Source organism: Sesamum indicum, linkage group LG6 (genome assembly GCF_026168435.1).
Source record: "Sesamum indicum cultivar Baizhima isolate 11 linkage group LG6, ASM2616843v1, whole genome shotgun sequence".
In the NCBI taxonomy this organism is placed as follows: Eukaryota; Viridiplantae; Streptophyta; class Magnoliopsida; order Lamiales; family Pedaliaceae; genus Sesamum; species Sesamum indicum.
Window position 1 is genome coordinate 24,176,757 of NC_142662.1, and position 60,214 is coordinate 24,236,970.

Below are 60,214 nucleotides of genomic sequence, written 5' to 3' on the forward strand. Positions count from 1 at the left end.
TTTCAGGAACAAAATAGTCTTTTCCATAGAATATTAGGGTTTTCGCCATCGTGACCTTAGTATTAGATTTAATCACTACACTAAAATATGATTGATTTTAATTTCTTTAATCGTTGTAGTTGTCCTTTTGCAGGAAATTCAGAGCTGCAAATTAAATAACCAATATGTGTTTCCGTTAGTTAGAAAAAACCAACATGTGAAATTCGAATTCTCAATTTTTTATTCCATTAATTTAATGAATGAGTAATATATTGTCCAGCTGTTCTATTGATCAATTTTTTATTCCAATTCCAAATCAACAATGCCGAGCTTTTGCATTAAATGATAATTATCCCTAACTGCCACCTACTGTACATGTAATCAGCAACAGAAGAGAGTTCTTCTACAATAATAAAAAAGTAAAACACGCGTCTTCATTCTTGCATGCATGTTTATTTCTTTATGTTGGATTTCAATATTAGGGAGTTTTAGTGATGGTTTTAGGTAAGTTCTGCAAACGTACACTCCTTAATCAGCTTGTAAGCATGTAGAATTACAGACACGGCGGGGATGATCCCGGCAATGCTCTTCCAACGTTTAAAGCTGCAAAATAATTGTGTGTGTTGGTTCCTGTTTCAAACGCAGCCACACGTATTGATACGTCTCAACAGTGATTTGAGTTCACACAACATTGATCTGAGTCCCATGGAAAAAGAAACAAAGTAGTGATTTGAGTCCGAATTAAATGAAATCTTTAGGTCTGGGTGAATAGTAATTCACTTCTGAATATTGTAAATGAGCAAATTACCCTCCTATTAAAAAACATATAATAATTTATCCCCTATACTTTTTAAAATGACGTCGCTTACCTCTCTTTATGTGCTTGCAAATTTAATATTTTAGCTCAAGCTCGAGCTCAAGTTGGCACCGTTTGGGTACAAAAAACTCAAGCCCAATACGGAAAACTATAAAATTGAGTAATCAGAAAAAAACATTCTGATAGAAAAAAATCAAAAAGTAGTCGAACTTTTGTGGCTTTCAGATTTAATCATTCTATAAAATTACAATATGAGATATCAATAAATAATTGTAACATATGATAAATTTTGAAAAGAACTTGATGTAATATTGAATATGTAGTTGAATGTATAAAAAATTTATAAAAATAAAAATATCATAAAATCGTTTGAAATTTGATTCCTTCAATTTTTAAAATGGTCTAGGTCATTGCAAATAAGGTTTCTCAGGTTTTCCTGAAAATCTGTTGTTACGACGTATTTTGATTTCGTTTCCAAAAATTTTGATTTTATGTCCAAAAATATTGCGAAGGAATTTATTGGTGCTTCTCGGCAACCTTGATAAAAGTTGTTCTGAAAATCCATCCTCAACAGGATGTTTCTTTTGTAGTGTTTGGTAAGGTTTCAATGCATTTTCGTTGTCGTAATTTAGGCTATTTTGACCTTTTTGTCCTTTAACTTTCTCAGTAGTATTTTGGTCGTATGTATTTTTAATCGTTGTTATTTTTGCCTTTTTTTTTTTTTCTCCATAGCTCATCATTCTGATTTGGAAATACATGTGTTTCTCACGTGGCATTTTAAAATATGGGCGATTGTTCCTATTCGCCCATTTCCGCCATCATTTTTATTCTTTAATATTTCATCATACTATTTTGGTCCTGCATCTTTTTAATTTTTGCGATTACAGTTATTTTTTTGTTGGAGTTCACTACTCTCGCCAGTGCAAATGAACTCTAGCTAACAAAAGGAATGAAATCACGAGAATTAAAGAAATGCAGGCCCAAAATACTGTCATAGAAAGTTAAAGGACGAAAATGCTTAATAGCCTAAATTACGAATCCAAAATTACATTTAATCCATTTTATAATCTACATAAATTTCCCATCAAACTTTAGATTGATGAAATGAACAAAAAAGAATGAAAGAGAAAATTTTAATAGGAAAAAGAAAGGACAAGTAGAATATTTATAATAAGACACACTACACATTGAATACAACGAAATATTTTGTTGATGAATCGTACAATACCTTAACCACAATATAGCTTGCTAGCTAGAGACGCGATACAAACAACAATCGAAAATTCAAATACATTATTGTTGATTCCCGGAGGACGCAGAACACAAACAACCTAATCCTTAGCAACAAACTAAATGATGAGTTGCAGATACATATATCCATTTAATCAAATGGCAATGGGATCCATAAAGACAGCAGCAATTTCTCTTGCTAAATTTTCAGGATTTGCATACGCATCTCGCCCGTTCCTGTAATTGACCTCGGCTGCACGTGCATAGTTAAGAAGTTGCTCCATCATGTCCTTAGACACTGGGGAAATTTCAGTTGACCACTCTGTATTGAAATCCTTCCACGCATTCTCAAATAGTTCCTTGAACTTGTCCACGGTTTCTTCTTTTGATACACCATATTGCTTCACATAGCAATCCACTGCCGTCGGTATATTTCCACCCCTGCTCTCGCGCTTTTGCAAGAAAAACCAAAAAATTGATTATATCATAGCCAATATAGTCATTGGTAGCATAAAAATGAAATGGCACTACACCCAAAGTTATCAAGTTATTACCCGTGATCAATATTTTTGTTGTCACTCTTTATGCGTATAATCTTTTATACGCAATTCTTGTGGTACAAACCAAAATTTCTTGTCATTCATTAATTTTTTAGTGTATAATATGTATTTAGAGCTTCTTACTTCGTCACTGCCGATATCATCCGCATGTCGACAAATCCTGGTGGATGCTATAAGAGCTTTGTTAGGTTCACTCATCAGCCAATCAATGGATTCTTTGGCGGCAGATTTTAATCCTGGGATACCCACGGTGAGGAAGACATAGATGCAGCTCGTGACGACAGTATTAGCAATATACTCTTCGTATGTAGGCATCTGTCCTCCCAAGAACCACTGCGTATGTCTGTTGTAAGCCTTAGCAATTTGTTTCACCTTCATATGAACAACATGTTTAATTACATCGTAAGGCAGTAAAAAACAATTAAGAAAGAGCGGACGAGACAGATAAATATACGCTCAATAAGATAAATTAGGATGGATCGGTAAGAATTTGTCCTTACTGCTTCTATGGCGTAAGGCACTGCAAATAATTTTCCTTGTTTGGCTGCTTCAACTTCGTAGTCCTCGTATAGATTTAGAATAAACTTATATATAATTTTCATGTAATCTGGAAGTCGATCAAGTTCATCGATATCCCACCTGCAAGAATCACATTAATTTTTACTCAAATTCATCTTTAATTACAAGATGAAAGTATTACTATTAGTATTATTTTTTCAATCAAGGACAAGTAAATGATTCTAATGATTATATTAAATAAGTATATATATTATACTTTTCCAAGATCTCGGTGAAAAGGTCAGCTTCTTCAACTGTAGCATAGTTATCATATGTATCATCCATTATTGTAAGCATCGCCACACTTTTAGTAATTGCTATTCGGGCATAAGAGTGTTGAGGCTGGAAATGGAAAGTCGTGCCCCAGAAAAAGCCCTCCACCAGTCTGTCTCTCGCATAAGGTAGTTTTGACACCAAATCTAGCTCGTTCCACCACCTTTAAAATGTAAAAAGAAAAGACAAGTCAATATGTTGATTTACCCTAGCTATTACACGTTCAATAATACATGGATGTAATAATAAGTGTATTGCGTACCTGGAAAGATCATGGAGCTCTTTCTTATATATATTTTGCAAATAATTGAAATCCAGCTTGGCTAGTTTTAGAAGTATTTCATTCTTCGATTGGTTCCTCTCATAAAAGAAATGTCATGGCGGGCTTCCAATCTTGGAACGCCTCTATAAACCGGTTGCTCTAGAGCTCTCTTCACTTGGCATTGAAGTTGGGGCTCTAATTCTTGCACCATACGATTTAGGTGATGGGTTGTGAAGGCGACTGCATCTTCTAATATGTCTTCGCCATGAACCCTCACGTTGGACGCTTCGTACAAGCTTAACAGGCCCTTAGCATCACCAGTGAGGGTTTCTTCAAATTTGCCGCCGTCGTCCTTAAACTTGTTGAAAACATCTGGTTGACGATCAAATACGTCACATTAAAATCGTATAAGTTGTTTCATTTCTCATAAAATTAGTATGGCCTAAATGAACAATGGCCTGCTAGAAAAAGCCCTTGTCACGATGTGTCACTTCATAACTGCATTTCAAAACTTGATGTACTTAGCCCCTTTAAAGTTTCTTTCGAGCATGGTATTAATGTGTTAACCCCTATGTTAACTTCAAATCGATGCATCAGATAATATCATTATATATATAATATATTGTGTGCTTATAATAATAAGACGAGTAAAAAAAGATTGATTCGATATAAATAACCACATATACATTGCAAATGAAGTGAGAAAAGGAACGTACCGCAAGAGACAGAATAGCGATGTTGCCTTAGCAGACGAAATTGAAGCGCAGTAGCGAACAAGTCATAGTTGTCTTGGTCCTTATCTTGAGACTGGAAAAAGAAGATTTCTCGAAGTTGATCTTCAATCTCTTGCTCAAAATGATATCCCACTCCTAAACGCTCAAGTGTGTCAATTAATATTAGTTTCTCAATTGTTGTACTTCCTTTCGTCATCAGCATGCTTCTTGCTTGTTGCTTTAGTTCTTGAATTGCTTCAGCATACTTTTTTTGTACCTACAAAAAAGCCAATCATCGTTTACCAACACATGGGATGCATAAAGTTTCATAAAAAAATTATCTAATTCAAGAAAATCATGCTATAAAATCGACATGTTAAATGCATGGATCGATTGCATTTAATTTTACCCTGTACAATAGACCCCCTAAACAAATAGAAGAGCTACGTACACAAACCTTATCGTCCAAGGAAAACGAAGTGAAGGCATCACCCCACATGCTCGGGGTGTAACTCGTAATGGGTGGGCGGCCATCCTTGGGGAGATTTGGAAGGCTTTCATCAAAACAGGTCGCAGCGGGAGCCATTTTGATATGCAGCTGATAATCAAAGCCTATCTCTCAATCTCTAATGTTGTAATCTCTGTCTGTATATTTCTTGACATGTATCAATCACTAATTCACTTATTTATAGGTATCATGTCATCAACTTTACTATATTTTAACTGATACCTTAATAAATTTAATGCTAATTAGCACGTTTCAACTTTAAGTACTACTATATATATATACCAGAGCATGCCAAGGAAAGATTCTCAATCTGGTGCATTAATGGCACTTCAATTCTGACTATGGGATTATTTATTTCTGGCAGGAGAGCATATGCAGACATGGCGATGAAGACGACAATGCAGAAATAAAAAATGTTCATCATAAAGATGGAATTGGAGAAAGAAAAGACGCGATACAAGAATCGATTATCTCCATATTACTCCGCATTAACCATGCGTCTTTATTTCCAAAATAATTTGAATTGAGAGGAAAAGTTTGAAATTGATTTTTCCATAACGATTTGAATTAGCACTTTTGTTTCTAATGAAATTGGGTTGAATATATATATTTTTGCATTATTGCCATCAATTATAAAATCGAAATCAAAATAGAAATTTTTTGTGTTTTGAATAAAATGGCAGTCAAACATGCTTTTATATAGATAAATTCCCACATAATTTTTTCTCTAAAAGTGGATTGACTGTCTGTTTTAACGGTCAATCTAATAGAGGGTACTCAGGCGGATAAAAACTAAAAACTTAGGTCACCAAATTTTACGACTTGAACACTTGTGGTACTATAAACTTAAAAATATATATATATATATACTTTGGATACAAAATAATGAAATTATCCTGAAAAATATATGATTAAAATTCATTAAAGTTAAATGATAATGTTAAGCTAAATAATATTACTGATCGGATAGTATAAAATCCTGTTAAATTTGAATTTATTTATTGAAAATAATATATTGTAAACAGAAATTTAATTTTTGATTTAAAGTAGATGCGAATTCTAACTAATAAGATTCTTTTTAATAATTAAAAAGTTCAATTACATGATGTCGAACTTGTTTTGTTGGACCAGATCCGGGTCGAAATCTGTACGTCCTCCTTGGTCGGGTGAACAGGTCCTGCAATCGGTTCGAGGACGCTACCTCTCCCAAACTAATGTAAGGGCCCTTAAAAAAGAGAAATACATCGTTAGGCTTGCTGGGGCAGCCCCAACTAAGACCCTCCGATACTTAATCCAATCGTATCAATGTAGTGAAAGCAAGTCACTGGCGAGCATGAGCGACCAAAGAGTAAAGTGCAGTAGAAAAGGTCATCCATTAATTCACTGACTATGGAGTATTTAGAGTGTAAGACTGAGAGTCTTATTGGTCAAATAGGCATCTTACGCGTGTCCCGGGTTGCCAGGTTCGGGTTGCTAGACCTGACTCGGATCATGACCAGACCCGATAAGTCTTCCCCATAAAACTGTGATCTTGAATGTTTTCAGGAACAAAATAGTCTTTTCCATAGAATATTAGGGTTTTCGCCATCGTGACCTTAGTATTAGATTTAATCACTACACTAAAATATGATTGATTTTAATTTCTTTAATCGTTGTAGTTGTCCTTTTGCAGGAAATTCAGAGCTGCAAATTAAATAACCAATATGTGTTTCCGTTAGTTAGAAAAAACCAACATGTGAAATTCGAATTCTCAATTTTTTATTCCATTAATTTAATGAATGAGTAATATATTGTCCAGCTGTTCTATTGATCAATTTTTTATTCCAATTCCAAATCAACAATGCCGAGCTTTTGCATTAAATGATAATTATCCCTAACTGCCACCTACTGTACATGTAATCAGCAACAGAAGAGAGTTCTTCTACAATAATAAAAAAGTAAAACACGCGTCTTCATTCTTGCATGCATGTTTATTTCTTTATGTTGGATTTCAATATTAGGGAGTTTTAGTGATGGTTTTAGGTAACTTCTGCAAACGTACACTCCTTAATCAGCTTGTAAGCATGTAGAATTACAGACACGGCGGGGATGATCCCGGCAATGCTCTTCCAACGTTTAAAGCTGCAAAACAATTGTGTGTGTTGGTTCCTGTTTCAAACGCAGCCACACGTATTGATACGTCTCAACAGTGATCTGAGTTCACACAACATTGATCTGAGTCCCATGGAAAAAGAAACAAAGTAGTGATTTGAGTCCGAATTAAATGAAATCTTTAGGTCTGGGTGAATAGTAATTCACTTCTGAATATTGTAAATGAGCAAATTACCCTCCTATTAAAAAAACATATAATAATTTATCCCCTATACTTTTTAAAATGACGTCGCTTACCTCTCTTTATGTGCTTGCAAATTTAATATTTTAGCTCAAGCTCGAGCTCAAGTTGGCACCGTTTGGGTACAAAAAACTCAAGCCCAATACGGAAAATTATAAAATTGAGTAATCAGAAAAAAACCAAAAAGTAGTCGAACTTTTGTGGCTTTCAGATTTAATTATTCTATAAAATTACAATATGAGATATCAATAAATAATTGTAATATATGATAAATTTTGAAAAGAACTTGATGTAATATTGAATATGTAGTTGAATGTATAAAAAATTTATAAAAATAAAAATATCATAAAATCGTTTTAAATTTGATTCCTTCAATTTTTAAAATGGTCTAGGTCATTGCAAATAAGGTTTCTCAGGTTTTCCTGAAAATCTGTTGTTACGATGTATTTTGATTTCGTTTCCAAAAATTTTGCTTTTATGTCCAAAAATATTGCGAAGGAATTTATTGGTGCTTCTCGGCAACCTTGATAAAAGTTGTTCTGAAAATCCATCCTCAACAGGATGTTTCTTTTGTAGTGTTTGGTAAGGTTTCAATGCATTTTCGTTGTCGTAATTTAGGCTATTTTGACCTTTTTGTCCTTTAACTTTCTCAGTAGTATTTTGGTCGTATGTATTTTTAATCGTTGTTATTTTTGCCTTTTTTTTTTTTTTTTTGCCATAGCTCATCATTCTGATTAGGAAATACATGTGTTTCTCACGTGGCATTTTAAAATATGGGCGATTGTTCCTGTTCGCCCATTTCCGCCATCATTTTTATTCTTTAATATTTCATCATACTATTTTGGTCCTGCATCTTTTTAATTTTTGCGATTACAGTTATTTTTTTGTTGGAGTTCACTACTCTCGCCAGTGCAAATGAACTCTAGCTAACAAAAGGAATGAAATCACGAGAATTAAAGAAATGCAGGCCCAAAATACTGTCATAGAAAGTTAAAGGACGAAAATGCTTAATAGCCTAAATTACGAATCCAAAATTACATTTAATCCATTTTATAATCTACATAAATTTCCCATCAAACTTTAGATTGATGAAAGGAACAAAAAAGAATGAAAGAGAAAATTTTAATAGGAAAAAGAAAGGACAATTTAGAATATTTATAATAAGACACACTACACATTGAATACAACGAAATATTTTGTTGATGAATCGTACAATACCTTAACCACAATATAGCTTGCTAGCTAGAGACGCGATACAAACAACAATCGAAAATTCAAATACATTATTGTTGATTCCCGGAGGACGCAGAACACAAACAACCTAATCCTTAGCAACGAACTAAATGATGAGTTGCAGATACATATATCCATTTAATCAAATGGCAATGGGATCCATAAAGACAGCAGCAATTTCTCTTGCTAAATTTTCAGGATTTGCATACGCATCTCGCCCGTTCCTGTAATTGACCTCGGCTGCACGTGCATAGTTAAGAAGTTGCTCCATCATGTCCTTAGACACTGGGGAAATTTCAGTTGACCACTCTGTATTGAAATCCTTCCACGCATTCTCAAATAGTTCCTTGAACTTGTCCACGGTTTCTTCTTTTGATACACCATATTGCTTCACATAGCAATCCACTGCCGTCGGTATATTTCCACCCCTGCTCTCGCGCTTTTGCAAGAAAAACCAAAAAATTGATTATATCATAGCCAATATAGTCATTGGTAGCATAAAAATGAAATGGCACTACACCCAAAGTTATCAAGTTATTACCCGTGATCAATATTTTTGTTGTCACTCTTTATGCGTATAATCTTTTATACGCAATTCTTGTGGTACAAACCAAAATTTCTTGTCATTCATTAATTTTTTAGTGTATAATATGTATTTAGAGCTTCTTACTTCATCACTGCCGATATCATCCGCATGTCGACAAATCCTGATGGATGCTATAAGAGCTTTGTTAGGTTCACTCATCAGCCAATCAATGGATTCTTTGGAGGCAGATTTTAATCCTGGGATACCCACGGTGAGGAAGACATAGATGCAGCTCGTGACGACAGTATTAGCAATATACTCTTCGTATGTAGGCATCTGTCCTCCCAAGAACCACTGCGTATGTCTGTTGTAAGCCTTAGCAATTTGTTTCACCTTCATATGAACAACATGTTTAATTACATCGTAAGGCAGTAAAAAACAATTAAGAAAGAGCGGACGAGACAGATAAATATACGCTCAATAAGATAAATTAGGATGGATCGGTAAGAATTTGTCCTTACTGCTTCTATGGCGTAAGGCACTGCAAATAATTTTCCTTGTTTGGCTGCTTCAACTTCGTAGTCCTCGTATAGATTTAGAATAAACTTATATATAATTTTCATGTAATCTGGAAGTCGATCAAGTTCATCGATATCCCACCTGCAAGAATCACATTAATTTTTACTCAAATTCATCTTTAATTACAAGATGAAAGTATTACTATTAGTATTATTTTTTCAATCAAGGACAAGTAAATGATTCTAATGATTATATTAAATAAGTATATATATTATACTTTTCCAAGATCTCGGTGAAAAGGTCAGCTTCTTCAACTGTAGCATAGTTATCATATGTATCATCCATTATTGTAAGCATCGCCACACTTTTAGTAATTGCTATTCGGGCATAAGAGTGTTGAGGCTGGAAATGGAAAGTCGTGCCCCAGAAAAAGCCCTCCACCAGTCTGTCTCTCGCATAAGGTAGTTTTGACACCAAATCTAGCTCGTTCCACCACCTTTAAAATGTAAAAAGAAAAGACAAGTCAATATGTTGATTTACCCTAGCTATTACACGTTCAATAATACATGGATGTAATAATAAGTGTATTGCGTACCTGGAAAGATCATGGAGCTCTTTCTTATATATATTTTGCAAATAATTGAAATCCAGCTTGGCTAGTTTTAGAAGTATTTCATTCTTCGATTGGTTCCTCTCATAAAAGGAAATGTAATGGCGGGCTTCCAATCTTGGAACGCCTCTATAAACCGGTTGCTCTAGAGCTCTCTTCACTTGGCATTGAAGTTGGGGCTCTAATTCTTGCACCATACGATTTAGGTGATGGGTTGTGAAGGCGACTGCATCTTCTAATATGTCTTCGCCATGAACCCTCACGTTGGACGCTTCGTACAAGCTTAACAGGCCCTTAGCATCACCAGTGAGGGTTTCTTCAAATTTGCCGCCGTCGTCCTTAAACTTGTTGAAAACATCTGGTTGACGATCAAATACGTCACGTTAAAATCGTATAAGTTGTTTCATTTCTCATAAAATTAGTATGGCCTAAATGAACAAAAGCCTGCTAGAAAAAGCCCTTGTCACGATGTGTCACTTCATAACTGCATTTCAAAACTTGATGTACTTAGCCGCTTTAAAGTTTCTTTCGAGCATGGTATTAATGTGTTAACCCCTATGTTAACTTCAAATCGATGCATCAGATAATATCATTATATATATAATATATTGTGTGCGTATAATAATAAGACGAGTAAAAAAAGATTGATTCGATATAAATAACCACATATACATTGCAAATGAAGTGAGAAAAGGAACGTACCGCAAGAGACAGAATAGCGATGTTGCCTTAGCAGACGAAATTGAAGCGCAGTAGCGAACAAGTCATAGTTGTCTTGGTCCTTATCTTGAGACTGGAAAAAGAAGATTTCTCGAAGTTGATCTTCAATCTCTTGCTCAAAATGATATCCCACTCCTAAACGCTCAAGTGTGTCAATTAATATTAGTTTCTCAATTGTTGTACTTCCTTTCGTCATCAGCATGCTTCTTGCTTGTTGCTTTAGTTCTTGAATTGCTTCAGCATACTTTTTTTGTACCTACAAAAAAGCCAATCATCGTTTACCAACACATGGGATGCATAAAGTTTCATAAAAAAATTATCTAATTCAAGAAAATCATGCTATAAAATCGACATGTTAAATGCATGGATCGATTGCATTTAATTTTACCCTGTACAATAGACCCCCTAAACAAATAGAAGAGCTACGTACACAAACCTTATCGTCCAAGGAAAACGAAGTGAAGGCATCACCCCACATGCTCGGGGTGTAACTCGTAATGGGTGGGCGGCCATCCTTGGGGAGATTTGGAAGGCTTTCATCAAAACAGGTCGCAGCGGGAGCCATTTTGATATGCAGCTGATAATCAAAGCCTATCTCTCAATCTCTAATGTTGTAATCTCTGTCTGTATATTTCTTGACATGTATCAATCACTAATTCACTTATTTATAGGTATCATGTCATCAACTTTACTATATTTTAACTGATACCTTAATAAATTTAATGCTAATTAGCACGTTTCAACTTTAAGTACTACTATATATATATACCAGAGCATGCCAAGGAAAGATTCTCAATCTGGTGCATTAATGGCACTTCAATTCTGACTATGGGATTATTTATTTCTGGCAGGAGAGCATATGCAGACATGGCGATGAAGACGACAATGCAGAAATAAAAAATGTTCATCATAAAGATGGAATTGGAGAAAGAAAAGACGCGATACAAGAATCGATTATCTCCATATTACTCCGCATTAACCATGCGTCTTTATTTCCAAAATAATTTGAATTGAGAGGAAAAGTTTGAAATTGATTTTTCCATAACGATTTGAATTAGCACTTTTGTTTCTAATGAAATTGGGTTGAATATATATATTTTTGCATTATTGCCATCAATTATAAAATCGAAATCAAAATAGAAATTTTTTGTGTTTTGAATAAAATGGCAGTCAAACATGCTTTTATATAGATAAATTCCCACATAATTTTTTCTCTAAAAGTGGATTGACTGTCTGTTTTAACGGTCAATCTAATGGAGGGTACTCAGGCGGATGAAAACTAAAAACTTAGGTCACCAAATTTTACGACTTGAACACTTGTGGTACTAAAACTGAAATATATATATATATATATATATATACTTTGGATACAAAATAATGAAATTATCCTGAAAAATATATGATTAAAATTCATTAAAGTTAAATGATAATGTTAAGCTAAATAATATTACTGATCGGATAGTATAAAATCCTGTTAAATTTGAATTTATTTATTGAAAATAATATATTGTAAACAGAAATTTAATTTTTGATTTAAAGTAGATGAGAATTCTAACTAATAAGATTCTTTTTAATAATTAAAAAGTTCAATTACATGATGTCGAACTTGTTTTGTTGGACCAGATCCGGGTCGAAATCTGTACGTCCTCCTTGGTCGGGTGAACAGGTCCTGCAATCGATTCGAGGACGCTACCTCTCCCAAACTAATGTAAGGGCCCTTAAAAAAGAGAAATACATCGTTAGGCTTGCTGGGGCAGCCCCAACTAAGACCCTCCGATACTTAATCCAATCGTATCAATGTAGTGAAAGCAAGTCACTGGCGAGCATGAGCGACCAAAGAGTAAAGTGCAGTAGAAAAGGTCATCCATTAATTCACTGACTATGGAGTATTTAGAGTGTAAGACTGAGAGTCTTATTGGTCAAATAGGCATCTTACGCGTGTCCCGGGTTGCCAGGTTCAGGTTGCTAGACCTGACTCGGATCATGACCAGACCCGATAAGTCTTCCCCATAAAACTGTGATCTTGAATGTTTTCAGGAACAAAATAGTCTTTTCCATAGAATATTAGGGTTTTCGCCATCGTGACCTTAGTATTAGACTTAATCACTACACTAAAATATGATTGATTTTAATTTCTTTAATCGTTGTAGTTGTCCTTTTGCAGGAAATTCAGAGCTGCAAATTAAATAACCAATATGTGTTTCCGTTAGTTAGAAAAAACCAACATGTGAAATTCGATTCTCAATTTTTTATTCCATTAATTTAATGAATGAGTAATATATTGTCCAGCTGTTCTATTGATCAATTTTTTATTCCAATTCCAAATCAACAATGCCGAGCTTTTGCATTAAATGATAATTATCCCTAACTGCCACCTACTGTACATGTAATCAGCAACAGAAGAGAGTTCTTCTACAATAATAAAAAAGTAAAACACGCGTCTTCATTCTTGCATGCATGTTTATTTCTTTATGTTGGATTTCAATATTAGGGAGTTTTAGTGATGGTTTTAGGTAAGTTCTGCAAACGTACACTCCTTAATCAGCTTGTAAGCATGTAGAATTACAGACACGGCGGGGATGATCCCGGCAATGCTCTTCCAACGTTTAAAGCTGCAAAATAATTGTGTGTGTTGGTTCCTGTTTCAAACGCAGCCACACGTATTGATACGTCTCAACAGTGATCTGAGTTCACACAACATTGATCTGAGTCCCATGGAAAAAGAAACAAAGTAGTGATTTGAGTCCGAATTAAATGAAATCTTTAGGTCTGGGTGAATAGTAATTCACTTCTGAATATTGTAAATGAGCAAATTACCCTCCTATTAAAAAACATATAATAATTTATCCCCTATACTTTTTAAAATGACGTCGCTTACCTCTCTTTATGTGCTTGCAAATTTAATATTTTAGCTCAAGCTCGAGCTCAAGTTGGCACCGTTTGGGTACAAAAAACTCAAGCCCAATACGGAAAACTATAAAATTGAGTAATCAGAAAAAAACATTCTGATAGAAAAAAATCAAAAAGTAGTCGAACTTTTGTGGCTTTCAGATTTAATCATTCTATAAAATTACAATATGAGATATCAATAAATAATTGTAACATATGATAAATTTTGAAAAGAACTTGATGTAATATTGAATATGTAGTTGAATGTATAAAAAATTTATAAAAATAAAAATATCATAAAATCGTTTGAAATTTGATTCCTTCAATTTTTAAAATGGTCTAGGTCATTGCAAATAAGGTTTCTCAGGTTTTCCTGAAAATCTGTTGTTACGACGTATTTTGATTTCGTTTCCAAAAATTTTGATTTTATGTCCAAAAATATTGCGAAGGAATTTATTGGTGCTTCTCGGCAACCTTGATAAAAGTTGTTCTGAAAATCCATCCTCAACAGGATGTTTCTTTTGTAGTGTTTGGTAAGGTTTCAATGCATTTTCGTTGTCGTAATTTAGGCTATTTTGACCTTTTTGTCCTTTAACTTTCTCAGTAGTATTTTGGTCGTATGTATTTTTAATCGTTGTTATTTTTGCCTTTTTTTTTTTTTTCTCCATAGCTCATCATTCTGATTTGGAAATACATGTGTTTCTCACGTGGCATTTTAAAATATGGGCGATTGTTCCTATTCGCCCATTTCCGCCATCATTTTTATTCTTTAATATTTCATCATACTATTTTGGTCCTGCATCTTTTTAATTTTTGCGATTACAGTTATTTTTTTGTTGGAGTTCACTACTCTCGCCAGTGCAAATGAACTCTAGCTAACAAAAGGAATGAAATCACGAGAATTAAAGAAATGCAGGCCCAAAATACTGTCATAGAAAGTTAAAGGACGAAAATGCTTAATAGCCTAAATTACGAATCCAAAATTACATTTAATCCATTTTATAATCTACATAAATTTCCCATCAAACTTTAGATTGATGAAATGAACAAAAAAGAATGAAAGAGAAAATTTTAATAGGAAAAAGAAAGGACAAGTAGAATATTTATAATAAGACACACTACACATTGAATACAACGAAATATTTTGTTGATGAATCGTACAATACCTTAACCACAATATAGCTTGCTAGCTAGAGACGCGATACAAACAACAATCGAAAATTCAAATACATTATTGTTGATTCCCGGAGGACGCAGAACACAAACAACCTAATCCTTAGCAACAAACTAAATGATGAGTTGCAGATACATATATCCATTTAATCAAATGGCAATGGGATCCATAAAGACAGCAGCAATTTCTCTTGCTAAATTTTCAGGATTTGCATACGCATCTCGCCCGTTCCTGTAATTGACCTCGGCTGCACGTGCATAGTTAAGAAGTTGCTCCATCATGTCCTTAGACACTGGGGAAATTTCAGTTGACCACTCTGTATTGAAATCCTTCCACGCATTCTCAAATAGTTCCTTGAACTTGTCCACGGTTTCTTCTTTTGATACACCATATTGCTTCACATAGCAATCCACTGCCGTCGGTATATTTCCACCCCTGCTCTCGCGCTTTTGCAAGAAAAACCAAAAAATTGATTATATCATAGCCAATATAGTCATTGGTAGCATAAAAATGAAATGGCACTACACCCAAAGTTATCAAGTTATTACCCGTGATCAATATTTTTGTTGTCACTCTTTATGCGTATAATCTTTTATACGCAATTCTTGTGGTACAAACCAAAATTTCTTGTCATTCATTAATTTTTTAGTGTATAATATGTATTTAGAGCTTCTTACTTCGTCACTGCCGATATCATCCGCATGTCGACAAATCCTGGTGGATGCTATAAGAGCTTTGTTAGGTTCACTCATCAGCCAATCAATGGATTCTTTGGAGGCAGATTTTAATCCTGGGATACCCACGGTGAGGAAGACATAGATGCAGCTCGTGACGACAGTATTAGCAATATACTCTTCGTATGTAGGCATCTGTCCTCCCAAGAACCACTGCGTATGTCTGTTGTAAGCCTTAGCAATTTGTTTCACCTTCATATGAACAACATGTTTAATTACATCGTAAGGCAGTAAAATACAATTGAGAAAGAGCGGACGAGACAGATAAATATACGCTCAATAAGATAAATTAGGATGGATCGGTAAGAATTTGTCCTTACTGCTTCTATGGCGTAAGGCACTGCAAATAATTTTCCTTGTTTGGCTGCTTCAACTTCGTAGTCCTCGTATAGATTTAGAATAAACTTATATATAATTTTCATGTAATCTGGAAGTCGATCAAGTTCATCGATATCCCACCTGCAAGAATCACATTAATTTTTACTCAAATTCATCTTTAATTACAAGATGAAAGTATTACTATTAGTATTATTTTTTCAATCAAGGACAAGTAAATGATTCTAATGATTATATTAAATAAGTATATATATTATACTTTTCCAAGATCTCGGTGAAAAGGTCAGCTTCTTCAACTGTAGCATAGTTATCATATGTATCATCCATTATTGTAAGCATCGCCACACTTTTAGTAATTGCTATTCGGGCATAAGAGTGTTGAGGCTGGAAATGGAAAGTCGTGCCCCAGAAAAAGCCCTCCACCAGTCTGTCTCTCGCATAAGGTAGTTTTGACACCAAATCTAGCTCGTTCCACCACCTTTAAAATGTAAAAAGAAAAGACAAGTCAATATGTTGATTTACCCTAGCTATTACACGTTCAATAATACATGGATGTAATAATAAGTGTATTGCGTACCTGGAAAGATCATGGAGCTCTTTCTTATATATATTTTGCAAATAATTGAAATCCAGCTTGGCTAGTTTTAGAAGTATTTCATTCTTCGATTGGTTCCTCTCATAAAAGGAAATGTAATGGCGGGCTTCCAATCTTGGAACGCCTCTATAAACCGGTTGCTCTAGAGCTCTCTTCACTTGGCATTGAAGTTGGGGCTCTAATTCTTGCACCATACGATTTAGGTGATGGGTTGTGAAGGCGACTGCATCTTCTAATATGTCTTCGCCATGAACCCTCACGTTGGACGCTTCGTACAAGCTTAACAGGCCCTTAGCATCACCAGTGAGGGTTTCTTCAAATTTGCCGCCGTCGTCCTTAAACTTGTTGAAAACATCTGGTTGACGATCAAATACGTCACGTTAAAATCGTATAAGTTGTTTCATTTCTCATAAAATTAGTATGGCCTAAATGAACAAAAGCCTGCTAGAAAAAGCCCTTGTCACGATGTGTCACTTCATAACTGCATTTCAAAACTTGATGTACTTAGCCGCTTTAAAGTTTCTTTCGAGCATGGTATTAATGTGTTAACCCCTATGTTAACTTCAAATCGATGCATCAGATAATATCATTATATATATAATATATTGTGTGCGTATAATAATAAGACGAGTAAAAAAAGATTGATTCGATATAAATAACCACATATACATTGCAAATGAAGTGAGAAAAGGAACGTACCGCAAGAGACAGAATAGCGATGTTGCCTTAGCAGACGAAATTGAAGCGCAGTAGCGAACAAGTCATAGTTGTCTTGGTCGTTATCTTGAGACTGGAAAAAGAAGATTTCTCGAAGTTGATCTTCAATCTCTTGCTCAAAATGATATCCCACTCCTAAATGCTCAAGTGTGTCAATTAATATTAGTTTCTCAATTGTTGTACTTCCTTTCGTCATCAGCATGCTTCTTGCTTGTTGCTTTAGTTCTTGAATTGCTTCAGCATACTTTTTTTGTACCTACAAAAAAGCCAATCATCGTTTACCAACACATGGGATGCATAAAGTTTCATAAAAAAATTATCTAATTCAAGAAAATCATGCTATAAAATCGACATGTTAAATGCATGGATCGATTGCATTTAATTTTACCCTGTACAATAGACCCCCTAAACAAATAGAAGAGCTACGTACACAAACCTTATCGTCCAAGGAAAACGAAGTGAAGGCATCACCCCACATGCTCGGGGTGTAACTCGTAATGGGTGGGCGGCCATCCTTGGGGAGATTTGGAAGGCTTTCATCAAAACAGGTCGCAGCGGGAGCCATTTTGATATGCAGCTGATAATCAAAGCCTATCTCTCAATCTCTAATGTTGTAATCTCTGTCTGTATATTTCTTGACATGTATCAATCACTAATTCACTTATTTATAGGTATCATGTCATCAACTTTACTATATTTTAACTGATACCTTAATAAATTTAATGCTAATTAGCACGTTTCAACTTTAAGTACTACTATATATATATACCAGAGCATGCCAAGGATAGATTCTCAATCTGGTGCATTAATGGCACTTCAATTCTGACTATGGGATTATTTATTTCTGGCAGGAGAGCATATGCAGACATGGCGATGAAGACGACAATGCAGAAATAAAAAATGTTCATCATAAAGATGGAATTGGAGAAAGAAAAGACGCGATACAAGAATCGATTATCTCCATATTACTCCGCATTAACCATGCGTCTTTATTTCCAAAATAATTTGAATTGAGAGGAAAAGTTTGAAATTGATTTTTCCATAACGATTTGAATTAGCACTTTTGTTTCTAATGAAATTGGGTTGAATATATATATTTTTGCATTATTGCCATCAATTATAAAATCGAAATCAAAATAGAAATTTTTTGTGTTTTGAATAAAATGGCAGTCAAACATGCTTTTATATAGATAAATTCCCACATAATTTTTTCTCTAAAAGTGGATTGACTGTCTGTTTTAACGGTCAATCTAATGGAGGGTACTCAGGCGGATGAAAACTAAAAACTTAGGTCACCAAATTTTACGACTTGAACACTTGTGGTACTATAAACTTAAAAATATATATATATATATATATATATATACTTTGGATACAAAATAATGAAATTATCCTGAAAAATATATGATTAAAATTCATTAAAGTTAAATGATAATGTTAAGCTAAATAATATTACTGATCGGATAGTATAAAATCCTGTTAAATTTGAATTTATTTATTGAAAATAATATATTGTAAACAGAAATTTAATTTTTGATTTAAAGTAGATGCGAATTCTAACTAATAAGATTCTTTTTAATAATTAAAAAGTTCAATTACATGATGTCGAACTTGTTTTGTTGGACCAGATCCGGGTCGAAATCTGTACGTCCTCCTTGGTCGGGTGAACAGGTCCTGCAATCGGTTCGAGGACGCTACCTCTCCCAAACTAATGTAAGGGCCCTTAAAAAAGAGAAATACATCGTTAGGCTTGCTGGGGCAGCCCCAACTAAGACCCTCCGATACTTAATCCAATCGTATCAATGTAGTGAAAGCAAGTCACTGGCGAGCATGAGCGACCAAAGAGTAAAGTGCAGTAGAAAAGGTCATCCATTAATTCACTGACTATGGAGTATTTAGAGTGTAAGACTGAGAGTCTTATTGGTCAAATAGGCATCTTACGCGTGTCCCGGGTTGCCAGGTTCGGGTTGCTAGACCTGACTCGGATCATGACCAGACCCGATAAGTCTTCCCCATAAAACTGTGATCTTGAATGTTTTCAGGAACAAAATAGTCTTTTCCATAGAATATTAGGGTTTTCGCCATCGTGACCTTAGTATTAGATTTAATCACTACACTAAAATATGATTGATTTTAATTTCTTTAATCGTTGTAGTTGTCCTTTTGCAGGAAATTCAGAGCTGCAAATTAAATAACCAATATGTGTTTCCGTTAGTTAGAAAAAACCAACATGTGAAATTCGAATTCTCAATTTTTTATTCCATTAATTTAATGAATGAGTAATATATTGTCCAGCTGTTCTATTGATCAATTTTTTATTCCAATTCCAAATCAACAATGCCGAGCTTTTGCATTAAATGATAATTATCCCTAACTGCCACCTACTGTACATGTAATCAGCAACAGAAGAGAGTTCTTCTACAATAATAAAAAAGTAAAACACGCGTCTTCATTCTTGCATGCATGTTTATTTCTTTATGTTGGATTTCAATATTAGGGAGTTTTAGTGATGGTTTTAGGTAACTTCTGCAAACGTACACTCCTTAATCAGCTTGTAAGCATGTAGAATTACAGACACGGCGGGGATGATCCCGGCAATGCTCTTCCAACGTTTAAAGCTGCAAAATAATTGTGTGTGTTGGTTCCTGTTTCAAACGCAGCCACACGTATTGATACGTCTCAACAGTGATCTGAGTTCACACAACATTGATCTGAGTCCCATGGAAAAAGAAACAAAGTAGTGATTTGAGTCCGAATTAAATGAAATGTTTAGGTCTGGGTGAATAGTAATTCACTTCTGAATATTGTAAATGAGCAAATTACCCTCCTATTAAAAAAACATATAATAATTTATCCCCTATACTTTTTAAAATGACGTCGCTTACCTCTCTTTATGTGCTTGCAAATTTAATATTTTAGCTCAAGCTCGAGCTCAAGTTGGCACCGTTTGGGTACAAAAAACTCAAGCCCAATACGGAAAATTATAAAATTGAGTAATCAGAAGAAAACCAAAAAGTAGTCGAACTTTTGTGGCTTTCAGATTTAATTATTCTATAAAATTACAATATGAGATATCAATAAATAATTGTAATGTATGATAAATTTTGAAAAGAACTTGATGTAATATTGAATATGTAGTTGAATGTATAAAAAATTTATAAAAATAAAAATATCATAAAATCGTTTTAAATTTGATTCCTTCAATTTTTAAAATGGTCTAGGTCATTGCAAATAAGGTTTCTCAGGTTTTCCTGAAAATCTGTTGTTACGATGTATTTTGATTTCGTTTCCAAAAATTTTGCTTTTATGTCCAAAAATATTGCGAAGGAATTTATTGGTGCTTCTCGGCAACCTTGATAAAAGTTGTTCTGAAAATCCATCCTCAACAGGATGTTTCTTTTGTAGTGTTTGGTAAGGTTTCAATGCATTTTCGTTGTCGTAATTTAGGCTATTTTGACCTTTTTGTCCTTTAACTTTCTCAGTAGTATTTTGGTCGTATGTATTTTTAATCGTTGTTATTTTTGCCTTTTTTTTTTTTTTTGCCATAGCTCATCATTCTGATTAGGAAATACATGTGTTTCTCACGTGGCATTTTAAAATATGGGCGATTGTTCCTGTTCGCCCATTTCCGCCATCATTTTTATTCTTTAATATTTCATCATACTATTTTGGTCCTGCATCTTTTTAATTTTTGCGATTACAGTTATTTTTTTGTTGGAGTTCACTACTCTCGCCAGTGCAAATGAACTCTAGCTAACAAAAGGAATGAAATCACGAGAATTAAAGAAATGCAGGCCCAAAATACTGTCATAGAAAGTTAAAGGACGAAAATGCTTAATAGCCTAAATTACGAATCCAAAATTACATTTAATCCATTTTATAATCTACATAAATTTCCCATCAAACTTTAGATTGATGAAAGGAACAAAAAAGAATGAAAGAGAAAATTTTAATAGGAAAAAGAAAGGACAATTTAGAATATTTATAATAAGACACACTACACATTGAATACAACGAAATATTTTGTTGATGAATCGTACAATACCTTAACCACAATATAGCTTGCTAGCTAGAGACGCGATACAAACAACAATCGAAAATTCAAATACATTATTGTTGATTCCCGGAGGACGCAGAACACAAACAACCTAATCCTTAGCAACGAACTAAATGATGAGTTGCAGATACATATATCCATTTAATCAAATGGCAATGGGATCCATAAAGACAGCAGCAATTTCTCTTGCTAAATTTTCAGGATTTGCATACGCATCTCGCCCGTTCCTGTAATTGACCTCGGCTGCACGTGCATAGTTAAGAAGTTGCTCCATCATGTCCTTAGACACTGGGGAAATTTCAGTTGACCACTCTGTATTGAAATCCTTCCACGCATTCTCAAATAGTTCCTTGAACTTGTCCACGGTTTCTTCTTTTGATACACCATATTGCTTCACATAGCAATCCACTGCCGTCGGTATATTTCCACCCCTGCTCTCGCGCTTTTGCAAGAAAAACCAAAAAATTGATTATATCATAGCCAATATAGTCATTGGTAGCATAAAAATGAAATGGCACTACACCCAAAGTTATCAAGTTATTACCCGTGATCAATATTTTTGTTGTCACTCTTTATGCGTATAATCTTTTATACGCAATTCTTGTGGTACAAACCAAAATTTCTTGTCATTCATTAATTTTTTAGTGTATAATATGTATTTAGAGCTTCTTACTTCATCACTGCCGATATCATCCGCATGTCGACAAATCCTGATGGATGCTATAAGAGCTTTGTTAGGTTCACTCATCAGCCAATCAATGGATTCTTTGGAGGCAGATTTTAATCCTGGGATACCCACGGTGAGGAAGACATAGATGCAGCTCGTGACGACAGTATTAGCAATATACTCTTCGTATGTAGGCATCTGTCCTCCCAAGAACCACTGCGTATGTCTGTTGTAAGCCTTAGCAATTTGTTTCACCTTCATATGAACAACATGTTTAATTACATCGTAAGGCAGTAAAAAACAATTAAGAAAGAGCGGACGAGACAGATAAATATACGCTCAATAAGATAAATTAGGATGGATCGGTAAGAATTTGTCCTTACTGCTTCTATGGCGTAAGGCACTGCAAATAATTTTCCTTGTTTGGCTGCTTCAACTTCGTAGTCCTCGTATAGATTTAGAATAAACTTATATATAATTTTCATGTAATCTGGAAGTCGATCAAGTTCATCGATATCCCACCTGCAAGAATCACATTAATTTTTACTCAAATTCATCTTTAATTACAAGATGAAAGTATTACTATTAGTATTATTTTTTCAATCAAGGACAAGTAAATGATTCTAATGATTATATTAAATAAGTATATATATTATACTTTTCCAAGATCTCGGTGAAAAGGTCAGCTTCTTCAACTGTAGCATAGTTATCATATGTATCATCCATTATTGTAAGCATCGCCACACTTTTAGTAATTGCTATTCGGGCATAAGAGTGTTGAGGCTGGAAATGGAAAGTCGTGCCCCAGAAAAAGCCCTCCACCAGTCTGTCTCTCGCATAAGGTAGTTTTGACACCAAATCTAGCTCGTTCCACCACCTTTAAAATGTAAAAAGAAAAGACAAGTCAATATGTTGATTTACCCTAGCTATTACACGTTCAATAATACATGGATGTAATAATAAGTGTATTGCGTACCTGGAAAGATCATGGAGCTCTTTCTTATATATATTTTGCAAATAATTGAAATCCAGCTTGGCTAGTTTTAGAAGTATTTCATTCTTCGATTGGTTCCTCTCATAAAAGGAAATGTAATGGCGGGCTTCCAATCTTGGAACGCCTCTATAAACCGGTTGCTCTAGAGCTCTCTTCACTTGGCATTGAAGTTGGGGCTCTAATTCTTGCACCATACGATTTAGGTGATGGGTTGTGAAGGCGACTGCATCTTCTAATATGTCTTCGCCATGAACCCTCACGTTGGACGCTTCGTACAAGCTTAACAGGCCCTTAGCATCACCAGTGAGGGTTTCTTCAAATTTGCCGCCGTCGTCCTTAAACTTGTTGAAAACATCTGGTTGACGATCAAATACGTCACGTTAAAATCGTATAAGTTGTTTCATTTCTCATAAAATTAGTATGGCCTAAATGAACAAAAGCCTGCTAGAAAAAGCCCTTGTCACGATGTGTCACTTCATAACTGCATTTCAAAACTTGATGTACTTAGCCGCTTTAAAGTTTCTTTCGAGCATGGTATTAATGTGTTAACCCCTATGTTAACTTCAAATCGATGCATCAGATAATATCATTATATATATAATATATTGTGTGCGTATAATAATAAGACGAGTAAAAAAAGATTGATTCGATATAAATAACCACATATACATTGCAAATGAAGTGAGAAAAGGAACGTACCGCAAGAGACAGAATAGCGATGTTGCCTTAGCAGACGAAATTGAAGCGCAGTAGCGAACAAGTCATAGTTGTCTTGGTCCTTATCTTGAGACTGGAAAAAGAAGATTTCTCGAAGTTGATCTTCAATCTCTTGCTCAAAATGATATCCCACTCCTAAATGCTCAAGTGTGTCAATTAATATTAGTTTCTCAATTGTTGTACTTCCTTTCGTCATCAGCATGCTTCTTGCTTGTTGCTTTAGTTCTTGAATTGCTTCAGCATACTTTTTTTGTACCTACAAAAAAGCCAATCATCGTTTACCAACACATGGGATGCATAAAGTTTCATAAAAAAATTATCTAATTCAAGAAAATCATGCTATAAAATCGACATGTTAAATGCATGGATCGATTGCATTTAATTTTACCCTGTACAATAGACCCCCTAAACAAATAGAAGAGCTACGTACACAAACCTTATCGTCCAAGGAAAACGAAGTGAAGGCATCACCCCACATGCTCGGGGTGTAACTCGTAATGGGTGGGCGGCCATCCTTGGGGAGATTTGGAAGGCTTTCATCAAAACAGGTCGCAGCGGGAGCCATTTTGATATGCAGCTGATAATCAAAGCCTATCTCTCAATCTCTAATGTTGTAATCTCTGTCTGTATATTTCTTGACATGTATCAATCACTAATTCACTTATTTATAGGTATCATGTCATCAACTTTACTATATTTTAACTGATACCTTAATAAATTTAATGCTAATTAGCACGTTTCAACTTTAAGTACTACTATATATATATACCAGAGCATGCCAAGGAAAGATTCTCAATCTGGTGCATTAATGGCACTTCAATTCTGACTATGGGATTATTTATTTCTGGCAGGAGAGCATATGCAGACATGGCGATGAAGACGACAATGCAGAAATAAAAAATGTTCATCATAAAGATGGAATTGGAGAAAGAAAAGACGCGATACAAGAATCGATTATCTCCATATTACTCCGCATTAACCATGCGTCTTTATTTCCAAAATAATTTGAATTGAGAGGAAAAGTTTGAAATTGATTTTTCCATAACGATTTGAATTAGCACTTTTGTTTCTAATGAAATTGGGTTGAATATATATATTTTTGCATTATTGCCATCAATTATAAAATCGAAATCAAAATAGAAATTTTTTGTGTTTTGAATAAAATGGCAGTCAAACATGCTTTTATATAGATAAATTCCCACATAATTTTTTCTCTAAAAGTGGATTGACTGTCTGTTTTAACGGTCAATCTAATGGAGGGTACTCAGGCGGATGAAAACTAAAAACTTAGGTCACCAAATTTTACGACTTGAACACTTGTGGTACTAAAACTGAAATATATATATATATATATATATATACTTTGGATACAAAATAATGAAATTATCCTGAAAAATATATGATTAAAATTCATTAAAGTTAAATGATAATGTTAAGCTAAATAATATTACTGATCGGATAGTATAAAATCCTGTTAAATTTGAATTTATTTATTGAAAATAATATATTGTAAACAGAAATTTAATTTTTGATTTAAAGTAGATGAGAATTCTAACTAATAAGATTCTTTTTAATAATTAAAAAGTTCAATTACATGATGTCGAACTTGTTTTGTTGGACCAGATCCGGGTCGAAATCTGTACGTCCTCCTTGGTCGGGTGAACAGGTCCTGCAATCGATTCGAGGACGCTACCTCTCCCAAACTAATGTAAGGGCCCTTAAAAAAGAGAAATACATCGTTAGGCTTGCTGGGGCAGCCCCAACTAAGACCCTCCGATACTTAATCCAATCGTATCAATGTAGTGAAAGCAAGTCACTGGCGAGCATGAGCGACCAAAGAGTAAAGTGCAGTAGAAAAGGTCATCCATTAATTCACTGACTATGGAGTATTTAGAGTGTAAGACTGAGAGTCTTATTGGTCAAATAGGCATCTTACGCGTGTCCCGGGTTGCCAGGTTCGGGTTGCTAGACCTGACTCGGATCATGACCAGACCCGATAAGTCTTTCCCATAAAACTGTGATCTTGAATGTTTTCAGGAACAAAATAGTCTTTTCCATAGAATATTAGGGTTTTCGCCATCGTGACCTTAGTATTAGATTTAATCACTACACTAAAATATGATTGATTTTAATTTCTTTAATCGTTGTAGTTGTCCTTTTGCAGGAAATTCAGAGCTGCAAATTAAATAACCAATATGTGTTTCCGTTAGTTAGAAAAAACCAACATGTGAAATTCGAATTCTCAATTTTTTATTCCATTAATTTAATGAATGAGTAATATATTGTCCAGCTGTTCTATTAATCAATTTTTTATTCCAATTCCAAATCAACAATGCCGAGCTTTTGCATTAAATGATAATTATCCCTAACTGCCACCTACTGTACATGTAATCAGCAACAGAAGAGAGTTCTTCTACAATAATAAAAAAGTAAAACACGCGTCTTCATTCTTGCATGCATGTTTATTTCTTTATGTTGGATTTCAATATTAGGGAGTTTTAGTGATGGTTTTAGGTAACTTCTGCAAACGTACACTCCTTAATCAGCTTGTAAGCATGTAGAATTACAGACACGGCGGGGATGATCCCGGCAATGCTCTTCCAACGTTTAAAGCTGCAAAATAATTGTGTGTGTTGGTTCCTGTTTCAAACGCAGCCACACGTATTGATACGTCTCAACAGTGATCTGAGTTCACACAACATTGATCTGAGTCCCATGGAAAAAGAAACAAAGTAGTGATTTGAGTCCGAATTAAATGAAATGTTTAGGTCTGGGTGAATAGTAATTCACTTCTGAATATTGTAAATGAGCAAATTACCCTCCTATTAAAAAAACATATAATAATTTATCCCCTATACTTTTTAAAATGACGTCGCTTACCTCTCTTTATGTGCTTGCAAATTTAATATTTTAGCTCAAGCTCGAGCTCAAGTTGGCACCGTTTGGGTACAAAAAACTCAAGCCCAATACGGAAAATTATAAAATTGAGTAATCAGAAGAAAACCAAAAAGTAGTCGAACTTTTGTGGCTTTCAGATTTAATTATTCTATAAAATTACAATATGAGATATCAATAAATAATTGTAATGTATGATAAATTTTGAAAAGAACTTGATGTAATATTGAATATGTAGTTGAATGTATAAAAAATTTATAAAAATAAAAATATCATAAAATCGTTTTAAATTTGATTCCTTCAATTTTTAAAATGGTCTAGGTCATTGCAAATAAGGTTTCTCAGGTTTTCCTGAAAATCTGTTGTTACGATGTATTTTGATTTCGTTTCCAAAAATTTTGCTTTTATGTCCAAAAATATTGCGAAGGAATTTATTGGTGCTTCTCGGCAACCTTGATAAAAGTTGTTCTGAAAATCCATCCTCAACAGGATGTTTCTTTTGTAGTGTTTGGTAAGGTTTCAATGCATTTTCGTTGTCGTAATTTAGGCTATTTTGACCTTTTTGTCCTTTAACTTTCTCAGTAGTATTTTGGTCGTATGTATTTTTAATCGTTGTTATTTTTGCCTTTTTTTTTTTTTTTTGCCATAGCTCATCATTCTGATTAGGAAATACATGTGTTTCTCACGTGGCATTTTAAAATATGGGCGATTGTTCCTGTTCGCCCATTTCCGCCATCATTTTTATTCTTTAATATTTCATCATACTATTTTGGTCCTGCATCTTTTTAATTTTTGCGATTACAGTTATTTTTTTGTTGGAGTTCACTACTCTCGCCAGTGCAAATGAACTCTAGCTAACAAAAGGAATGAAATCACGAGAATTAAAGAAATGCAGGCCCAAAATACTGTCATAGAAAGTTAAAGGACGAAAATGCTTAATAGCCTAAATTACGAATCCAAAATTACATTTAATCCATTTTATAATCTACATAAATTTCCCATCAAACTTTAGATTGATGAAATGAACAAAAAAGAATGAAAGAGAAAATTTTAATAGGAAAAAGAAAGGACAAGTAGAATATTTATAATAAGACACACTACACATTGAATACAACGAAATATTTTGTTGATGAATCGTACAATACCTTAACCACAATATAGCTTGCTAGCTAGAGACGCGATACAAACAACAATCGAAAATTCAAATACATTATTGTTGATTCCCGGAGGACGCAGAACACAAACAACCTAATCCTTAGCAACGAACTAAATGATGAGTTGCAGATACATATATCCATTTAATCAAATGGCAATGGGATCCATAAAGACAGCAGCAATTTCTCTTGCTAAATTTTCAGGATTTGCATACGCATCTCGCCCGTTCCTGTAATTGACCTCGGCTGCACGTGCATAGTTAAGAAGTTGCTCCATCATGTCCTTAGACACTGGGGAAATTTCAGTTGACCACTCTGTATTGAAATCCTTCCACGCATTCTCAAATAGTTCCTTGAACTTGTCCACGGTTTCTTCTTTTGATACACCATATTGCTTCACATAGCAATCCACTGCCGTCGGTATATTTCCACCCCTGCTCTCGCGCTTTTGCAAGAAAAACCAAAAAATTGATTATATCATAGCCAATATAGTCATTGGTAGCATAAAAATGAAATGGCACTACACCCAAAGTTATCAAGTTATTACCCGTGATCAATATTTTTGTTGTCACTCTTTATGCGTATAATCTTTTATACGCAATCCTTGTGGTACAAACCAAAATTTCTTGTCATTCATTAATTTTTTAGTGTATAATATGTATTTAGAGCTTCTTACTTCGTCACTGCCGATATCATCCGCATGTCGACAAATCCTGGTGGATGCTATAAGAGCTTTGTTAGGTTCACTCATCAGCCAATCAATGGATTCTTTGGAGGCAGATTTTAATCCTGGGATACCCACGGTGAGGAAGACATAGATGCAACTCGTGACGACAGTATTAGCAATATACTCTTCGTATGTAGGCATCTGTCCTCCCAAGAACCACTGCGTATGTCTGTTGTAAGCCTTAGCAATTTGTTTCACCTTCATATGAACAACATGTTTAATTACATCGTAAGGCAGTAAAAAACAATTAAGAAAGAGCGGACGAGACAGATAAATATACGCTCAATAAGATAAATTAGGATGGATCGGTAAGAATTTGTCCTTACTGCTTCTATGGCGTAAGGCACTGCAAATAATTTTCCTTGTTTGGCTGCTTCAACTTCGTAGTCCGCGTATAGATTTAGAATAAACTTATATATAATTTTCATGTAATCTGGAAGTCGATCAAGTTCATTGATATCCCACCTGCAAGAATCACATTAATTTTTACTCAAATTCATCTTTAATTACAAGATGAAAGTATTACTATTAGTATTATTTTTTCAATCAAGGACAAGTAAATGATTCTAATGATTATATTTAAATAAGTATATATATTATACTTTTCCAAGATCTCGGTGAAAAGGTCAGCTTCTTCAACTGTAGCATAGTTATCATATGTATCATCCATTATTGTAAGCATCGCCATACTTTTAGTAATTGCTATTCGGGAATAAGAGTATTGAGCCTCAAAATGGAAAGTCGTGCCCCAAAAATAGTCCTCCACTAATCTGTCTCTCGCATAAGGTAGTTTTGATACCAAATCTAGCTCGTTCCACCACCTTTAAAATGTAAAAAGAAAAGACAAGTCAATATGCTGATTTACCCTACCTATTACCGTTCAATAATACATGGATGTAATAATAAGTGTATTGCGCACCTGGAAAGATCATGGAGCTCTTTCTTATATATATTTTGCAAATAATTGAAATCCAGCTTGGCTAGTTTTAGAAGTATTTCATTTTTCGATTGGTTCCTCTCATAAAAGGAAATGTAATGGCGGGCTTCCAATCTTGGAACGCCTCTATAAACCGGTTGCTCTAGAGCTCTCTTCACTTGGCACTGAAGTTGGGGCTCTAATTCTTGCACCATACGATTTAGGTGATGGGTTGTGAAGGCGACTGCATCTTCTAATATGTCTTCGCCATGAACCCTCACGTTGGACGCTTCGTACAAGCTTAACAGGCCCTTAGCATCACCAGTGAGGGTTTCTTCAAATTTGCCGCCGTCGTCCTTAAACTTGTTGAAAACATCTGGTTGACGATCAAATACGTCACATTAAAATCGTATAAGTTGTTTCATTTCTCATAAAATTAGTATGGCCTAAATGAACAAAAGCCTGCTAGAAAAAGCCCTTGTCACGATGTGTCACTTCGTAACTGCATTTCAAAACTTGATGTACTTAGCCCCTTTAAAGTTTCTTTCGAGCATGGTATTAATCTGTTAACCCCTATGTTAACTTCAAATTGATGCATCAGATAATATCATTATATATATAATATATTGTGTGCGTATAATAATAAGACGAGTAAAAAAAGATTGATTCGATATAAATAGCCACATATACATTGCAAATGAAGTGAGAAAAGGAACGTACCGCAAGAGACAGAATAGCGATGTTGCCTTAGCAGACGAAATTGAAGCGCAGTAGCGAACAAGTCATAGTTGTCTTGGTCCTTATCTTGAGACTGGAAAAAGAAGATTTCTCGAAGTTGATCTTCAATCTCTTGCTCAAAATGATATCCCACTCCTAAACGCTCAAGTGTGTCAATTAATATTAGTTTCTCAATTGTTGTGCTTCCTTTCGTCATCAGCATGCTTCTTGCTTGTTGCTTTAGTTCTTGAATTGCTTCAGCATACTTTTTTTGTACCTACAAAAAAGCCAATCATCGTTTACCAACACATGGGATGCATAAAGTTTCATAAAAAAATTATCTAATTCAAGAAAATCATGCTATAAAATCGACATGTTAAATGCATGGATCGATTGCATTTAATTTTACCCTGTACAATAGACCCCCTAAACAAATAGAAGAGCTACGTACACAAACCTTATCGTCCAAGGAAAACGAAGTGAAGGCATCACCCCACATGCTCGGGGTGTAACTCGTAATGGGTGGGCGGCCATCCTTGGGGAGATTTGGAAGGCTTTCATCAAAACAGGTCGCAGCGGGAGCCATTTTGATATGCAGCTGATAATCAAAGCCTATCTCTCAATCTCTAATGTTGTAATCTCTGTCTGTATATTTCTTGACATGTATCAATCACTGATTCACTTATTTATAGGTATTAATTAGCTCGTTTCAACTTTAAGTACTTCTAGCTAATCTTCAAATGTTTACCAAATGAACAAGCAAGAAATGACAGGTGAGAATAATATCAAGTTAATTTCGATTATAGTGTTTTCGTATTTAAATCAACCAAATCGTTTAGAGATGAGCTTGTGATAAAAAGTTGGGTTATCAAAAATTGTATCTAAGCCATGAGTGGTATGTCTTTATAAATACGGTTGAGTTGTATGATTTTTATACGAAACATAAAATACAATTTTAATTGTGTAATCATAACGCATTCATACATACATACTTTGATTTGAACTGAATCGGAGTCGCATCGAAGATTTGTACACAGTTTCGAGATTATTAAGGCATCAACAATATAATTGGGGGTATAATTTATGTCATTTTGTGGTATCAGTTATGATTCCCACACTAAATAGCAACATGAGTAGATAAAAATATATTTTTCATTCATTCTTTATTATGTCCTGTAAATGGATAAATAATATCCTATTCACATGATTTTGTCCATGTGATATGTTAATTTGAAGATTTTCTCACTATTGTCCTCAAATTGTTATTTTTTTTTAAAGGAATTAGGAGTAAATTATCAAAATTGATTTCAACATAATTAAAGTTGCCACTCCCTATATTTATCGGACTAAAATTACGACTTTTCATGATTATATTAGTACCGTAATAAAGAAAATATTGACATGTTTAATCTAATTATTCCCACTCCATTCGAATATTGTTCAAATTAAAGATTGATGTCTCATTCCCACGAAGAGAATAATTAAAGTCTATACTCCAAAAAATTTGAAGGTCAAACAAAAAAAAATATGATTTTTCATTGCAATTAATTATTTTATTAAAAGAAGAAAAATTGTGTGTCAAATATAAATCAATCAAAACTTTATAACATCTGTTACTATTATTTCGGTAAGTGTGGCAGTAGAGAGCCTCTCAAAATGGCAGATAAATATCCATACACATTTGGTGAAATTCAAACACATGATTTCGAACTTGTTCATGAAACCTTAACTTTAGCCTTAACCCACTAGACTAAGACATCATTGGTTTAGTTGTAAATGCTACCAGCAACTTGTGGCTGAACATCCAACTGCTATATTCAGAGAGTAAAAACTCTGTGTAATTTCGTGCTAAACACGATTCCGTCTCTGAATCAATAACAACGATTTGACATATATCCATCCCTAATTTTATTGACAGTCTAATTGTGATTCCAACTCTAAAACGATGTTTGCAATAGCTTCGACTTTTGTGATGGGAATAAATTGTGAAGAAAATTATAACACAAGCAGTATTAAAAGTTGGGATTGTTTGAAAATAAAATTTAAAATTGAATACAAAATTAAAGTGGGAGTGTTCAAAAAAAGTTGGTAGCGAATTACTTCTAGCTTTTCACTTACATCACTTAATTTAAGCAATTTAAAAACAAAATTGTGAAACTAAAACACTTTTTTCAATTATTTTTCGCAATAAACCAACAAATATTATTTTCAGCATTTGCAAATACCGCCTAAATTGTAAGCGTTTTCCGCCTCAAAGTAAAAAACAACTTGAATTATTTAATCTTCACATACATTTTCTTTGCGCCTCAAATGTCTGAGTTATGGAAAATATTACAATTAATTCTGATTAATCTATATTATAACAGTCAATGTGACCTAATTTAATTGGCTAAGTTGAGGCCATGACTTTAAGGTCATGAATTCAAAGCCCACCAACATGTGGGGATTGTTAATTCTACTTTAATAACATGTGTCATTCTACTTTAATCGTAATTGTTGATTGGATATGGTTATCTAATGCTGATAATATTAGTATATGATTGTTATAGCTGTCGATTGTTGTTACATATAATTATTTAATTCTTATTCGGACCAAATTAACCCGAGTAAAACTAATCATATATATGACAAATAAAATATACTATTATATAATTAGTTCAGGCCAGACCCAACCAAAGCTCAAACTAGTCTTCTGGTACCTTTCATCAATGTTTATCATTACTACCTTATTTATTTAAGGTTGTGGTGGTTGGTAGCTGGAATAATAGCCACCAAGGAGATTAGTTGTTACGTGGGGTTTTGTCAAACAGAGATGGAGATAACTTTTCTTTAATGCAACATTTCTCTTATCCTTTCAAGTGTATCAGCTTTCCATAATCAAACGCAATTCCAAACCTGTTTTATTACCTTCATCTTCTTTGTTCCTGTCTTAGGAACTCTAACACGTAATACATATTTTGTCCCAAGTTTAAATTTCAGTAATCGGAAGTTTTAAGTATTATCGTGCTTCTGTTATTAATCTCATTTATGAGATTCGGTATATATTTGATTTGTTGTTCGTTGGAAAAACTTTTGTCAAGTTCAGATATGATTAAATTGAACCGCCCACACTTGTTTGGGCCTCGTTTAGTTCATGCTTTTTAATAAAATATAAAAATATGGCAAAAAATTTACTTTTTTAAAATTTAATAGCTACTAAAAACACAAATATTTTTCAAAACTCCCAAAAAAAAATGAAGTAACATTCTTTTAATTATATTTTATTATTAATTTATTCTAATTAAAAATACATTATTTAAGCATACATATATACATGTATTTCACAAATAACGAAGCCAAAGTGAAAAAAAAAATTATCGTCAAAAAGTAAAAAATAATCAACCAGCTTAATAATGAGTGAATATATGAATCACGAAAATTATGTCAATTTTAAGTGGAAGGGCATATAAGAAAAAATAATTAATCCTGGCTTAGACTAATTCATGGGATAGTTAATTCCACTTCTTAGGTGGGCCATTATCCCATAAATTAAGATTGTAATACCGGCCTGGTATAATATCATGCTCTAATAATGCGAACCAAACGTTTAATTATGCATGATAAATAATTCTATTATGCCTAATCAGATGAACCAAATGAGCCCTTGTTATATGATTTGTCATATTTTTTTTTAATTGTATGTCAATCACATGATAGTATATTATATTTAACATGATAATTAATTAAAATCCGAGCAAACCTAATTAGGATTAAAATTTCCAATCGAGGGATTTAAATATTCGCTATGAAATATAGACGTAACATCATTACTCTTGGAATAATTGATTGAATGAACAAGTTCAATTTACATTTTTCCAAGGCCTCATAGATGGAAAAGTTGCAATTTTGGTTCTGTAATTAGGGGTGGTGGCAATTTTCGTCCTATTGGAATTCATTCTACAATTAAATTCTATAGTTTCAAAGAATTTATACATTAGGACAAAAATTAGTTGAAAATTGCAAATCGGATTGGAACATAGCACATGAGCCTCAATAGCCCTAAAAATTGGGGATTCCGACCACATCCAATGGGGCGCAGATATTACATTCGGGCTATATTTGCAATTTTCAAAGAATTCTGTCCTTAAAGTACTACTTTTCTTAAGAAATTATAGGATTTATTCGCTAAATGAACTCGGACAGGATTTATTCGTTACATGATCAAAATTATAATTTTTTTCTAATAATTATCATTAAAATCTAATCCACATTATGCACACACATGCCATATCACAAATATGCATGCATCATAGTTTTCGCCTTTTCTGTCATGTTGCCTTAGCCCACGTCTGGGTCAGAAGGGTTTGGTATGTCTGCCCATCCAAGCAAACCAGAGCGAAAGGAAAGTGTATCGGGTTAAAAGCCAGTAGCTATCCACTCGAATGCGACCCAGGCACAAAAGCAAGACTAGTCCTCATAATGAAAGGCCAGAGAGTGAGAGCGTGGGAATAGCAGACACAAGATCGAATTACGCTTTGACCCGGCGAGGGAAAGCAGCTCCTTCCATGGCTACTACTCGAATGAATTCGGAAGAAAGGGGCGACCGAAATATAGAACTACATATTAGAAAGGTTAAATATATATTTAACAACTTTGTTTTTATTTAATTTCATTCCTATATATCTTAATAATCTGCAGGGGTCTATAGGTATTGCAGGTAAATTGTCTTTAATATATATAGGGTTGGTTCACTAGAATTAAATCTTATTAAAGGCTTACAAAAACTGGACCAGCTGATTATAGCCAATAGTCAATTTTTTTTTTAGAGCATTCATATGACAACAACAGGACAAGTGTCAAAATCATATAATAGCCCCACCGCTCCAATCAGCACGATCGATATCTAGAGAAATTCAAATGGTCAAAATTTCTGTACTGAGCTCTTATAAGAGATAACTCTGTTGTCTTGTTGATTTTTTTAATATTCAAATTAATTTTTTAATCTATTCAATTCATCTGATATAGTAATGGTAATTTTAATATTTTTTTTAAATGAACTTATAAAATACATTTCAAATTTACATACACCTCAACTTTCTACGCATTTTATATTTTGAAACTATTAACACACATCAATTGTGTCGTGTATTGCTTTTATTTATATTAAAAGAAAAGCAACTCCATACTCACAAATGGTGGTTAATGATACATCCGCACCAATTTTTTTGTAAAGTAAAAAATCCTTTCATAATTAAACAACTAGCTGATTCAACTTTTCAAAATTCACATTAATTGATAAATTATTCCTATTTTTTTTCTTTTATTTATTAATGTAATGTATTGGTTTATATATAATTACGAATACCTCCTCATTACTTGAAAAATTACAAACACCTCCCTAAAATGAGGGATAATTATGTAGCCACTAGACTGTGAAGTAGTAGACATTACTATTTTACCCTTTCTAAAATTTCAAAAAAATTAAAAAAATATAAAATACATTTAGGGTGGGTAAATTAAATATTTCATAGGGAATATTAGTTTGTAGAACTATTTTAGAAAATTCTTAAAGTATATAAAATTTTAATTTATAATGTAAAAGAGTATTTTGATCAGTTCAACACAAAAAATGAATGAAAAACATAACAGAAAGCGCTCGTTGTTAGATGGACACTAAAATCAAGGGGGTATTTATAATTTTTCAAACAACGAATAAAGTATTTTATAATTATGTCAAACCTCATCAAAGGTGAATATAATTTACCATATTTTTTAATAATCACTTTAAAATTAAATTTCATCTAAATCACATATTGATAAATACAACTATTTATTTTTTGCTTAATCATCCATTATGTCCATTAAATAATATTTTAATTCCTTCATCATTTCATGAATGAAATTAATTTTGAAATTTAGCTCCAACATGCATTAACATAACCATTTATTAAATTATTAATCCAAACACTATAACTACTTACATATTTTAAATTTATTTACTTCAAAACCAATTTCCATAATTAACTATTTAATCAATTATGCGACTAACAAGTCAAATTGAGCCTTAATAGAACATTATCATTGATATTGTAAAGTACAAAACTTTATATATATATACATTATATAATTTAATGTAATAATGGGAATTCAATGTTACCGAAGCAGATAGGCCGTCGGACTCATACTTAATACCATTAATACGGTAATATCAACATTTTTTTTTAGAAAAAGCGTGATTTTTTTTTTTAAAGATAGAAGCGGCAATTATAATAGGGAAAAATTTGAAAAAAAAAATTATCCATTTAGTTCATAAAATAAAAATAAAAAAAAAATAAAAAAATAAATAAAACTATAATTTTTAGTCCACAAGGGTATTTTGGCCAATTCACCATAAAAATATATGAAAACTAATAAATTGGGCTAATTGTTAGACGGCCATCAAACTTAGGGGGTATTGATAATTTTTCAAACAACAAGGGAGTATTCGTAATTATGTCAAATCTCAAGAAAAGTTATTGTAATTTACCCAAAAAATAAAAAAGAACAAACTAATATGTTATAAATTTCAAAATTTTATTTTATCCAAATATCTATTAAATTTATTTTTAAAATAAAATTTAATATTTTATAAACTCGAAACATTCTATAAAATATATTAACTTATAAAAATATTTATATTAACTTATCCAAACACCCTCTTGATCACGCCAACCTCCGATGGAGACCACCTACGTTTGGGAGAGCTTCACTGAGGACATCAAAAAGGACGCTGATTGGATGAATTTTCAAAACAAAATATAAAAATCAATACTGATATTAGAAATTCTCATTAAAGAATCTCTCGTATGAAAATTTAAATAAAAATAATTAAAATATCACTTAAACCTTGAAATTTAATATAATTATGAATGTCACTTCATTGTTTGAAAAATTGTAAATGTCCCTCCTGATATTTGATGAAATTATGTAATCCTTGGATGAATATATGAAATTATCAACTATGCCCTTATTTTTTAAAATAAAAATTTATAAAAAAATTATTCAATTTGTCAATAAATAATTTTAAAAATAAATAAAAATATAATTCTTATTTCGCAAAGGCATTTTTGTCTGTTCACCGTAAAAAAATAGATGAAAATCTAACTAAAACTAATGGAATGAGCCATTATTAGACGGCCGTTAAAATAAAAATGATAATTCTTTAAATGACGAGAGAATATTCATAATTATGTTAAACTTTGGGAATGTCATTGTAATTTACTCTTACAATTTTTTGTTAATTTATCTTCGGATTTCATTCTTTAATACTTTCTTTGTCTAGAAATATATTTGTTTTTTTGGTTAAAGGAAATTAGAATATTTTAGTCTATTTTGGTTTAAATATTAAAAAATTAGGAAAGTTATTGAAGGTTTTAAAAGTAGAAAGTATAGAATACTTCTTTTTTGGAAATAATATATATAATACTGAAAATACTGACATATTACGATATAACAATCCACGTCTCACCCACGTACGTACGTGTCCAGCATTAATCACACACCCACGAATCAACGAAGCGCACGTGGTTACGGAGGCGGCAAGGCAAAAACATTAAATGAATTCTGATGACATCCAACGGTGGAGCGATGGGAGTAGTAGTTGGAGCAGGTATAAATGCACCAGCACCAGCTGCACTTAGCTGAGTAGTACTGCAGTAGCTGAGGTAGCAGTGAGGGGAAATGGAATCTCAGAGTCACAGCAGTGATGATACGACGATGATAGCAGAGAGCGTGAGAGAGGTGCGGCAGACATTTAGTTCAGGGAAAACGAGGGAGGAGTCGTGGCGGAGAGAGCAGCTGAAGAGGTTGCTGTCGCTGCTGCTGGAGAGAGAGGACGACATCTGCAGAGCCCTCGGACAGGACTTGGGGAAGCATCATGTGGAGTCGTATAGAGATGAGGTAGGCGTGTTTGTGTGTGTTTATTACATACATGTATTGTTGTTGTTTAGGGTTTTGTTTTCCGAGGTTTTTTTTTCTTCTCATGTTGTCTGCAGGTAGGACCCTTGATAAAATCTGTCAATTACGCGCTCCAGGGTTTGAAGAAATGGATGGCAGGCAGAAAGGTCAAATAGCTCGCCTCCTCTCTCAATCTCAAATGATGTTTAATGTTGATTTCAAATCCAACGAACACAGGCATTGCACGTATTTTTACCATTTCATTTTAAATTGAAATTTGGACATGAGATTATTAAATTCATTCAAATTTTGAAATTATTTTTAAAAAATTCCGTAAAATAGTTGAGCCTTTTTTTTTTCCAGATTATTTGAAAGTCTCGTAACATAAACCTATTTTACGGGATTAAAACTCTAATTTCACCAACTAAAATATTTTTCATTTTTAATTTATATTTTTAAACATTCTTGATTTTTACTATTACTCACCGTACCAGTTTTCCTACAATTTATTCTAAAAACAGATATAGAAGTTATTCCAAAACACCGCGAGAGAATAGTACAATTTCATGTCTTCTTAAAGAATAGTACAATTTCATGTTTATATTGAGTAATTATTGTTTAGTGTATTCACAGGCTGAATTGCCACTGGCCGCATTCCCTGCAAGCGCACAGTTAGTTCCTGAGCCTCTTGGAGTTGTCCTCATCATGTCTTCTTGGAATTTTCCTTTTGGTACAATTTCAGTATTTTCTTCCTATTTAATTAATTTAACTCAGTCTTTCTACATAAATAATGTAATTTTATATTTATGCGACATGTTGTATATGTCAAATGTAATATGAGATGTAAAATTCGATTTTAATAAGGTTGTCGTCTCTTTATCTGTCCCACTCAATGACTATGTTGCGTTTCTTTCCGCGATGACATGTCGTATATGTAAAATGTAATACGAGATGCAAAATTTGAGTTTAGCAAGGTTGTTTGTCTCTTTATGTGTCCCGCTCAAAGACTGTGTTGGTTTTCTTTCCGGGCTTAATTTTTTGTTTCGTTGGACATTTTTTAGGACTATGTTTGGAACCGTTAGTAGGAGCAATTGCTGCGGGGAATGGTGCGGTTATAAAACCATCGGAGCTATCTCCAGTATCGTCGTCGGTATTAGCTGAATTAGTTCATGCTTATTTGGATACAACGGCCATAAAAATCGTCCAAGGTGGTGTCTCAGTTGGTGAGCAGCTATTGCAACAGAAATGGGACAAGATATTTTTCACAGGTTTAAAAAAACATTATTGTCATGCCTTGTTTTGTTCATATGTTATGACATTGTGTCACACTCTGAGTTCCTAAGAGGCACAAAAACTCTCCATAAATAGGTGGTGCTAAGGTGGGTCGTGTAGTTATGACTGCTGCTGCCAGGAATCTGACGCCGGTTGCATTAGAATTGGGGGGCAAATGTCCTGCAGTCGTCGACGTTCTCTCAAGTTCTTGGGATCAGAAGGTGGTCTCAGCTTTTATTTTTCAATCATAAGACACAAAACCGGTCTCATTTTTGCTCAAACTTGGTTTCTAAATTCAGTTTCTGTTGTGATAACGATGTTAATCAGATCGCGATGAAACGGATACTTTCAGCAAAGTTCGGGACGTGCGCTGGCCAGGCCTGCATCGCCATCGACTATATCCTAGTGGAAAAGAAGTTCTCAAGCACTTTGGTATTGTTAATTAACACACAGACATATTTGCTAGCTACTATTTTACACCAACTTTGTCTTTGCTATTACATTCTTTGACAAGAACAATGTTGTTTTGATCAAATTCAGGTAGAACTGTTGAAGACTGCAATATTCAGCATGTTCGGGGAAAATCAGAAAGAAAACATTGCAAGAATAATCAATAAAAGTCATTTTTCACGTTTGAGGAATCTCTTAAATGAACCAATGGTTACAAACTCTATTGTTCACGGCGGTTGGCTGGACGAAGATAATCTGTAAGTATTCCTAATCGAGATTTCTGCTTTAATTCAGCTCAGACTTCTGCACATTTATTAACATCACTCTTCTTTTGTTTGCAGGTTTATTGAACCGACTTTACTGCTCGATCCCCCAGTTAATTCTGGAATTATGAGTGAAGAAATATTTGGACCGTTGCTTCCTATAATCACTGTGAGCACATGTTTTATATAGTTTGTCTCGATTATTACACGACTTCATCGTCTCTGTTACTGTGGGGCACTTTCTTTTTCTTACAAAAGAAAATAGCTTATGTTTTGACAGTTGGAGAGGATTGAAGACAGCATTGAATTCATAAATTCAATGCCTAGACCACTTGCAATATATGCATTCACAAATAGTGAAGGACTCAAGAAAAAGTTGTCGTCCAGGACATCTTCAGGAAGCATCGTTTTTAATGATGCTATTATCCAAGTAAGTTCATTAGTAACTTTTGTTGCTGTATGCCTGTCTTGAAATTTCAGAACCCGTACATAGGAGTCTCAAAGTCCCATCTCGCTAGTTATGCGCCTTCAAAGTAGACAATAACTTACGCGAGGACATGATTTCACGTCCTTGTCGAAAACAAAATCATTCGATGACTTTCCCAGATCCTAGCTACTCTACATAAGCGTTTATGATGGTGACGGCATATTCACTTTTTACTAAAACAGACAATACATTGTGTAGGAAAAACATAGGATCGAAACAGAATTTCTTGATTTTGGTTCCTAAATTTTAAAACGAAAACATGCACACCACATATACATTTTTCCTACGAGAATCCCTTTTCCGTACAAACATCAACATTCACGTTTCGTTTATCAGCCTGACATTGGGTTAGATATCCGTACCAATTCACCTCAATGCTCCATTTACAAACTCTCTTGGCGTTCCGATAATAATGTCTAGGCCCGGTGCAGTGCTCTATTGCACCAAGATTTGAATCTGACCAACATTGGTCGGATTCTTATTTTGGTGCCGGTGCCTGATTACAATCAGGCTTCTTGATGCATTTCCACATTTATTGTCCCCAATTTTTTCCAAAATTTTATCCAAAATGACTCACTACATTAAATATTCTGACAACTCATCTCCCAAATGTCCCGTTGCGTTAAATGACCTACTAGCAAATTTTTCAAAAGCCTCTTTAAACCTTCATAGCAAGGATAATAGTATACACTTGATTAATACATTACCTAACATTGAAGTTAACAAGTTGTTCACAATAAAGTTCCACCTATTGCAAATCAAAACGTAAATTCAATCTTCGGCCTTACAATCCTATATCTCCTAGTAAACAACGCCTCAATAATTTTGTCGAAATCTATGATGTGTACTAACCTCGTATATGTCACTGTCAGTATGTTGCTGATAGTTTTCCGTTTGGAGGAGTTGGAGAGAGTGGGTTCGGAAGGTATCATGGGAAGTTCTCATTCGAGGTGTTCTCCCACGAGAAGGTGATTGCAAGAAGAAGCTTCCTGGTGGATTTTTGGTTCAGATATCCTCCCTGGAATGACCACAAGTTACAGCTCTTCAAATCAGCCTACGTCTTTGATTACCTCGGAATTCTTCTCATTCTTTTGGGCTTGAAAAAGTCGTGATTTAAGAGGGTTCAACACAATAACCACCAAAATGCGTCTCTTTGCTATGTAGCAATAATACGAACGTAAAGTAGTCGGGTTTCCATTGTGTAAAAAATTGGCCATCTTTCTACAGTGTGATGAGGTATTGCTAGCTGGCTGCATGCATTTGTATTTATTGTGAGGAATGATGTAGATTGTAATGATGTGCAAAATTCAAACTAGTTTCGCAGATTGGAACTCTTTATTCTACAGTTATACTGTATCTTTTATTTTAATTAATACATATATGTTACCTACATAAATATTACGTTATTCATATAATTTATGAAAAAGAATTATATATATAATTTTTATATGTTAAGTGAAATAGAAGATGCAACGGGATACGAAATTATAAACTCAATCCGTTATTCATTAATTCACGAAAACGAGGAAGAAAATGCAAGTAGGAGAAAAAGAAAAAGGGATAACTATACTCTCTTCCATAATTAATGGTTTGACGTAATTACACGTAAATTTATTGTTGTTTAAAATATTATACAAAATAATCATGAAGTTTGCTTTCATCTAACAAATAGATTATTCCGTTAGATAAAATTCACCGAATTTGTTGATGTTAACAAAAAAAATTGAATGAAAAAGGATATATACATAATAGATTTATAAAAGATTTATTGCATGCCAAATGATTTCTTCCTGACTAAATTATGTTTGTGACAATAAATTCTCACATACATTAATGTGTGAAGATGTATACGTATAATTTGATTATAAAAAGATCTATTTGACTTGCAATAAATCAGCAATAAGTCAATTTTGGATAAACATGGATTTTTATCTTATTTTTTTTGTTAGTATCAGGAAATTTGATAAATTTTGACTAACGAATATACTTATTTATTAGACAGAAACATACATTAAAAGTATTAAATGTAATTTTTTAGATCATATCAAACTTACCTGTAGTTATATCAAATCTGAAGAGAGAAAAGTATAATCAATAAAAAAAAAAAAGGCCAAAGAGAAAGAGATTACTTTAAACAACAAAAGGGAGAAAATAAATACATTATGCATAAATTTTTGATTGAGACTGTTTAAATACATTTGATTTTATTTTCTAATATTGTTCGACTTGATATTAATATTTTGCATTGAATATTTTTACATTGATATAATTAAAATTTGCTTCACATTGATGTAATTTGATTTTAATTAAAAAGACTTGTAATTTTCCTCTCAATATTTGATGAAAGCAAAATAAAGAAATTTACAGAGTACATCGTTTTGATTAAGTAATAATAAAAATTATTGAATAATAATATGATTATTATTATTTGAAATATATATATTATATATATGATATTAAATGAAGCGCCGAAAGGATTGCTAGTTTTCCCGCCAATTTCACTCTTCCACTTAAGAGACTTCTGCCCAACTCCTCTATCCCCTTCTCCTCCCCTCCCCACCATAACACAAACGCCGCCGCCGCCGGGAGTCGGGGAACAATGATTGAGACCCCGAAAATGAAGAAATCTAATCGAACCCCCAAAAAGAAGCAACCCATTTCTTCCCCAGACGGCGTCATTGAACCCCCAACCCCACAAACCTCAACACCCACCACCAATCTGCGGCGCTCCCTTCGTCTCACCTCCGCCTCACCACAGCCCAGCTCGGCACCCTCTCCCCTGAAAAGTTCCCCACATTCCTGTAGGAAGACATTGAAAAGTTACAAGAATGCGGCCCCCCATTCACCTGCCACCATTTCAATAACCCCTGCATCTCCACAGCCCACTGAATCCAGAAAGAAGAGAAAAACTCAAGACAAAGAAGCTGCAAGTATCGAGAAAAGAAGGGTCTTGAGAAGTGATAAATGTACTAGTGCTAGCAATAAAGGTAAGAAAAGAGTGTATTACAAAAAGGTGATTTATGATGGAGGCGAGTTTTCAGCAGGGGACGATGTTTATGTAAAGAGGAGGGAGGACGGTAGCTCAGACGATGAGGATCCTGAGGTAGAGGAATGCAGAGTGTGCTTTAAGCCTGCGGGAAAGCGAATTATGATTGAGTGCGATGATTGTTTGAATGGGTTTCATTTGACGTGCTTGAAGCCGCCATTGAAGGAGGTTCCTGAAGGAGATTGGATTTGTAATTATTGTGAGGCCAGGAGATCTGGAAAATTATTGGAATTTCCGGAGCCACCAAAGGGGAAGAAGAGGGCTAGGACTGCTAGGGAAAAGTTGCTTTCAAGCGATTTGTGGGCAGTTCGTATTGAAAGGTTTGTTCCATCTACCACTCCTATCTTTGAGTTCTTTTCAGGGGATTTCGATTGTTAGATGATCTTATTTCTATTTTCTTTTTGGTTCTTGTGTAGTTTATGGAAAGAAGTGGATGGTTCTTATTGGTGCCGGGCTCGGTGGTATATTATTCCAGAGGAAACTGCTGTGGGGAGACAGCCTCATAATTTGAGGAGGGAGCTGTATCGAACTAATGATTTTGCTGACATTGAGGTGTTCTATCCTCTTCTCTTCATTTCGTTTCCTTATGCTTCTCTTGAGTGCTTCCATTGGCATATTAAATTATGTCCTTAATTGGGCAATGATTCATCAAAAGCATAAGTTTCGTGAGTATTGTTGTACTCATATTTTCCAGAGTCTGTTTAGCTCCTAGTAGTTTTGCCCTGCTCCTCTAAAAAGGATCCCTGATAAATTGTGTAAGCTTGTGCTGCTAAGTTGTGAATGCCACTCATAAGTTTATGATGTCCATGTCTTCCGTTCAGAGGAAGAGCAAACATGAAATATTTACCAAGATTTCTCTGTTTCAACAGAAAACTTTCCATCTTATTCTTCTGTGTGACATGATGTTTGTTTTGTAGATGGAGTCAATTATTAGGCATTGCTATGTTATGAGCCCAAAAGAATTCTCCAAAGCTGTCAATGATGGAGATGATGTGTTTCTCTGTGAATATGAGTATGACATACAGTGGCATAGTTTCAAACGCATTGCGGAGATTGACGAAACTGAAGATGTAAGTTGGTTATGACTTCCGACCAAATAGACATTGCAGTTTCTGGAATTTATAGATACTCACTTTATCTGCAGGATGGTGAAGGAGCTGACACTGACGATGATTGGAATTCGTGTGATGAGTCAGATGCTGTCTCAGAAGAAGACATAGAATATGACGATGAGAGCAAAATCAATTTATTGTGTCGAACATCTCCAGCTCACCCTGTAGCTGCAGTATGCCAATTTTGTCTTTGTTGACATCTAAGACCCCAATCCCCTTGTCTTTTTGCTTGAACTAAATGATCAATCATTTTGCACTAATGTTTCAGAACTCACGCAAGGGACGGATATTTGGACTGCAACGTATTGGGGCAAGGAAAATACCAGAACATGTTCGATGTCACAAGCAGACTGACCTGGAAAGGGCGAAAGCAACACTTCTGCTTGCAACGTTGCCCAAGTCTCTACCTTGTAGGGATAAGTACGTACAGTTGAGTATTAGGTCATAGATTAATGCAATACCCTTATCTTATGGCATGTTACTTTGTGAAGGGAAATGGATGAGATAACCACATTCATCAAAGGTGCCATATGTGATGAGCAATGCCTGGGAAGATGCCTCTACATTCATGGTGTCCCTGGTACTGGCAAGGTAAAGATTTATTGCCAATCAGAATTTGTAGCATGAGAAAGAAGCTGTCTCCATATCATAACATCTAGTTCTGGTCAAAATATAACTTGCTCTTTATCTGCACCAAACTACTGCAGACAATGAGTGTACTTGCTGTGATGAGGAATCTGAAGTCTGAGGTTGATGCAGGAAGCATAAGGCCTTACTGCTTCGTGGAGATTAATGGTCTCAAACTGGCTTCACCAGAGAACATATATACTGTAGGGATATATAATCATTGCAGTATCTGATGCTATCCATACTTCTTGATTACTCATTGGGATAACTATTTCCAGGTGATCTATGAAGGATTAAGTGGCCATAGAGTTGGTTGGAAAAAGGCCCTCCATTTCTTGAATGAGCGATTTTCAGATGAAAATAAAAGCGGGAAAGATACAAGACCTTGTATTCTTCTCATTGATGAACTTGATCTTCTAGTAACCAGAAATCAGTCGGTGTGTTTTGCAACTATGTGGAAAGACCAAGCATATGCCTGACTTCCCTTTTCTTTTATTTCTTTCATTCTTTATTTTTTATGAAGTGCAACGTTTAAACGTGCAACATTTCTTTTGCAGGTTTTATACAATATTCTAGATTGGCCTAATAAGCCAAATTCCAAACTGATTGTGATAGGTAAAAATGCTTGCTGATATTGCTAACTCTCAATGGAATTTCTTATTCATTACCCTAATCTGTTGCTTTGTTGCTTGCATTATCAATTCAGGAATAGCAAACACTATGGATCTTCCGGAGAAGTTGCTGCCGCGCATTTCTAGTCGTATGGGCATACAGAGGCTTTGCTTTGGTCCATATAACTATCAGCAACTTCAAGAAATAATTTTGAGTCGTCTAAAAGGAATTGATGCTTTTGAAAAGCTTGCAATTGAATTTGCTTCAAGGAAGGTTCGCAATCTTTCTCCCCGCTTCATCAATAAGTTGGAGATTTCTTTAACTTTCACTCTTTTCAAATACAGGAATAGGCAATGGCCCATTTATAGGCTAAACTAAATTTTGGAAGATTTATGTCATACTCATGTTAATATTTAACTTTAGGTGGCTGCCGTTTCTGGAGATGCTCGTCGGGCATTAGAGATTTGTAGGAGAGCTGCAGAACTTGCAGATTACCGTGCTAAAAAATCTCCACTTTCTAGCACAGACTCTACAGGCAGGCCTTTCTATAATGATTTCATATATTGTTTTATCACTTTTTGTGATTTCATATTCAGTTGTGTGATTGAAACTCGTATAGATTTTCTAGTTCTGATTGATCTACATAAACAAAGGACCAGCATATAAAACCGAAACTAAGAGAATAAGCAATCAAAATGGGATGCTCTAACTTGACGCAGTGTGTTCAAATTCTCTAACACAAGAACAAAGATAAGGACTCTCCATTATAAAAGACATTGGAATCAGTTAACAGAAATTCAGATATGAAGTGAGGGATATACAAGGTATAGTATCATTAGGCTGTCTCTGCTAAGTCCACCATGTTAAAAATTCCCTCCAGCTCTAATAGGACCTATTGCATTTTAGAAGCTTGGTTGCAGCATATGTTCTTATAACATGAAGAAGCCACAAGTTCCAGTCCTTTTATGGTTTGAGAAGGCATTAATTAATAAAGTCATTTTTCATCTACTGCCTGAGGTAATCTGACCTAGAACATAAAAATGTCCAATCTCCTGCTCACGGGAAGAATGTTCTCTGATTTTAGGTATTGTTGGTAAATCATTTCTTGTCTCTATAGTCTTACATACCAAGATTTGGTTTAGTCAACAGAGATATAATACATCGTTTTGTATGGGCTAGCAATTTTCCCATTAAGCTCAATCTATGCTCTGCAACTAAAGTAGCAGTTGATAGAGGCAGAATTTTGTCTCCATTCTGGAAATTATCTACATTTGAGAAAATTGGCTCTCTGATTTCATGTGTTGTGAGTCTGCTCACTGACTGATAATAAAGCAACTTGAATGTAAAGTCCTGCGGAAGTTCCACATGTTAACTACTCATATGACTCCATATTTGGGGGTTATAGTTAGATGAGATACTTGAAGCACTAAAAGGTTGACCATAAATTAATTCCAGTACTTAATATTACACAACATAACACAACTTAAACTTTATTTTCGCAAAGTATTTCTTCTTCTTCTTCTTTTTTTTTTTTTTTTTGCCTCTTGCTTTGGACATTTCTCTAGTGGTTAACTGACATGGCAGCCTCATCTTGACAAGATAACTGAACTGCTCGACATGTGTCTTGGTAGAAATGTCTTTGATTTCATGTTTTACTGGTTTTGCAGGGAAAATGGTAGGAATGGCAGATGTTGAATCAGCAATAAAAGAGATGTTTCAGGCGCCACATATCCAAGTGAGTTGGATAACCTTTTTTTCTCCAATGGTTACATCAATCAATTTCCGCTGGGAACAATTATGCATAAAAATGATTGTCCTTCATCTTTCTTCTTTTTTGTTTTTGTTGTTGTCAGGTGATAAGAAGTTCTTCTAAACTGAGTAAAATCTTCTTGGCTGCTATGGTACATGAACTTTATAAAACAGGAATGGCTGAGACAACTTTTGAAAAGGTAGCTTACCTGTGCCCTTTTTAGCTTACAACTTTTGTAAGTTGTAAATCACTGAAATCTATATGCTTTTGCACTCTATGTCAAAGATATAAAAAGTCTACTAGATAGGTCTCAACCAACTTCTTTGCCAGAGACACTTGTGAAATGCATGAAACAAGAAGAATTAAACACAAGTATACACAGTTTTTATTTGGTTCAACAAAGAATTGTTCTTATGTTGGCAATTACTCCAGTTTTTCTTATTAGGATGAATTTAGTGTGCAAATAAGATAATTGGCCACCTATCAGCTATCTTTAATTAGGACGCCCACAAAAATATTTTACAAACTTGTACCTAATAATAAAGTGCGTGCCACAGAAGTTTGGCCAAGATGTTATGTTAGCTCATATTCCATGTTGCGATATTAATTATATGATGACAGTAACTCTGTCTCATTCAATAGAGCAGCTCAGCCTTTTGTGCCCCTTTTCTTCATTGTTCCCCTTTTTCTTTTATAATGTAGCATCGTAGGTTTTGATGAAATTGAGCAGGAGTTTGCCTTATTCCTCATTTCTATCTCCTCAAGCCTGCAGTTTCCGCCATAGATAGATTTACACAAACTGACCCGAGAAAGTCAGTCATAGGCATCGCCAGGCTAATGAGGCGATTCGTATGCAATGTCAGCTAGCTCAATGTTTTTCACGTCATTGAATGCCTTGTCTGATAGAATCTTCCATCATGCAGCTGGCAATGACAGTCTCCTGTTTCTGCTCTAGTAATGGAGAAATGGTTCCAGGGTATGACACGCTCCTGAAAGTCGGGTAAGCCACTGTTACATGTTCTATTTTCTAGTACCTTGCGAGTCTATGATAGCACTTGAAAACTCTCAGGCGCAAGAGTAAACTATAGAAACAGAAGACTTCAGATGTGTTCAATATTTTTTATTTTGTTCTTTTTTTTTTTTATAGTAACACTGGATCTGATTTTCTTCACTATTCTTCGAAGAGATCACTTCCAATATTTGTGTAGTAAAATTGGTAATTTATCAGTGTTGTTAACGGCAATGGTGAGCCTTTATTCAACTTGGAATTCAAATCTTGCGACAAAATTGTGGCTTTCACAAAATGGTTCTGAAATTATACTGGTTTTCCTTTTTTTCCCTAGAAAAAGAAACGACAGATCTTGTATAATGAGATTATTTCTCACATATTCATTCATTCTCTATTGTTTAACGGCCAGATGCAAGCTTGGGGAATGCAGAATATTATTGTGTGAGGCTGGCACAAGGCACAAATTGCAGAAATTGCAGCTCAACTATCCCAGGTGAGACTATAACAAAGATGAAATTAAGCGTTAAGAGTACATGCATACCATAGAAACATGGCAATCATCTACATCAACGGAGATTATAACCTTCATATCACACTCACCCCGCCCCCCTCCCTTCCCCCCATAAAAGCAAACATCAAGTAGAGCCTATGATGCATGATATGGATACAGGGGTGTGAATACATTCACACAAGAACAATAGTTCTCAAAGAATACGGCAGAAATGTGGGTTGGATACGACATATGCATTATAAATATTCATATGTATATGTATGTGTATATATAACAGAGAACAGACTAGGATAACATTAGAACACCAATGTTGGTAATTCAAATTTACTAATTGTATCTACATTAATTGTCAATTTAGATCCAAGATATAATAATTTCTGAAGTACAATAAAAGTCAAAGAATTTACAATATAATAGAAGAATAGATGAGATAGTTCAGATTTTTTATTTTTAATTTCTGCCCAACTTTTATAAAATATTAAAAAGGTGTCTATACATCAAGATATATTGGAAATCTCTACTTTCATCTTAAGTATTGCATCCACAATTTTGTTCACTTATTTTTGGATACTTCGAAAAGCATATTCAACACATATCCAGATTTAAGGAGCATTCAGTACGTTTAGGAGTATGCATGCATCGCAAAGTAGAACTCTGTCGATTTGTTTTATTTACTGAAACTCGTGTCGCGTAATTTGCAGTGATGATGTTACTTTTGCGCTGAAAGACAGCAAGGACCTTCCCTGGCTGGCCAAGTATCTCTAATTCAACCATTATTAGGAGATCCAAATTTGAATGTTTTCATGAATTACATCATTAAATTTTAGTTTATTACTTATTTCTTCGGAGATTTTAAAGTTTCTGCAGAGAACAATTTTGTTTGCTTCTTTTTTTTTGGAAAAGGATTCCCCATGTGGTACTTCATGTGGCTTAAACCATTTATTTGAATAAGCACTTGTCAGAGATAAATATACAGACTTCTATATAATTTTTTTTATTGACTATATCTGATAATTCTATTCATTATATTTTCAACTCACTTTTGGATGTGAATCTGGCTTGGTGCAGTTTATGAGCACCATAGTGGTCTAACTTTAGCAGCACAAACAAATGAAATCATGCGACATAGGTATCAACTTGACTTGCCATAACGAGTTCTGCTTCAATTATGCTGAATTTCAGTATTCTGCCTAATATCTCAGCACAATGACAAGCAACATGGTTCAGAAAAAGCTATGTCCAGAAAAAAGATACAGTCATCGGCTTGGCTTTTGTCAAACAAGTTAATGGTTTGAGGTTCTCAAATTCTGGCAAAACCAGCTGATGCAATTATAACGCGTTGATACATTTTTCACAACACAAACAGGCATCATACATAGCAGTGATAGATTTATCTTCTCATTCAACTGAGTTGAAGTTCTTGATGGTTTACTTCAATCGGAAATCTTTATTGTAGCACAGCAAGAACTTATCATGTGAAGCTTGGAAAGAGCAACATAATGAATACTAGATTTCTCAACTCCCTCAACTCTTTGATCACCATGCCTCCAAACGACTAACACTCATTCTATGCACCACCACATGGGGGATTTCACTGTATATCAGAGCACCTAAAATTTTGCAATGTGCTTCATATGGAGATTGCCACCCATCTATTTGAGCAAAGATATTTCATTACAACGCCAAAATCGTACATGATATTCATAATGGTAAGAAGCTTTGATGCATTCTCTCAACTACAAATTTTAATATATAGATTCAGGGACCAATTCCTAGATGGCAAGAAAATACATTGACTATCTCAATTTGAAGGATTACTAAAACTCATAAAAGTAATCCCTCCTTGCATGCAGGAGTTAATCTGGCAGTGATGTAGTAATACTAAGGATTTAGATGCCTCACCAGAACCTAGGACTCAAAGTTTGTGGCATAAGGATGGTTGTGCTGTACGTGACGTGCAACATTTAGTTCAGAATGAGATGCATTACTTTCTCCTTGCAACCAAAAACAAGTATATTGTCTGTGGACCACTAACATTTAAGTTTGCTGTGGCAGTGAAGAGGTGGTCTGCCACAAAGGCCTTCCCAAAATGGCACTTCCATGAACAGCAAGGTAGGCAGCATTTAACCTACAGTAAACATTATGTTAGATCAGACCAAATTATCTGAAAGAAACAAAACATAGTGTCAAGATTACTTGTCAACATCTGGTGTAGCCAAGGGATCATATGCTTCCTCTCTGTGTTCCATCGGTGGAGCAATGCCTGATAAGGCAGCCATATCCTGAGCCCCTTCCGTCTGTAAAGAGAAATATGTAAATAGTCACCCACAGGAGAGAAAAAGAGTAAATCTAAATAGTAAATCCAACAGCATCCAAAAGGATAACATTCTTCTCGTAAGTTTAGGTGATCTTGTGAGAATAAATGAACGGCTTTGCTGGAATAACAATGACAAAACACTCTAACTTGAAGACAGGCCAGAAAGAGAAATTGTTATGTCATTAAATGTTATACCACACCTCAACTCTTAATACTTCTTGTACTGAATCATTGTAGGATTTCGAAGTAGCCCTGAATCCTTATATTATGCATTGGTGTCACCTAAAGATATTCTTATGCACCAATGCAAACCAAGTACACTGGCGTTGGTAAAGTACGGATTCATGACCCTAGTATATGAGTTTCACTACAACAAGATTGGAAGCTTCTAGTCACATTTTTATATGCTTCAGCAAAGATGCTGCTTCTTACTGACATTTTACTGCTTCTTGATGGCATCTTATCTAGCATATAGGAACAAAAAGTATAATATTGGTACAAGAGGAACCATCCCACAAGTTTAGCTATGTACTTAAGCTAATAAGCAGATAAAAGAGAGAAAAGAATAAGGTGATGGTGACCTGATGAGGGTACTGTACATAACCAGCGTATGCACCATATGTATATGCTGAAGGATCCTGAGAGGCTCCATAAGCATAGGCATCATAGCCTTGTCCATAAGCATAATAAGCACTCAATTGACTTGGATCTGCCGATTGACCCCAGACGCCAGTAGCATCCTACATCATAAAACAATAGTTGGTCAAGTGCTGCTTGTTTAGATTTTTTTCCTTTATGTCATAACTGGACTATTGGGCTATTACTTAAACATTTAGCATCACTTGAACATGATGGTTTCAGCTAGAGTTAACCTGTTTCGCTGTTAGACTCCTTCCCCAAGAAAGTCGGACAACCTGTTGGCCAATCACAGCACCCTGCATCCTTTGGATTGATTCTTCTGCAGATGTCCTACGCAATTATCAAGCAGGGATGAAATAACTTCCCATATATATGAGCAAAGGAACGCGTAAGACACTACCCAAACTAAACAAGGTCGTGCACTGTCAAACTCACGTATAATTAGGACGTCAAGAACCAGTTTTAATTACATTAGAGACATTAATAACACCTGCGACAACCAAAGGCAAAAAGGAAATAGATGGTTGTTTCTCTAGAGACACAGAAACTTGCAGTTCAAGAGAGGTAGCTCTTCTCTTATTGCTCAAAACCTGGTAGCAGATGACAGTTTTCTGAGCAAAAATTTACCTTGCGGCAAATTGCACAAATCCACAGCCCTTGGCTGCTGGGATTTTGACATACACAATATCCCCAAATTGCAGGAATATTTGCCTCAGTTCTTCTTCTGTTACATTGGGATCCAGATTACCAATAAAAACCTGCAATTCAGTAAGTTATATAAGACAAAAACACATATGGAGCTACAAACAAGAACATTAAGATGTTGACTTACAGTAGTGTTATTTATATCGTTATCAACAGGAAGTGTCTGCACTGGTGTTGTGTAAACTGGAGGTGGATATATTGCTGCCAGAAAAGGAATAAAAGAAGTTCCGACTAAGAGTACAGAAGACCAAGCACTGAAGAACCAAAGAAGGAACACTTAAATTCTGTCACTAAAAAGGAATTGAGAGGTGAATATGCTCTTATGCTAGTATGACTAGAGTTCTCATGAAGAGAAAATCTAGAGAGCATTGAGGTTGCCCCAAATTAGATAAAGTATAAGAGGCATTTGTCAGTAGCAAATCTGAAAGCAACTGAAAAATTGTTTCTTAAAGATACTCTACAGGTAATCCATCAGTGAGGCAGCCCCCATTATGAGTTAATGTCAAATAATACTAAAAGGGGACAAAATTTCCTGTATCATGCTTGCTATTCTCATCTCTATGTGAAAAAAGAACATTAAAGAACTCACTAACCGATCTACTTTAAAAATTCATGACCTGCTATCAGCTACCAGCACATGAGGAAACTGTAACCAATCACAGTAGGAAACGACATCTTGCAGAATCAATAGAAAGGATTTTCACCTTTAGCGGCACCATACTGCTGTTGTACACCAGTAGCTGTTTTCTTAGGTGTTGCTGCACTAATCCTCATGGGCCTAGTTGAGCAATAGACACCATTCATCTCAACCATTGCTCTGTTCCTTTCCATCTCATCAGCAAACTTAACAAATCCATATCCCTTAGAACGCCCAGTGTTAGGATCTGTCACCACCTTGGCCCCTCTAACTGATGGATAACTAGCTCTGAAAGTCTCCTGCAACAGGTAGTCTGTAACATCAGGTGCTAAATCCCCGACAAAAATAGAGTGCTCAGGGCCTCCATCAGCACGCCTTTCTCCAATCCCAGAAGATGCCCAATTCAACCTGAAAGTTAATTCAGTCCCGGGGATTTGTGTTCCATTATAGGACTGCAGAATGCTTTCTGCTACTTGATGTGATGTAAATTCCACAAACCCGTAACCCTCGGGCTGACCTGTGATTTTGTTGCGAATTACTTTGATTGAGAGGACCTGTATTTATGCAACCACAATACATGTCATTTGCTTCCACAAACCAAAACCCATACCATTGAAAATCAACATGTCTAATTTGATTCCCGCTAGAAAGCATAGCGGAAAGTATCTGTAACGATAGTCCACAACAGCAAAACTACTATCTTGAACCATAAAACAACGTAAAGCAAAGGCCATGAACCCCAAAATATCCAAAATTAAATCTACTTCAACCATTTTGGGCATAGAAGATACGGTGAAGAAATCATATAGCACTCATATTTCTAATTAGCAATCCTCTAAAACCAAATCCTACTAGAGCCAAAAATCATAAACAACAGAAGAAACTCATTTATGCACCAGGGCCCTCCAAGCTACATAACAATCAATACTTCATATTTTATTTATCAAATAAAATCAAAAAGGGATTTCAAGAACTCGAAACCAACTGAATCGGGTGGGAGTGCGCTCGGTACTTTTTACAGTGAACTAGCAATCGCACCATCGTTTATTGTCAGAAAATTTTCAGCACACAAAAAGTTCAAACAACCCAGCAAACATTTTAAACAGAAAGATTACAAATTGCCACAACGAGTATGCATATACGTATATATACAAATACACAATTATCCGTACCTCGCCAGTGTGCGAGAACCAGCCGCGGAGGTAGTTCTCGTCGGCCCAATAAGGCAAATCCCCAATCCAAAGGGTTCGAACTTCTTCCAGCGTGGCCGGTTGGTGATACGGCACCGTTTGCGAGCTCATTTCTGCCACTCGTCTCTTGTATTTATGCAGACAATTCGATTCCTGCGTGCAACGACCGAATTTGCTGTTGCGCTCTTTGTGATGAATTCGAGTTCAGTTTTCAAGGGGTTTTGGCCATTTTTCTTACAAAGAAAGGAGGATTTTGCACTTTGCACCCCCCAAAAACAGTAAATTATGTTTCTGCCCAACAAGTAACCGTTGATGTCAAATTATTATCGAGTTAAATTCATTTTGCTCCCTATGTTATGCTAAAAGATCAAAAAACCCCTATGAAAAAAAAAAATCAGTTTCACCCCATGTTATAAATAAAAAATCACACTGCCCCCAGTCAATGACAGCCTAATTTTACAGGGATAATAACTAAAATGCCCCTCCATATATATGAATGGGCTATTGACCAGTTTAGACCAGACGTCCTACTTCTTCAACTAATTGAGAGAAAACCCTAATCCTTTGATTTTTTAGGTTACTTTGCTAAAAAATTTTAAATCTGACCGTTAAATCGCGAAGAAAAACTTGTATAATCAACAAAAAAATGTTAACGAAGGTGGGTATCTCTACTTTTCGCTCTTCTTTTTTTTGTGGTGTTTATGTTGCATTAGGATTTTTATAATTTACGATTTTTATAGTTATGTTATGTTAGGATTTTTCTTATGATTTAGAGTATGATTTAGGGCTTTTATAGTTTTGTACTAAATTTTTAAACATAAAAGTCTGAGTTTTTCGATGTAGGTGTTTTTTTTTTTTTTTTTTTGTTTCGGTAGGAGAGAAATCAACGAGGTTTCGGAAATATATGAGGTTAGTTTCCAAATCTACTACTTTAAGGTATTTTTGATGATTTTTAAAAATAAATTATCGGTTAAAGAACCGATTTTTAGGGTTTTTCTTATTTCTTTATTCTATGTTATTCTGTGTAGGGTTTTTCCTTTTATAGTTTCTGCAGGAGAGAAATAAAAGAGGTTAAATGATATATGAGGTTAGTTTTCTAGATCTACTATTTTAATGTATAGACAAAAGAAAAAAAAAAAAAAAAGATTGGGACTTGGTGAACTGTGCAAGACAATGATGATATGTTTGTTTTATTTATATTTTTAGTTTATAATTTGAATTATTTTATTATGTTTTGGCTGGCTTCCATCTTAGATTTGCTTTATTATATTATGCTTTTATGACTGTTTATGAATGTTCATGACTTTTGGGAATATTATAATGTATACGTGGTACCCATTTGAAAATTATTATATTTTTTAATTCTATTTATACTTTTTATGATAGTTTGTAAAATTTAAGAATTCTATTTAGATCTTTTATGATAGTATGTGGTCCCTATTTTTGAATTATTATATTCTATTATTATATTTTGTTATATTTAAGAAATGTGGGCCTGTTTGAAAATTATCAGTTACTAATTGACCCCCCGTGATAATATAAATATTTACAAAATCACCTATGATAAATGTGTGTATCTACTTTTAAAATTTGCTCCTTGTTTGAGAATTGCCTCCTTTTAAAAAGTTGTATTTGTTTTTTTTTTCTTCCATGTGCAGGTAGTGACTTGCATGATATTCATTTTTGGTACGATAGTAGATTTGTGGATGGTAAAAAATCTAAATATGTAGGAGCATAAAAAAGATCTTTGAAGGGATAGATATTGATTTTCTAGGAATGTATGAGTTATGAGTTATATATGACAAACGTGGTGGGAGGAAATGAACAATGAACTTTTACTATAAAGTTTCAGGCTTACCACTACCATAAAGTGCAAACACACTGCAAACAGGCATTCTTTCATCTACTGTAAGCACTATAAGTTCTTATAGCAATTAAAATATTGTTCTTTTTGCTGCTTGTTTACTGTAGTATTCTTGACATATTACATTTTCTTTTTTCAAATGCAGATTGAACAAACTGGATCATCTGCAGCCACACACTCGACAAAGACTCCTCCATCTACTGTAAGCACTGTAGTTCTCTCTCTCTCTCTTATTAACAGCAAGAAATTGACTATTAAATGCTTGCGACTGTGTAGTAAGTGAGCAATTAAAATATAATCCTTGATGTATTACCTTTTTAAATGTAGAATGAACAAACAACTATTTGATTATTTGTAGCAACACCCCCTACAAGCACTCATCCATCTATTGTAAGTTCTGTTATTATAGATTCCCTTATTTTTATATTTTACTACAACTATTTTTAAAACTTTTTTTTTATTATTATTATTGGCAAAAAATTGGTTATCAAGGATGTAGAAATGCTGCTTTGATGGGAGACACTGTTGGAACAAGCTCAAGAGGACACATAAATACAAATAGAAACAAAAGGCTATCAATTTTCCAAGTTTTGGAAAGAATCATGGAGAGGTCCAAGAAAAGGCCATGGAGGCCATGAATAATGGAGTTGTAACTTTGTCTTAATCGTTTTAATGTGTTTGAATGGGGTTGGATGTACATTTTGTCTACTTTAAATGGAGCTAATTGTTTAAATTATTTAATATTTTTGGCAGAGAATGTTTGATAGTATTTTTGGAGGTAGTAATGTCTTTGAATGGGGTTGGATGTACTTCTGGCTTAGGCTTACATTTTTAGAATTTTGGCAATGTAAATTGATTTACATTCTGGCAGGGTGTAAATTGACTTAATTGGTAGATACAGTGTGAATTGGCTTACATTGTGCTCAATAAATTAGGTATTTTATTATTTTGCACATTTTAAGTGTCTTATGTAGTACTTTTTTATAGCATCGGATAATATTTTAATATGATGTTATAATCTAGAAATAAAAATAAACTACATTTTTTAAATTACAATACAATTAGAACAACCCTTGATAAATAAAAATAAACTGCATATTTGAGGAATTAGAATACAATTACAACAAACCTTGATTTTTACTTGATTAACAGAATGAAAACCACCAAAAATAAAACTCCACTAACTCCAATCCAAAAATTAACATTGCTAGCCACTTTTTCATTGCGCCCGACAGTTAAGTTTGATTTCCTGGAATTCGACGCTTTCGATACCACATTATCTATATCATAACCATCTTGTTCATCTTCATATGTTGCAAATGCACTGTCCCCCAATCTAGTGTATGCTCCACAATTAAAGTTTACTGAAAACCCGTTTAGTGCCCATGTAGCTCTTTCGAGTTGTACCAACGAAAAAAATCACAAACTTGAAATCTACAATAATAATACAACTTACCTCTAGAAGATTTTCTTAAAGATTCCACTACTCTAATTTCTGCCTTTGAATTGCATCCACAAAATGGTGAAGCTGAAAACCTCAAATCGACCACTTCCTTGCATCCTCGATTTTATTTTTCAGTCGATTTGATTGTGTGGACATGTCTTCAAAATTTGCAAAAGAGAAAACAAGTGAGACATGAGCGTGCAAGAAAGGGTGAAAAATGTGATAAAAAGAAGGGAACGAAGCAACCTTTAAATTGGGGGAGAGAAGGGCAAAATGTCCAAAAATTGTACTTTATCTACCCAAGTTCACAGTCAAAGCGTGTGTGGCTCAATCTCTGCACAGAAGGGTTTTTTTTGACATTATTTTATATCACAGGAAAATAATTGATATTTTAATTTTCACAGGAAAATTTTCAAATATTTCTATTATCACAGGGGATCCCTGTATTTTTTTCATTTATCTACATATTTTCTTTTTATCATATACAACATAAAAAGTTTTAATTTTAACTTTTTGTTTAAATAACATATAATATAATACGAAGCACCAAACTCTCTATGTTTTTTCTGTTCCAAAAAAAAAAATTCTCTATATTTTTTTATTTAAAAAAAACCGTCATATAAATATAATTTTCTCATATTCTTAACTATAAATTTCTTCACTTCTCTCTCCATCCTCCCTCTTTAACTTTTAACCATTTCTCCTATTCTTAACTAGAAAAATATATATAACTCGTATATATATATATATATTAATTTGGTATGAAATATTATAATCATATCTATTAAAATTTAGTTATACACGTATAATATACTGTTATTTTTTTTAACGTAATTATGTCAAATATAAATTATTTGTTCATTTGTACGTGATACTGATCAAAGTCTGTTGTGATTTGGGGCTAATATAGATGACGACCTGGTAAAGATTTGAAGCACTGGCACAAAAAGTATCAAACTGGATTAATGATGGTTGGCTTGCACACAAAAATCATTAGGCTAGTTGCGGTGTCCTTCAACTAAAATTCTCAAAAATTTAATTTAGTAGAGATTCAAGATTGTAAGGATCTGAAGAAGCAATCTCACTAGATAGTGCAATTTCATGTAATAAATGCACACCTTTCAAATGGACCCTTCAAATATTTATAGGCTCTTATGTATCAAAATCTATGAGAGTCATGTTGAACAATTGTCGAATGAATACCAAATTAATGATTGTTCTAGTGGATCGTCGGGTCAAACAAGTCAGGTTACAACTCCAATACGGTCAAAGTACGGAATTATTGAACGTCTAGGTGTTTCTGCGATTTTCTGGGGAGCATTTTTCGCCTTTTGCAAGTTTAGTCTATTTTTTCTATCAGCATCATTATTTTTTTAATTTAAAATATTTTTTGCAATTTTCTTAAACTTGAATCATGTGGCATAGGGTTCATTGCACTATTATCTAAAAATAATGTATAATATTTAGGAATATATATTATTATTTGAATTGATATAACAATTTTTTTTAAAAAAATTGCTTTAAGAAAGTTAGACATAGAAATTTGGAATTGGGGAAGTATGTGTTATGTGCGTTGGTAGGCGAAGCTTAAAAAGAGTCTTGAATTCTTTAGAAATTATATTAAAGTAAGAGGGTGTTTTGCTAAATTTATTTACAAGATTTTATAACTTTATATATTTTATTAGAACTTATTTCAATGTTAGATCTTATTATTAATAAAGTGTTTCGATAAAATACGGCTGTGGAATCGAAGTTGCACATTATCACTTTCTTGCAACATATTCGGGGGGAAAAGCGTTGCTAAAGTTATACCGTCCGTTATTTCATATGTGACGACAAGCCGAACCAAAACAAAATACTTTTTCTTGCTAGGTGTGATCCATTGAACATAGATCCAATTTTTCCATTTTTTGGATTCCTTGCAATTTTGTTTTCCTGTTCCTGGTGGTATCAAAATGCCGCTATGTCGGGATAACTTATCTGTCTCTCCAGGAAAATGGATATCTCCAGAAAAGATTTTAAGTTCAATTCTTTTTTTTTTTTCTCTCCACTCGGATCAACCCGGCTACTCGGCTTCTTATATTTAAAGTAATTTGTGTATCTACCCTAATGACACTATTGTTCCGTACCATTATAGAAGAAGATCCGGGTAAGATATGCACTTCCTCGGGAATGAAAAAAAATCGATCCACTTTCATTTGATATTTTGGCCTAAATCTATAATATGATACTAATA

General features: G+C 34.2%; 8 protein-coding genes and 1 non-coding gene across 9 annotated transcripts; 3 read left to right on the forward strand and 6 right to left on the reverse strand.

Moving 5' to 3' along the window:
• Positions 1-1,960: 1,960 nt before the first annotated feature.
• On the reverse strand, positions 1,961-5,060 carry LOC148787943 (gamma-cadinene synthase-like). Its single transcript, XM_088881442.1, has 6 exons — positions 4,850-5,060; positions 4,396-4,669; positions 3,790-4,051; positions 3,339-3,580; positions 2,710-3,041; positions 1,961-2,478 (listed from the first exon to the last, which is right to left on the reverse strand). Exons 1-6 carry the CDS (start codon positions 4,976-4,978, stop codon positions 2,182-2,184), a joined length of 1,536 nt encoding a protein of 511 aa, XP_088737568.1. The 5' UTR covers positions 4,979-5,060; the 3' UTR covers positions 1,961-2,181.
• Positions 5,061-8,386: 3,326 nt separating this feature from the next.
• LOC148787944 (gamma-cadinene synthase-like) lies at positions 8,387-11,487 on the reverse strand. Its single transcript, XM_088881216.1, has 7 exons — positions 11,277-11,487; positions 10,823-11,096; positions 10,106-10,478; positions 9,788-10,006; positions 9,513-9,651; positions 9,136-9,384; positions 8,387-8,904 (listed from the first exon to the last, which is right to left on the reverse strand). The coding sequence occupies exons 1-7, from the start codon at positions 11,403-11,405 to the stop codon at positions 8,608-8,610; spliced, it is 1,680 nt and encodes a 559-aa protein (XP_088737342.1). The 5' UTR covers positions 11,406-11,487; the 3' UTR covers positions 8,387-8,607.
• A 3,344-nt stretch (positions 11,488-14,831) lies between these two features.
• On the reverse strand, positions 14,832-17,932 carry LOC148787945 (gamma-cadinene synthase-like). The gene is made up of 7 exons (XM_088881240.1): positions 17,722-17,932; positions 17,268-17,541; positions 16,551-16,923; positions 16,233-16,451; positions 15,958-16,096; positions 15,581-15,829; positions 14,832-15,349 (listed from the first exon to the last, which is right to left on the reverse strand). Exons 1-7 carry the CDS (start codon positions 17,848-17,850, stop codon positions 15,053-15,055), a joined length of 1,680 nt encoding a protein of 559 aa, XP_088737366.1. The 5' UTR covers positions 17,851-17,932; the 3' UTR covers positions 14,832-15,052.
• A 3,334-nt stretch (positions 17,933-21,266) lies between these two features.
• Positions 21,267-24,367, reverse strand: LOC148787946 (gamma-cadinene synthase-like). The gene is made up of 7 exons (XM_088881233.1): positions 24,157-24,367; positions 23,703-23,976; positions 22,986-23,358; positions 22,668-22,886; positions 22,393-22,531; positions 22,016-22,264; positions 21,267-21,784 (listed from the first exon to the last, which is right to left on the reverse strand). The coding sequence occupies exons 1-7, from the start codon at positions 24,283-24,285 to the stop codon at positions 21,488-21,490; spliced, it is 1,680 nt and encodes a 559-aa protein (XP_088737359.1). The 5' UTR covers positions 24,286-24,367; the 3' UTR covers positions 21,267-21,487.
• A 3,329-nt stretch (positions 24,368-27,696) lies between these two features.
• Positions 27,697-30,928, reverse strand: LOC148787947 (gamma-cadinene synthase-like). The gene is made up of 7 exons (XM_088881198.1): positions 30,587-30,928; positions 30,133-30,406; positions 29,416-29,788; positions 29,099-29,317; positions 28,823-28,961; positions 28,446-28,694; positions 27,697-28,214 (listed from the first exon to the last, which is right to left on the reverse strand). The coding sequence occupies exons 1-7, from the start codon at positions 30,713-30,715 to the stop codon at positions 27,918-27,920; spliced, it is 1,680 nt and encodes a 559-aa protein (XP_088737324.1). The 5' UTR covers positions 30,716-30,928; the 3' UTR covers positions 27,697-27,917.
• Positions 30,929-37,721: 6,793 nt separating this feature from the next.
• Positions 37,722-41,838, forward strand: LOC105163575 (aldehyde dehydrogenase family 3 member F1). The gene is made up of 10 exons (XM_011081986.3): positions 37,722-38,046; positions 38,142-38,210; positions 38,677-38,773; positions 39,105-39,311; positions 39,412-39,536; positions 39,643-39,747; positions 39,856-40,022; positions 40,107-40,197; positions 40,309-40,458; positions 41,388-41,838. The coding sequence occupies exons 1-10, from the start codon at positions 37,828-37,830 to the stop codon at positions 41,625-41,627; spliced, it is 1,470 nt and encodes a 489-aa protein (XP_011080288.1). The 5' UTR covers positions 37,722-37,827; the 3' UTR covers positions 41,628-41,838.
• A 1,160-nt stretch (positions 41,839-42,998) lies between these two features.
• On the forward strand, positions 42,999-50,186 carry LOC105163574 (origin of replication complex subunit 1B). Its single transcript, XM_088881646.1, has 16 exons — positions 42,999-43,881; positions 43,978-44,113; positions 44,479-44,631; positions 44,706-44,846; positions 44,942-45,093; positions 45,165-45,264; positions 45,381-45,503; positions 45,579-45,737; positions 45,858-45,915; positions 46,007-46,185; positions 46,336-46,447; positions 47,580-47,647; positions 47,766-47,861; positions 48,586-48,662; positions 49,081-49,164; positions 49,884-50,186. The coding sequence occupies exons 1-16, from the start codon at positions 43,115-43,117 to the stop codon at positions 49,945-49,947; spliced, it is 2,469 nt and encodes an 822-aa protein (XP_088737772.1). The 5' UTR covers positions 42,999-43,114; the 3' UTR covers positions 49,948-50,186.
• Positions 44,539-44,616, forward strand: LOC148787948 (small nucleolar RNA snoR28). The gene has a single exon (XR_016066272.1). It is a non-coding gene; the product is annotated as a small nucleolar RNA snoR28 (small nucleolar RNA).
• Positions 50,187-50,837: 651 nt separating the features above from the next.
• Positions 50,838-54,890, reverse strand: LOC105163573 (RNA-binding (RRM/RBD/RNP motifs) family protein). Its single transcript, XM_011081982.3, has 8 exons — positions 54,653-54,890; positions 53,548-54,034; positions 52,971-53,044; positions 52,766-52,896; positions 52,372-52,468; positions 52,081-52,239; positions 51,379-51,479; positions 50,838-51,310 (listed from the first exon to the last, which is right to left on the reverse strand). The coding sequence occupies exons 1-8, from the start codon at positions 54,779-54,781 to the stop codon at positions 51,220-51,222; spliced, it is 1,269 nt and encodes a 422-aa protein (XP_011080284.1). The 5' UTR covers positions 54,782-54,890; the 3' UTR covers positions 50,838-51,219.
• Positions 54,891-60,214: the final 5,324 nt, after the last annotated feature.

Coding starts and splice junctions, on each gene's coding strand:
- LOC105163575 (XM_011081986.3), top strand. CDS start 37,828: ATGGAATCTCAGAGTCACAGCAGTGATGATACGACGATGATAGCAGAG. Junction 38,047..38,141: donor TGGAGTCGTATAGAGATGAG/GTAGGCGTGTTT, acceptor TGTTGTCTGCAG/GTAGGACCCTTGATAAAATC. Junction 38,774..39,104: donor TTCTTGGAATTTTCCTTTTG/GTACAATTTCAG, acceptor GACATTTTTTAG/GACTATGTTTGGAACCGTTA.
- LOC148787943 (XM_088881442.1), bottom strand. CDS start 4,978: ATGGCTCCCGCTGCGACCTGTTTTGATGAAAGCCTTCCAAATCTCCCC. Junction 3,581..3,789: donor TTGGAAGCCCGCCATGACAT/TTCTTTTATGAG, acceptor TACATTTTAAAG/GTGGTGGAACGAGCTAGATT. Junction 3,042..3,338: donor TAATATATATACTTATTTAA/TATAATCATTAG, acceptor TATCTTATTGAG/CGTATATTTATCTGTCTCGT.
- LOC105163573 (XM_011081982.3), bottom strand. CDS start 54,781: ATGAGCTCGCAAACGGTGCCGTATCACCAACCGGCCACGCTGGAAGAA. Junction 53,045..53,547: donor GCAGTATGGTGCCGCTAAAG/GTGAAAATCCTT, acceptor CTTTTCTGGCAG/CAATATATCCACCTCCAGTT. Junction 51,311..51,378: donor GCTACACCAGATGTTGACAA/GTAATCTTGACA, acceptor TGTTTACTGTAG/GTTAAATGCTGCCTACCTTG.
- LOC148787946 (XM_088881233.1), bottom strand. CDS start 24,285: ATGGCTCCCGCTGCGACCTGTTTTGATGAAAGCCTTCCAAATCTCCCC. Junction 23,977..24,156: donor CGTTTTCCTTGGACGATAAG/GTTTGTGTACGT, acceptor GCTTTTTTGTAG/GTACAAAAAAAGTATGCTGA. Junction 21,785..22,015: donor ATGATATCGGCAGTGATGAA/GTAAGAAGCTCT, acceptor TTCTTGCAAAAG/CGCGAGAGCAGGGGTGGAAA.
- LOC148787947 (XM_088881198.1), bottom strand. CDS start 30,715: ATGGCTCCCGCTGCGACCTGTTTTGATGAAAGCCTTCCAAATCTCCCC. Junction 29,789..30,132: donor TCGCTATTCTGTCTCTTGCG/GTACGTTCCTTT, acceptor ATCGTCAACCAG/ATGTTTTCAACAAGTTTAAG. Junction 28,962..29,098: donor TTCACCGAGATCTTGGAAAA/GTATAATATATA, acceptor TGATTCTTGCAG/GTGGGATATCAATGAACTTG.
- LOC105163574 (XM_088881646.1), top strand. CDS start 43,115: ATGATTGAGACCCCGAAAATGAAGAAATCTAATCGAACCCCCAAAAAG. Junction 45,265..45,380: donor GTGTCCCTGGTACTGGCAAG/GTAAAGATTTAT, acceptor AAACTACTGCAG/ACAATGAGTGTACTTGCTGT. Junction 49,165..49,883: donor TTGCAGCTCAACTATCCCAG/GTGAGACTATAA, acceptor CGTAATTTGCAG/TGATGATGTTACTTTTGCGC.
- LOC148787945 (XM_088881240.1), bottom strand. CDS start 17,850: ATGGCTCCCGCTGCGACCTGTTTTGATGAAAGCCTTCCAAATCTCCCC. Junction 17,542..17,721: donor CGTTTTCCTTGGACGATAAG/GTTTGTGTACGT, acceptor GCTTTTTTGTAG/GTACAAAAAAAGTATGCTGA. Junction 16,452..16,550: donor GAGCTCCATGATCTTTCCAG/GTACGCAATACA, acceptor TACATTTTAAAG/GTGGTGGAACGAGCTAGATT.
- LOC148787944 (XM_088881216.1), bottom strand. CDS start 11,405: ATGGCTCCCGCTGCGACCTGTTTTGATGAAAGCCTTCCAAATCTCCCC. Junction 11,097..11,276: donor CGTTTTCCTTGGACGATAAG/GTTTGTGTACGT, acceptor GCTTTTTTGTAG/GTACAAAAAAAGTATGCTGA. Junction 8,905..9,135: donor ATGATATCGGCAGTGATGAA/GTAAGAAGCTCT, acceptor TTCTTGCAAAAG/CGCGAGAGCAGGGGTGGAAA.